Source organism: Pelobates fuscus, chromosome 3 (assembly GCF_036172605.1).
Source record: "Pelobates fuscus isolate aPelFus1 chromosome 3, aPelFus1.pri, whole genome shotgun sequence".
Classification (NCBI taxonomy): domain Eukaryota; kingdom Metazoa; phylum Chordata; class Amphibia; order Anura; family Pelobatidae; genus Pelobates; species Pelobates fuscus.
Window position 1 is genome coordinate 318,817,133 of NC_086319.1, and position 71,717 is coordinate 318,888,849.

The 71,717-nt window shown below is 41.1% G+C and overlaps 1 protein-coding gene across 1 annotated transcript; it reads right to left on the reverse strand.

Moving 5' to 3' along the window:
- Window positions 1-21,139: 21,139 nt before the first annotated feature.
- On the reverse strand, window positions 21,140-47,791 carry LOC134603181 (aminopeptidase N-like). The gene is made up of 20 exons (XM_063448914.1): window positions 47,004-47,791; window positions 46,301-46,443; window positions 43,474-43,616; window positions 43,067-43,196; window positions 42,655-42,809; window positions 37,305-37,418; window positions 36,307-36,450; window positions 35,997-36,062; window positions 35,720-35,785; window positions 35,358-35,536; window positions 34,039-34,112; window positions 32,575-32,708; window positions 31,845-31,900; window positions 30,386-30,533; window positions 29,367-29,458; window positions 28,621-28,725; window positions 26,191-26,358; window positions 24,049-24,189; window positions 22,596-22,677; window positions 21,140-21,289 (listed from the first exon to the last, which is right to left on the reverse strand). The coding sequence occupies exons 1-20, from the start codon at window positions 47,696-47,698 to the stop codon at window positions 21,140-21,142; spliced, it is 2,985 nt and encodes a 994-aa protein (XP_063304984.1). The 5' UTR covers window positions 47,699-47,791.
- Window positions 47,792-71,717: the final 23,926 nt, after the last annotated feature.

The window sequence follows — 71,717 nt, forward strand, 5'->3', positions numbered from 1 at the left end:
ATAAGGTGGTATTTTCAAATGTGTAGTTTGCTTTGTTTCTCACGGCTGCCATAAGGGTCAGTTGGGCTGACCGTGTTCGTAGCTTTAGAATTACGTCCCGTGGGGTGTCTGCTGGTGCTTTGGCGGCTCTCGGGATGTGGTAGGTCCCATCTATCTCAGCTAGGCGTGCTTGTTGCGGTGAGAGCAGAGAGGTGAGCAGTCTCCGGATGTAGTGTGTCAGGTCGCCTGAGGCCACAGTCTCCGGGATACCCCGGATTTTAACGTTTCTGCTCCTGTGCCGGTTTCTAGTGCATCTAGGCGGCTGGTGAAGTGAGACTGGTCGCACCGTAGCTCCGTGTTTTGAGCTTCTAGTTGTGTACATCGGACGATGAGGTCCTTCCTGTCTCCCTCTGTTGTTTTTACACGCCCCTCCACTGTTTGAATTTTTCTCGCAGTGTGGCCACTTCTGCGGCAAACATTATGCAGAGGTTGTGGAGCAAGGCTTTGATATCTCCCTTCGTGGAGGGCAGCTCGGTATCCTCGTCGGAGGAAGGGAGGTGTAAGCCCCCTGAGCTCGGGAACTCATCCAGCTCATCCATTACTTGGTCCTCGGAGGAGGCCGAGGCCGCGTCGCCATGTTTTTTTTTTGGCGCGGCATGGTGTGGGTCGGAGGAGAAGGTCCCCGATGTCTCGTGCCCCTGTCGGTCTCGGGGTTCCCTGGTGTTTTGACTTCTTCCCCATCTCGCTGTGACCCGATAGAGGTTGGAGTGTTTCAGGTGGTTAAATTGCTTATTTCAGGCTTATTTCTGCGGAGCTCTGCTTGCACACGTCTGCTCTGTATGGCTGCTGGCTCCACCCCCTGATGAGTGCTATTTTAACATATGCCTAGTTAGTATCATTTCATATAGCCAATAAATACTATGTGTCACTCACACTTTTATGTCTAATTTTCAGCAAGCTTTTGTCACAATGTATTTAATATGTTACATTTATTTCAACTGTTGCTGTTTCTGAGCCCTAACCACCATTTTGTTATATACGCCATTGTAGTGGAAGCAGGAGGACTGATCCCAGACTTGTGAACCAGACATATTCCACCCAGTATCCGTTACTTCTACTAAGGGAAAATATAGTGGACAGCCAGCCTTTCGGTCCAGCACTACCCAACAAGTGGTGCTAAGGATCTTCTAGAGATACAGCTTCAGCAGACGTTCCTTCAAAGTGAGCATCAGTACCGTACAGCTTTGTTGAGTCTCCCACAGGGTTTTCATGCATTCCTTTGTTTGTACAGTGAACACAAGCCAACCAACCACAGTGAGGATTGTGAAGGCATCCAATCACACTAAGAAGGTTAATTAAATTACAGTACCATGTGAACAAGGAAGGTTGGAAACAGATTATTATGAAAAGGATTGTGGAGCTCCTGGGGGACTTCAGTTTGAACTGGTTTCGAAACCCTCTCCTCTCCCTCTCCTGGAACAATGTGATAATGCCCTGCTAGTAAAACAACAAGGTTGGGATGGGGGTGGGAAGACACAAACAAAATGCTTACTAAATAGCTTAAGTCCAACCACACAATATAGAAATTCCAGACCAGCCTATATGATTAGCTATTGTCAAATTTCAGCCATAACAGAGGGTCCATAGTCTCTATGAAGAAGACTGGCCTCCAAATCCCTCCAAAAGGCAAATTGTCTCTGTTTAAATGGCGCTAGTTGAAATGAGCAGCCATTGAAAAGTGGGAAAGCTTCCATTGCAGAAATTTGTTTTTGACAATGCAACAGATTTATGGATTTTTTCACTAATTTTTCTGTTAGAAAAGCGGCATAACTTTTCTTTAGTGATGTACCGAACTGTTCGCTGGCGAATAGTTCCCGGCGAACATAGCATGTTCGCGTCCGCCACCGCGGGCGAACATATGCGATGTTCGGTCCGCCCCCTATTCGTCATCATTGAGTAAACTTTGACCCTGTACCTCACAGTCAGCAGACACATTACAGCCAATCAGCAGCACACCCTCCCTAGCAGACCCTCCCACCTACTGGACAGCATCCAGTTTAGATTAATTCGGAAGCTGCAACCATTTTTTATTTTTTTTTCAATTTATTATTTTTTTTTTTAGTGCATATAAATGTTACAAGTAGATACTACCCCCAGACACTCTGTGTTACTGCAGATACTCCCTCCAGACACCCTGTGTTGCTGCAGATACTCCCCCCAGACACTCTGTGTTACTGCAGATACTCCCTCCAGACACTGACACAGAGCAGAATAGGGACTGTTCCCCCTACATAGGGTCACTTGGCAGATATGGATTGACACCTATCCTAAGGATCCCTGATAAACACTGACACGGAGCCCTCCATGGGTGAAGATGGATTAATTTTTTTTTGTGCTCGGGTTTTTTATTTTATTTTTAAGTTCGACGGGTATGATGGCTTTTTATTTATATATATTTATATATATATATATATATATTTATATTATATATATTTATATATAAAAAAATGAAGATTTTAGAAGAAGAAGACGTTGAATAGTTGAATAGTAAGTTGAATTTTACTTTACAGGGTAGTAATTTTATTCCCCCTTCACTATTTTTTAGGGTGAGGGGGGTAGGTAGGGGCTTTTTTATTTGGTTGTGTGACTAGGGGCTTGGGGACACACACTGCATACACACTATACACACACTGCACACACTATACACACACTACACACAATATACACACACACTGTACACACTATACACACACTGTACACACTATGCACACACACACTACACACACTGCATACACACACTACACACACTGCATACACACTGCACACACTATACACACTGCACACCCTATACACACTATACACACACTACACACACTACACACACACACTGTACACACTATGCACACACTTCATACACTATGCACACACTATACACACACACTACATACACACTGCACACATTATACACACACTACACACACTATACACACAATATACACACACACTGTACACACTATGCACACACTGCACACACTGCATACACTATGCACACACTATACACACACACACTATACACACTCTATACACACACTGCACACACTATACACACTATACACACACACTATACACACTCACTATACACACAATATACACACACTGTACACACTATACACACTCACTATACACACAATATACACACACTTTACACACTATACACACACTGCATAAACATACATTTAAAAAAAATTGCAGCTGTTTTTTACATTTCAAAGTTGGGGAGGGGGGTGCCAAATAAAGGATCCGCCCCGGGTGCCAAATGCTCCAGGTACGCCCCTGTATAGAGGGGAGCCATGTTACTCTGTATATAGAGAGGAGCCATGTTTACACTGTATATAGAGGGGAGCCATGTTACTCTGTATATAGAGGGGAGCCATGTTACTCTGTATATAGAGAGGAGCCATGTTTACACTGTATATAGAGGGGAGCCATGTTACTCTGTATATAGAGGGGAGCCATGTTACTCTGTATATAGAGAGGAGCCATGTTTACACTGTATATAGAGGGGAGCCATGTTACTCTGTATATAGAGGGGAGCCATGTTACACTGTATATAGAGGGAGCCATGTTACTCTGTATATAGAGGGAGCCATGTTTACACTGTATATAGAGGGGAGCCATGTTTACACAGTATACAGAGGGAGCCATGTTACTCTGTATATAGAGGGAGCCATATTTACTCTGTATATAGAGGACTGTTTGCGGTGCGTTAAACGGGGAGTTTGGTCTGTCAATATGAAGTGGGCGCAACCCTTACACTACCTGATCGATACAACATCATACCTGATGTTTTAAAGCACGTTATTCCAAACAATTTAGGAATGTTAGGTGATTTCTGCCCTTTATGGATTAAAACCAGACTCTGCATCAACTATGTAATTTTCCATGGGAGTTTTGCCATGGATCCCTCTCCGGCATGCCACAGTCCAGGTGTTAGTCCCCTTGAAACAACTTTTCCATCACTATTGTGGCCAGAAAGAGTCCCTGTGTGTTTTAAAATTCGCCTGTCCATTGAAGTCTATGGCGGTTCGCACGGTTCGCCCGTTCGCGAACATTTGCGGAAGTTCGCGTTCGCCGTTCGCGAACCGAAAATTTCGGGTTCGCGACAACACTACTTTTCTTGCCACTGAAAGTTTGGCAGTCTTCTGAAATGGAAAATTGTGACATTTATTAAAATGAAAATTAAAAATATGATGGAATTTAACCATTACTTTTCAGAATGCTTTGATAAATATCCACCATTGTTTTAGTATACTTCACAATTCTAGCATATCTTCCTTTTTATTTGACAAAGAATGCATGTTCTTTGACCTATTAACCAATTATTTCCATTTTCCTTGAGAAACAAGTACATTTTCCTTCTGTGCTTATATGTCTGTCTAAGTAATTACAGAAAAATAAAAATGTATAGAACCACAGACAGAACCTTGAAACATAATATGGCATTCCATGCCTAGCTTTATCCTCATGGGATAATTACCATTTATTTTAAACCTAGCCTTTTTTATTTAATTAAGGTTTTTTATATAAACATGAATAACTCTGCCTGTTTTATTTAATTGAAACAGTATCCCCTTGTACTCTTCAAAATGCAGTGATGTTGTCAGGGTGAACTTGCAACATTAGAAGGTAGTGAATGGTTAGTGTGACAGACTGCCTGGCACCCCGACTGGGAGCCTCCGCCAATCGATTCATCTTAGCTGATGCTGAGGACCATGAGCACCGCACCGGACACCGTAGCCACTGGACACCGTAGCTGGGGTCTCGCCGTCCCTTCTTACTCTGGACCAACTTCTTAGATCCAGCTCCCAGTGGGAAGGCCTCTCCTCCAAGAGAGTATAGCTCTGAAGCTCTTACAATAGCTAGTGGTTGTAGCAATCCAAAGAACAATCCCAAAAACAGGGATTATAGCTGGTATAGCTGGTATAGCTGTTCCCTACAATCACGCGACGAGGCTGCGTGTTGAGGGTGAAGAGAACTGACTTTAATGGTGCCACACTTGGCCTGTTATGACAATCCCCATGCAAGAGGCACTCCCACATGGACCTTGTGGGGAACTATGGTGCAAAGTCACAGACCAATAATAACAGTGTTACAATGCATGACACTCCCACACATAGCATTAAATCCCTCCCCTCTGTCTGGGAGATAATTAAGTCAGATACTGTATTAACTCAATTATCTCCAGGGAGAAAAAACACATATTGTTATAAAACCCCAAAAGTACCCCAAAACACATAATATCCCCACAATGTTACATGTTACATCCCCTGATAGCCCTAATCTGGGTGACCAACATATCCAAAAATCACCCAGATCAGTTCAGGGGTTCAGGAATTCTATGGACGTCACATTTTGACTGACCACACGCATGGTCCCATGCCCAAAACAGTTTGAGAGAATCAGGCTGTGCGGTCGATCTATTTCGAGGATACATAAAACAGTTCAAATAAGAACATATAGCTTCGGGAGTAGTCTTAGTTTATGTCTCTTAGGGATGTGCATGGGGAAAATATTCGGTTCGGTTTGGCATTTCCGAAATTCAGGACTACGGAACTTCGACACTTCGGTACTTCGACACTTCAGAACTTCAGCTACTTCGGAACTTTGGAATTTCTGAACTTCAGAATTTCGGGATGTTCTCTTGCAGTATCAGTACATTTGGCTGAAATACCGTGGGAATTAGGGAGTTATCAACTTACTCATCCCCATCCCTTGACTCTAATGGAAGGAACTTACATTTTATATGAATGTGCATTACTTGATTGCTGTAAGTCTTGCAAATGCTTAGAGCTGAATCCTGGCTATGTTTGTATACTTTTTATTTAAACTTCAGCACTTCATCAACTTTGGAATTTCGGCACGCTGGCACTTCGGCATTTTGGAACTTCGGCACTTCAGAACTTCGGCAATTTGGCAATACAGCTATTCGGACATTCTGAAGTCTCCGAATGTCCGAATTGCCCGAAATTCATTTGAATTGAGATTTGGAACGAAACGAATTGCACATGTCTAATGTCTCTCGTTCGGGAGTTTATTCTTACCAAACGCTGTTCGACTCCCATTCGAATAGCCAAACATCTGTGGAAGGTAAGTAGTTTAGCAGTGTTTGCGCCATAGAGTGTCCAATTTGAGTTCCATACACTCAACGACTAAACACTAGTCATTGTGCTCACGGCTTAAGATGGCCTCTGCCACGTGTTTGAATGCTGCTTCGAAATGCTTTGAGAGTTCGAGAGTTCGGGAGTTCGAAGTGCCGCTTCGAACCACTTCGGGAGTTTGAAGTGTTACTGTACAAGTCGAAAAAGGCTCCTCCAACAGCCAGTGGCGAGGTTACTTTTGCCACAATTAGTGTCTTAGTTTAGGTGTGGAGTACAGGAGCCACTGGACTAGAGAAACAACTGTGAAACAACTGTGGCTCCTCCAGACAGAGGGCTTGGTAGGTGTGAATGAGCCCTGCAAAAAAAAGCAGTCATAAGACATGTTCTGTGTTATTAGTTGATTTAGACTGCCATAAATAACTCCATAGATACTTGATTTTTGTACTGTTTGATAAAAGATTTTCTTTTATCACTTGTTCTGTATGGCCCTTGAGAGAAACATAGAAATCTAAAAGATACAGTATATGACTTAATCACCTGTGCTGTTATTAAGTTATTAAGCATTAATTGCTGAGGAAAAAAGAATCGTCAAGATGATACCAAGAATAAGGAAACACACACCCTTATATATGTTATTTAAGGGCTGATGTCAGCAGCAAATATAATATAGATGTGAAGAGGCCAGTGCTCAGGAATTCAGAAACAAATATGAGAATCAGTGGTCATCACATGTTTAATGACACTTTGAACCATTTTTCCTCTACATCCCATGTTGGATTCCACAAAGACTGACTGGCATGCGTGAATCCTGCAAACCCAGGAATGCACGTGTGTGCTTTTGAAGGTGCCATGAACTGCGAGTAATAATTCACACGCATCCCTGCACTGGAGAGCAACAACTTATCTGATCTTGTTGCCAATATATATCATAGTTCTTGTATAGCGTTCTTTTTCAGAGCTTTTTAAAAAGTAAGCAAAATGTACATAGTTTACAGGCCGAGGAATATATAACTAGTATATATGAAAATAGCCGGCAGAACCTTCAACAAGTATGTTAAACACCTCAGGAACTTACAATCTAGAGGGACAAAGTGCGTTGAAACAAAAGGTTGCAGGGAGAAAATACAACAGTTATAGTAATAGCGGTGCACTCACTACGAGGAGTTGTGCTTTACAATTAGCAAACATTAAGCAAAGTAGAAAATGGTTCAGGATCGATAGACCAAGCATGTAATTATGTCCTTGAGCAAGCTTGCAGCATAGACAAGGTGGAGGTGAAGAGCAGAGAATCCAGTGGAGATGAGGTTGACAGGTTTGTGGTCTGCATACATAGCTGGATCATGCAGAGCCAGTTTAAATATGGGAGGCATTGGACTGTGTTCTGATTATAAATAAATGCTGTTATGCAGATCTGAAGAATTGACAATGGATTTGGCAAATTGGAAACATTTTCAAGATCAGTTATTGTTTTTAGCTATACTGCCCAAATTACTTTTTAATTTACTACAATTTACTGTTTAGTGTATAAATCCCATTCTGCATAGTAATTGATGATGGCAGTTGTGAGGTGCACAGTTTGTGGTGCAGAGTTAAAATTTAGGACTGAATCCAGGGTAACAGACAAGGTGTAGCAGGAAAATAAGCATTACCAAGAACTAAAGCTATCTAGGAAAGTAATCACCCAAACATCACAGTAAATGCCTAAACATGATAGATGGAAACACCAAACTCCACATTCACTTCTGCTTTTAGAAATGTTCGTGGAGCAGGGAATCTATATGTGCTGATTTGAATCTAGAAACACTGCACATGCAGAAGTATCCATAACTTTGTAATGAGGGCAAGCTTGTATGTCTACCCTCCCTTCCTTGCTTGTTCCCTCCAACCTCCCTGCATTCTGATTTATTTTCTCTTTTTTTTTTTTTTTTTTTTTTTTTTTTTTTTTTTTTTTTTACAATCCCTTTGTCCACATCCCCCTATTTTCCTTACACTTCCTCCCTCCCTTCTTCAGCACAGAGTGCACGCATGGGCTCTGAGCCTTGATTTTGTGCCAGAAGCATTTGATTGGACCTCTAAAAGAGAAAACCAGTGATGTTGGAAAGGGTGTGGAAGACAGTGAGGAGAACCTTGCCTGGAGCTGGATTTCAGGTAAGATATAACTTCTTCATGAAGGTTTTTGTGAAATATAGCGGGAAAGGGGACCAAGTTACTAATGCCCAATAGGTTGATCTAAATTTTAAAAAAAAGTAGTTCAATTAAAAATGGTTGGAGTAACACTTGTAGATTGGGAGATGGACGAGGCACACCTTCACATCAATGATCTGGAATTACTGCTGGGTGTTTCAGAGTTTTACAAGGGACAGAGTCAGTACTTGCATTATCTTAGGCATGGACAATGTGTCTGCAGTTTATTATGTCAACCATATGGGGGGCACTCAATCTGTGGGGTTGGCTCACCTAGCCATGGATTTTTTTTTTTCCCTGAGCTGAAGATCTTGGTGGCAGACGCTTGGGCTCCCAGAACTTTGAAATCCTGCAGTAGAGTTTGATGTGCTTGTGCTAGCTGGTGCTTCGCTAGGGACCTGGAACCCATTTCAGCACCTGTAAACTGCTCCAATTTCTCACTTCTCTTTATGAATCTGGTCAGGCATATAGGGCAATCAATTTTTAAAGGACTGCTATCTTGTCAGCTTACAATGGTTTTGACAGATGTCTGGGTGGTCAACATCCTTTAGTGTGACCTGTTGAATGGACTCTCATTGCCTCCTACACATAGGTATTCTGCCATGTGGGATGTCTCATGTGTGTTTTGCTTTTCGTATCTTGGCCGTCTATTTTGGATCTGTCTCTACATCAACTGTCGACCATGCTTGCTAACCTTTTCTTTCTTATCTCTTGCAAAAGAGAGGGGTTAAACAAAAATATAATTTGCAACTATTTTTATAAACAGTTCCCTTATTTCAGGGGCTCAACTGTAATTGGTCAAATTAACGCAATCATAAATAAAATTTAAATTTTTCATTTGTTCGAGAATCCTTTGCAGGCAATGACTGCTTAAAGTCTGTAGCGTATGGACACCAAACTAGGTTTCCTCCTTTCTGAAGCTTTGCTAGGCCTTTACTGCAGCTGTCTTCAGTTGTTGTTTGTTTGTGGGCCTTTCTGTCTTACGTTTTGTCTTCCCCAACTGAAATGCATGCTTGATCAAGTTAAGATCAGGTGATTGACTTGGCTACTGAAGAATATTCCACTTCTTTGTCTTAAAAACTTCTGGCTTACTGGAGGGGAAGGAGGGGGGTGGCCCTGATGGTCCAGGGATCCGACACACATGAGGGGATTAGGTGTTTGCTGTGCACCGCTTTTTCACTGGCCATGAGATAAGAGAATGGAGGAAGAAGGCCACCCGGACATTAACAGCTATATGAACGGTTAAAGGAGGCCACAGGCCGCAGAGGGGGCCGGCGAGGGGGGCTGTGGGCGGGGGGGAGGGGAAGGGGCTCCGGCCATGCGCCCGTGATGCACGTGGCGACCGACCCTGCCCCTGCCGCTGACCCTTCACTGGCTGGCGCGGAGTTGGGCGCGGTGCGGAACGACTGTGTCTCCGGGGAACTCTGTAGAGAACGCTGGAAGAGGGGGTTTTAGGCCCACACAACCAAATGTTATGTTCATGTTGCACCAGGTTTTAATATGTTATGGTTTAATATGTTATGGTTTACCAGACCCACGACTCGGATAATCTGTAGGACGCAGAGACCCCCCCAGTAAATTATACACCCATCCCAGGCAGCGGGCTGGATCAAGAGGCGATTTGGTCCCTGCGGAAGGGGAGAAAGTGACAACAGGGGCCCCGAACATTACTGGACAGACTAGGCCAGACAAAACAGGGGTTTCCCCCATGCTCAGAACATAGACCGACCGACACATGGGTCCAGAGGGGTGACCTGGACCAAACTGTGTACCCCACGCAACTTGTGACAGGGAGACGTATTGGGATTTGGCCCAATTGCTGATGCACCCAGCGGGTTGGTAGCCGAAGGAGCCCGCCAATGACATCACCTACACGAGAGGGCGACTGATACCATAGGTGGCCTCCCTCGCACCCCGCGCAACTGACCTACACTGTAAATATATTATCGGAGTTCGGTGAGGTTGCTGCTATAGTACCCCCGACAGACTATACCTGACCGAGGTTCAAAGTTTTTTGTTCCCCGACTGACTTGTCCAAACCCAGACAGTTGATTACCCCTCTGACTTCCCCCTCCCCCTCTCCTCTTTCCTGAAGACAACCACCTCCACCTGAAGGGGCATACCCTTTGTCACTCCCCGGTGAGCCCGGGCGGGGGGAACTCCTAGGGCTGACATGGCGACCTTTAAACCGGCGCAGCTTAATCTATGGTCCCACAACGTTAGGGGTCTTAATCTCCCCGAGAAACACGCACAACTATTGCGTAGGCTTTGGGCGGAAAGGGTGTCCGTGGCGTTCCTGCAGGAGACGCATTTCAGAGGTAGTGACGCCCCGAAACTTGAGAATAGACGCAGGGTCTTTGCCAACCACCTGGACGCGAAGAAGGCAGGGGTGGCGATCCTATTCACACACACGGTACAGTTCCAACACAAGGCAACACTCATTGACCCAGGAGGATGATATATCTTCCTCAAGGGCTCCATAATGGAAGTCCCCCACACTTTCGCTTGCATATATAGCCCCAACCGAAGACAGCACACATTCATAGCCAGGACCCTAACCAAACTTGACAGGTTTAGAGAAGGCCTCTTGGTGCTGGCCGGAGACCTCAATGTCCCTCTGGATCCACTGTTGGACTCATCCCGGCGCATTGCCTGAGATCGATTTGACGATCCCTGAATAGGGCTGGGTTAGTGGATTGTTGGAGAGTGGCACACCCTGAGGACAAAGACTTCTCCTACTATTCACCGGTACACAAACAATACAGCAGAATAGACTACATATTCATGCCCCAAGAAAGCCTGTCTCTTCTCCGAGAGGCCAAGATATGAATAATACATCAATCGGACCACGCACCGGTCTCGCTAAAGATAAAATCCCCGTTGTTTAAACCCGTGGAACGCCAGTGGAGACTCAATGAGTCCCTGCTGGACGACCTGGAGGCCTGTACTTCGGCCCGACAGACTATCACGAACTACTTTGATGAGAACGATACCGCAGGCATGTCCCCACTGACACTGTGGGAAGCCCATAAATGTGTAGTTCGAGGGCACTTCATATCAATTAGCACACAACGCAGGAAGGACAGAGCACGCGAACTCACTGACCTCACGAAACAGATAGCCGACCTAGAAAATTCACACAAGCACACGCTGGACGACAACGTACACCTACGGCTCACAGAAGCTCGTAGGGCACTCGCGAACCTCCTATCACAGGGCCTGTTGCACACCATGCGGAAACCCGCAAGGTTCTTCTACGGGCACTCCAACAAGAGTGGCAAACTCTTGGCAAAAATGCTCCAGGAGAAACAAAGATCCCAACACATACACAAGATAATCACACAAAACGGACGAACCACAGTGATGCCAGAGGGCATTCTGGACGCATTTAGGACCTACTACATGGATCTGTACAATCAATCTCGGACCCAACAGGGAGCTGCGGCACAAACCCATTATCGACGCGTCACGGACTACCTGGCTCAGCATGTCACCCGTAAACTCACACCGGAACGCGCAGAGGAACTCGACAGTCCCCTAACCTTGGAGGAATTAACGGCCGCAATGAAAAAATCGAAACCACACCGAGCACCAGACCCGGACGGCCTCCCCCTGACGTACTTACGGACATACCGGGAAGAGCTCTTACCGAGACTCCTGTCAAGTCTAAACGCCTTACGGGATGGAGGTGCGTTCCCCTGGCGGCCATAGTCACGGTGATCCCCAAGGAAGGGAAGGATCCATCTAACTGTGCCAGCTACAGGCCGATTTCGCTGCTAAATGCCGATCTAAAATTGTTCACGAAGGCCCTCTCACTGAGAATATCCCGGGTGCTGCCGGGCCTGATCCACCTAGATCAGGTTGGCTTCATCCCCAGTAGGGAAGCCAGAGATGACACCATACGGGCGCTGAATATAATCCATAGTGCAAGATCCAGGAGACGGGACGTTGTCCTCCTCTCGACGGACTCCGAAAAGGCGTTTGATCGGGTGGACTGGGTATACCTGAAAGAAACGCTAAGGCACCTGGGCTTCGGCACATATATGCGCACATGGATTTCGGCCCTGTACACTACGCCGACTGCCCGGATACGAGTAAACGGAGCCCTAACAAAACCTTTTCCGATATGCAATGGGATGCGCCAAGGCTGTCCCCTGTTCCCCCTCCTGTTTGCCATCACCCTGGAACCCTTCTTGGAGGCGGTCAGACGGGACGGGGGTATAACGGGGGTTCGCATGGGCACGGAGGAACATAGGGTAGCGGCCTACGCCGATGATATGTTGTTCTTCCTGGAACAGCCCCTGATCTCAGTTCCCAACCTGCTAAAGGCTTTCCACGGCTTCCGTCAAGTATCAAACCTGAAGCTGAACCTCGATAAGTCGGAAGCTATGCCGATAATGCGGAACGAGGGCGATGTCCACAGACTCAGTGCCCAATTCACCTTTTCGTGGTGCACGGGGAAGCTACGGTACCTCGGCACCTGGTTGCCGAAAGACCTGTCACAAACTTACCAGCTAAACTTCCTACTCCTCCTCAGGAAAATACAACTGGACCTCCAACGCTGGACGACATACTACATCACCTGGTTCGGACGTATTAATTCGATCAAGATGAACGTGCTACCGCGGTTGCTATATCTCTTTGCCACCCTGCCAATCTCAATCCCACAATCATTCTTCAAATCAATAGACACGGCCGTACGCGGGTTCTTATGGAACCATAGACCATCACGCATCCGCTGATCAACAATGGAGCGACCCAAAATAGCCGGGGGACTAGAGCTGCCGTCGGCGTCCACGTACTGCAGAGCCACGCACCTACACAGGATCACGGACTGGCATGTAAACGCAAGCCCAAAACGTTGGGTGGCCATGGAACTACAGCAAACGGCGGGAAAGATCCCCTCGAGACTTTGGCTGGGGGGCACCACGCTCGCGGAGCTACGTACAGATAACCCCATGATAGATGTGATGCTCAACATATGGTGCAAAGTCCGCTACTCCCATCAGTTAACAACATCGCCGAACCCGCTGACCCCAATTACACACAACCCGAACCTGGCTGGGGGACTCCACCCAGCGGCGCTGGGGAACTTCCAACAGACGGATTGGCTATATCTGGGTCAGTGGTGCTCGAGGGGAAAGCTCCGGCCTCTACCCGACCTGATGGGAGATACACAACCCACCCAGTTAGACAAATTTCGGTACCACCAGGTGCAAACATATGTCGCCAGACTAGCCGGCAAGGACCACCTTCATAGGCAACTAACGGAGTTTGAAAGGCTATGCACGAAGATGAGTCACGTTGACCATGGGGTGTCGCTCATGCACGAATCTCTGAGAAGGGTCCTAGACACCAACCCGCTTGGATACACGAGCAAATGGGAAAGGGAAGCCGGCACACAACTTTCGGACCAGGAATGGGACAAGATAGTCCACCTAACTCACAAATGCTCAATCAGCGCGAAGATTCAAGAGACCGGATTTAAATTGCTCACACTTTGGTATCGAACACCGGATACCCTTAAAAACTTTGGCGGAGCCAATGCGGGTGACTGCTGGAGGTGCGGCACGGCCCTGGGAACGAGCCTACACATCTGGTGGTCTTGTCCACGCATAGCGACATACTGGCAGCTGATAAACACAAAAATCAAAGAAATTACTGGGGAGGCCCTCCCCCTCCAACCTATGACGATGCTTTTACACCACACGCCCACACCCACGCAGAAATATAAACACTCCCTCACTATCCATCTGTTGAACGCTGCAAAGGCGTTGATACCCCTGCATTGGAAACACACGTCAAAACCCACCTTCAGACAATGGGTAGACAAAGTGGAGAGCATTTATGATATGGAGATACTGACAGCCTCCCTGCAGGGACGCTCGGACAAATGTGCACTACAGTGGTACCCCTGGAGGCTTTATGTCTCTAGGGGGATCACTTAAAATTTTTGGGAAAGGCATGGGACCCAGAGAGGCCGCCGGAGCCGCATAGACACGCCGACACATGCCCCGCATTGACGGGAGATGGGAACTGCAAAGATTGGGGGGACCTCACCCGGGCTCTAGATCCCTGACCCTACCTGTTCCTGCCCTACACCCCCCCTCCCCACTTTCCTCGTAACCAGCCCTTTCCCGACAACCCTCCCTACACCACAGGGCACAAGGCGAAGCTAGCCCTATCCTGACAGGACGCTAACCAGACAGACAAGCGACACCAGGTGCAGATATTGACTGGAGCCGAAACCCGGCCGCAGGGAACAAGACCAGTAACTGCCAAACAGGCAGACCCACACGACTGATTCAAATGTAAACACACACGTAGACACAGGAGCCAAAAGTCACCTAGACATGGGCCCACAGACGAACCCGGACCCTTTAACGCAGTTAGCAGCCCTGACATGGCACCCCACTGAGAAGGGAATCACAAGGGGCAACGAAAATCCCCCCCCCCCCCTACCTGTTCAGAAGCCTTCGACTAAACTCGCACCGCATGCTTTTGAAGCTAGTACTTCACGCAGTAACCACGCATGCACAGAGCTTTAATGGCCCAATGCGACAAAGGCATCAGGGTACTATAGAGATGCCCACGCCGTAACGACACAGGAATTAAGCTGACAATCTTAGGGGGGAGGTGAACGCGTACCACTAATTGAAAAGGCACGCAGTTGTGACCAGGTATACCCAGGCGGAGACCGATACATGACTAAGTGAAAGAAAACCTAGCTAGCTTTGGTACTTTGAGAAAAGTATCCTAACAATGTTTCAAGACCATGCTAGACGTTACACTGTTAGCAAATGTTATGCACAAAACTCTGTTTGACATATGAGCTATGTGATATTGTTGATACCTGTGAAAAATTTCAATAAAATATGATTGACAAAAAAAAAATAAACTTCTGGCTTGCTTTCGCAGTATGCTTTGGGTCATTGTCCATCTGTAAAGTAAAGGCATGTTTTACTTGCATTGAGAGGTTCTTTGACCGCATGTTGGGGGTTCACAGCAATAGCTTCCAAATGTGCATGCCACATCTGGAAATAACTCCAGATCTTTTATCTGCCTAATTGATGCAAATATAATAAAGGAATAACCTACAACTGTCCATGAAACAGCTTTTTAGTCAGTTGTACAATTACTGTTGGTCCCTTGAAAGAGGAGAGCTACATAAAAGAGCTGTAATTCCTTAATCCTTCCTCCAATTTGTATGTGAATACCCTCAAATTGAGACTGCACTTTAAGCCCATATTCATTATTTAGCTGTAACTTAATTTTTTTTGGTAAACAGCCAAAATTACAAAACTTGTCTGTGTCCAAATATTTTCAGACCTAACTGTATCTAGATGTGGGAAGACTGCGATTAGGTTGGTTTAATACCTGTATTGTACCTATACAATTGCCATGTGCCCGGTAGCCTGTTTGAAGAAGCATGAAATTCGAAAGCTTATCGGAAGAATTCACAACCACATCTCTTTTCATCTATTTGTTCTTCTTTTTTGCCGGTCTCAATTATGACCCTGGCATGTTGAGTCAAGTGGTTAATGTAACAGGCCAGTGTGGATTTGACTATTTTTGGGGCACATTCCAGGGGAACAGGAGCTTACAATGTGTTCTTGTTAGGATTTGATTAGGACTGCCGATTGATCATGGGAGTCTAATTTAGGGAATTCTATTTCTGCCCGGTTCCGCATGTTTTTCTGCGGTGATTGCGCAGCTTTTAATGTGCAATATGAGACTCTGTGTCTTTCCATTAGATTACATGGTTTTACTATTTCATGAAGAAAAGTCATTATTTTATAAAAGACATGGTAATGAGTATTGTCCCTCTCTTGTGTTTTGTTTTTGCTGTTTATATAGTGTTGTTGTTTTCCTTCCCATTTGTTGATTTCATAGGTCATTATAGTAGGTACATTGGAGATATGTGTAGTGTATTTCTATTGTGGTTTTTATATGCTGGCCTGTGAATTATTTATTCATGATTTTATCAATATTTTTATGAGCTTCTTTTTAGTGAGCTTGAGTAATTTGAATAATGGATCTGCATTTTTTTCGATGGACTCCTGTTTTTTATGTCTTCACAGCATAATTCCATGATGACTGTGACAAACTGAACCTCATCACGGGTTGTTGGAGGGGCCTGCTCGCCAGCCTCTTTCCTCAGGACCATGGCCCATGCAATAAAGCTTGGCTAATATACTTTAAAAGGCTCCGTTCATGTGATTCATGTACTTTTGTACTCCAGAAAGAGAGACCGACCATTAGCCCTAATGCACGGTTGGTCAAAATTATGACTTCAATTGAAATCCCAAACCCCTGAATAGATCTGGGTGATTTTTGGATATGTTGGTCCCCCAGATCGGGGCTATCAGGGGATATGACTTTTGTGGGGTTTCCATGTGTTTTGGGGGTTCTTTTGGGGTGTTTTTGAAATGTATGTTTTCTGTACCTGGAGATAATTGAGTTTAGTACAGTTCCTGACTCAATTATCTAACAGGCACAAGGTTGTGATTATCCTGTTTTGTGTGGGAGTGTCCTGGACCTGAGAGTCAATGTAATTACAGGGTGTACTTTGCCATAGTCCCCTCTCAGGTGGGGAATGCTCCTGGAATTTGTCACAGTAAACCCCTTGCATAGGGACTTGCATATAAACCGACCAGTTGGCCTGAATAAATTCATTCCTGTTGTACCCTTCATCTAATTTAGGCTGATGCTTGGGTATACATCTGATTGCTTGGAGAATTTACTGGGATACTGCATTTTCTTCTGGAGAACGTTCGAATCAACACCCAAACTGTGAGCTATAGTCACTCAGCCTTAGGCAGTTCGGGAGGAACCGAAAAAAAACAGGTATCCGAAATACCATATTAATAATATTAATACATTCTGTGCTCACTTAGGTTGGCATGCGGCTCTTGATGGAGAATCTTCTATTTGGTGGATGTTGTGTAACCCTTACTATTATTACGATGAGGGGGCAGGTAGGGTATTATTTATGGGCATGGGTAATTATGGGCTTGGGGACATCTAGCCACTGGGTGAGATATTGTTAATTTATATAGTATTATTAGCCTGCACCTGCTCCTAATAGGTGGGTGGTAGGGGGACACCTTTCACCAGGTCCCTCTGTTCATTTTATTTAGGCCACTTTCCACTTTATTTTTTAACTGCCCTACCTGTGTCAGGTACCACTTTATTGGATTAACCCCTTAAGGACCAAACTTCTGGAATAAAAGGAAATCATGACATGTCACACATGTCATGTGTCCTTAAGGGGTTAAAGTAAATTGGCTGAAAGGAAGGGCTTTGAGTAATTTTGATCTTTTAGCTTCTTAGTAGATAGCTCTCTAATCCTTTTGTGGGATTGCCATAAAGATATCAAATAGGAGAGCTATATACTAAACAGTTCTCTAATTTGGTTGCTATACCAAAAGGGAATTAATTTAGGTAATTATGTGCTAAACAGCTGCAAGTTGCAGACACAGAGCAGATTGCAGAATTTAATTTGTCCAAAGAACACATTTTATCCCAAAACAAATGACCTAATGGATGAAGTTCATTTCAGAAGAAATGAAAAATTAGGCTGCACCAAAGTCTAGCTATGACATGGTCAGTCTAACTCTGCACAGCTGTGCTTTGTATCACCCAAGAGCACCTCAAGCAACACTGGAGCAGGTGGGAAGAGGTTTGTGCACTGTACCATCCACATCACACTTCACACTTCAGGCATTTGAACAAGGACAAAGGTCACAGCCCCAGAGCAGAAAAGTAGGATATAGCCGGTGTAGGCATCCTTTGGCAGATGTTTGATCTACAACTTCCATAATGCCCTTACAGCAAATATGCTGGCAAAACATCAGGGGAGATATGTCACAATAGAAACCCTAAACACACAAAATCCAATCAGCAACAATGGAGGTCAAGAACTGTATTACCGTTCCTTCAAGTGTCTGAGCTTAACAGCACAGTCAGTGAGTTGAACCCAAGGTGAAGTCAATTCCTTGCTGAGTCCTCTTCAGACAGGGTGCTGGAAAACTGAGCCCCAAACCCCTTGTCCCCAACACACACAGACTTCACACACACACCACAATCAATACATGCCAGAACAGCTTACCCCTCTCAGCTACCCACTATACAAAGAGAGTCCTGATTCCACATATGTTGCCCAATCTCTACCTGGTAACAATTTGACTGACTGCAACTAAGTTTCGATCCAAACTGATTCAAGGTTTCATATGTGGCCATCTTGAACTTCTGTGTCTTACTCTGGTCTCTATGAGGATGCTACTGTGACCTGTTGTCTGGCATCCAAGGTGCTCGGGTAAGTCTTCTGTATAGGGGATAATACTTACAGGGATGGTGAGAAGAGTCCTTTTAGGTGCTTCTAAGGGTATTCTTTGACAAAATCCATAATCTGTAGTAAGGAGGCTGGTATCCAAGCACCTACATTAGCCAGGGAAATGGAGGCTTTCGCTACATATGTAAATGGCAGAACACTGATTTCACACCACGAGTGACATCACAAGAATGAGAGGTATGTTTATATCAAGTCTCATCCAAAGTGAAGCATGAATTACCTCTACTAGGATGTGTCATGTTATTAATGATGCTGAACGGGTGTGACTCAGTACTTAGATTTGGGAATTCCTCAATAATGACGCCAAAATTACGTGACCCTGGATTAGTATAACTGTCCATGCATTTACAGCATTTTGCGTAACAATTGACAACAGAATGGAGTGAAACAACCCGAACATGTGACAAGACGCAGTCTACAACATTTGTTTGCTGACAGCTGCTTGTCCCTGTGAAAGACGTCAAGATGGGGAGGGTAGGCAGTGCGATATGACAACACCCACAAATACTTTTTGCAAAGTGTAATCTGCCCTCTCCCCATCAGCCATTCTACTCACTTTAGTTTCAGTTTCAGCATTTGGTGTTCTCCTACCAACTCCACTAATTCTTCCTTTCATTTTTCCCAGTAATCAACACTTAAACGAACCAACAACTGCCTCAAACACCCAGCTAACAAATGTGTCCTTAGTTTGTAGCTATAACTCATATGAATTGGACATGTTACTTCTCTACAGTAAATAACCAAGTTAGAGATTTTATTGTTATGCCGTGCAGCCTTGTTGCACAATCTTATATTTTTAAATATAGATAGATAATAAATGCCATTACAAGGAGTATAAAATACATCTTCCCTGTTTATGAAGATGATCTCTGTATGGATGGAAATATAAGATCTATCTCCGAAGAATAAAATTAAGCCTTTGGAAGATGGCAATTTTGAACAAACTTTTTTATGTCTTTACATACTATTACTTACATTCTGAGTTTTACAATCGTATACTCAATACTAAAATACTAAATAAAATAAAATGCTAACGTTATAAAAAGTATAAACATTGTTTCACTGATGTATATAAACATTGCTTTACTGTTGTATAATGTTACAATTCAGAATGTTGTGTGTTAAACTACTCTGGTCAGAACGCTCCTCTTTTATATCTTCACCGCCAGTGCTGTTAAACTTCATTAATCTTATGCTCTCCTCTTTTTATGGTTGTTATTGTTTGTTTCAATTCCAAAATGTTGTGGAAAATGTGATTTAAATGTTGTTCAGCCCTACATTTTTTTATTTAAAGGGGCACTGTCACTACTCAGGTCCCTCTGTGTTCCTCTCCCCTTCATTCCCTTTCCCTTAGTGTTCCTCTCCCCTTCCTTCTCTGTCCTTTAGTATTCCTCTCCCCTCCCTCCCCTGTCCCTTAGTGTTCCTCTCCCCCTCTTACCTATCTCTTAGTGCCCCCCATTTCCCATAATGTTCCTCCCCCCTCCCCCCAATAGTGTTCCTCTTCCTTCTCTTTTAGTGGTCCCTCTTACCCCAGTGTTCCTTTTCCCTACCCTCCCCTGTACCTTAGTGCCCCCCTTAATGTTCCTCTCTCTCATTGACACGCTGGCCCTGCTGACAGACACACACACTCACTGACAGACAAACTAATTCGCCTACTATTGCCCAACATACTTAATTTGTTTAAAAGCAAGAATAACAGTGTTAGTGAATAAGTTGAAGATTGAAGAATACAAATTTCCATAGTTCATGTTTATTTTAAGTGTAAACACATAAATTAAATTACAAAATATTTGTTTTTCTATAAATGTCAATTATAAATTTAAAGACCAAGAGTAATATAAGGAAATGTCTCATATTCTTTAAATTAAGCTCTTATTTGCCACCTGGACATTCATCAGATGTTCTTGCAAAAGTGACATTTAAAAATAATACACAGAAAGACACAAAAATAGGATACTTACGTTTGTGGGTTCTTAATATAGTGCAGCAGTAAATACAAAGAGATGCATCCTGTGCCCCATGATGTAAAATAAAGGAACACAATCAGTCTTACTCACTAAAATAAGGTACACAACCTTCAGCACTTCAGATCCTGTGGACTACATCTCATATAATGCTCTTACAGCTACAATGCTGTCAAAGCATCATGGAAGATATAGTCCATCTGTACTGCCGAAGGTTGCCTACCCCTGCACTAAACTGTCAATTCCTAGGAATTTACCAGGGGATTGTACAGTTTAGTCTAAAATAGTCAACCTGAAAAAATGGTTTATTAAGCAATGTGTCTAACTCAGCTACTATGATCTTACATTTGATTTAAATGCTGAATTTCTGACAGTTCTCACATTATTGAATAATCCTACTAGGGTTATAACCTCTGTTTTACATCATTGAAATAACCCTTCATGAGTATGAGAAGAGTGCTGAGTTTCAGATGGTACTTGGTTTTATTGCATCATTAAGGTTATAATGCATCATTGAACCATTTCAATACAGATTCTTTGTTTTCATCCACCCATCTGATGTTTGCCTTCGTCTTCTCAATGGCTTGTTCCAGTGTTCGTGTGGCCGTCCCAAACCCAATATCCTGGTTGTCACTTTTGAACTGCTCCAACTAAGACATAGAAACATGGAGTTTGATTGGCATATTCACAAGAAAGACTGTAAAGCGTGCCATCTCGGACATATGTACACAAGGACCTTCATGTGGTTCTCCTTAGCCAATCTAGGGACCAGGGCATCAGGGAACTTGTATGTCTACAATATCTGGATATAAATCTTGGGGCACCCTCGGACAATAGCAATTAAGCAAGACTGTTATGCAAGACCAAAAGTATCTAAATAATTAGTGATTTCACATATTCTGGAACTTTATACAAATTAAGCAGAAAAATAAAATACACTTTTTAAAAAAAATGACATCTAAATATTGTCTTTATACTGTGAAGTGGCATTATAGCATTGCTATGATGTCACTGCTTTGAAAATAGAACTAAGACATTATGGAGCTCTTTATGATAATGAGCTACATGACAGTTATCTGTAGTTATTTATGCTGTATAGAGGCGGTTACAGCTAATGTTAGGGTTGTTTATGGTAAAATCAGTTTAGGATTGGGGAATGTTTAGAGTTAAGGAGATTTATGACTATTATAAGGGTGGGTTTAGGCTTAATGTGGATTTAGGATTAGGGAGTACCTGTCCTCAAGTCCTTTAACTCCTATCACATAGCTTTTCCAGGCTGAGAATGATCAGAGTTAGAGTCCACAACATGTACGCTAACCCTAAGCCTCTGAACCTTAGACCTTTTGTGACAGCATTTAAAATATCACCTTGTTTAACCACACTGTATTGGTGTTGTGTTCTTATGAACTCAGCAATATTTCTACTTTGTTCAAAAGGTGCTTGGCATTTAAACCACGTGATTCTCTCTGCAAGATTTCTCAATATGCATTAAATACATATTAAGGAAATCTCTAATAAGCTTTTTCCTAATCTACTTGATGCTTTGAAGTGTATGTGAGGCATCAATTCAGCAAACCTTGCAATCACAGTGTGTAAAAAAAGTCAGAAGGATGATGATAATAAATGAACTGATCCTCATATTCATAAAGACCCCATTTTACCTCCTTCGGGCCATATTGGTTTACACGTGGCCTTTATTTATATATTTATATTATTTATAAATGCATTTATTTATCAAAACGTCACCTAGTAACTTCCAAATTGTCATCAAACTCCTCTCTGTGCTAAGCTGACCCACATACATAACTAGATTATCAAACCCTTGTTCTAAAAGCGATGGGTAGCGTTAGAAGTAAGAACACATAAAACATTATACACAATTGTCTTAACATTGCAACTATATATACTATAGTAACTCGCTCCACATGTCCTTAAAACAGCATTTATATTTCTTACCTGCTGTAGTTCATACTCAGTGGAGAATCGGCGAGTGACACGTTCAATCAAGTTACCGAAAGAGAAAGAAGAGCCTCCAAACCTAAATAGAGATAATTAAAAAAAACACACACAAAAAAAAAAAGAAATGAGGGAAGACATCTTCACAATTTATCAGACATTATAATAAAATTCACATCAAGTTATATAAAATAATAAAATAAACTGATATATAAAGCAAATTAATTCGTGATAAACTGAAACCGGAATATTCTCAGACTTACTCCTGCCACTCGTGTACACAAATAATGAAGAAAATAATTTCTCGTTTTCTCTAGCATTCACTTTCAACAAATTTCTCTGCACAAAGCACCAGCCTGCCCTTTCTGCAGAGGAACTGTAAATGGTAGCCTACTCCTTCAGCAGCCTTCACAGTCTGTTTAAACAGGATCCTTAACGTTTCTAGCTCATGTGAGTCAAACGTGTCTTATTGCATTTACTTGCATTTTTTTGTCTGCTGATTGTACACCACTATGGTATAGCTTGGTACTTTAATTATTAAAAAATAAAAAAAGCCAAATTACAAGACTTTATTCTAGCAGTCAGGAAGAGACAATCCCTCTGATATGCAATTGTACTTACTGAACAAAACACAGAACTGTTTATACTAGGAAAGGTCTTGCAGGTTTAAACATTAGGGAACACTTTAAGCTTGAAAAAAGCTCTGTTTTTCACATGAAGCTTTGTTCCCTATTGTTCAATAAACCTACCTTGGACCTTTCCTGGTATAAGGAGTCCTATGTTTTGTCAGATATGTCAGTGGCTTCTACTAAGGGCTTGAGGCACTTAGGTGTTCCTTCTTACGTGTGCTTTCTCATACCTTTGTCTAATTGTACTTAACGATCAATATTATATTTATATTTTGATGGCATTTATTTCAAGTTAAATTCCCCCAAATAATCAAGATTCTTAAAAATTCCCTAAAACAGGGTATTTCTTCTTTTTTTTTTTTTGCCATCCTCTTTTTGTCACACCTCATATAGGTAATACGGTAGAAATTAGTTTTGGCTTCTGTGTTAAAATATAAGACCCTGTATGAAATATTGTGATACAAAAGATCACGTATAATTTCTTTAAAAAACAAAAAAATTGAAATGGACTAAAATTGGTCATTTGGATTTACTGATGAATAGCAATCTCTACATGAAATTGCTATTCTCCAAATGCCAACCCTCTAAATTGTCGTCCTAGTTTTTTTGTATGTGTTTTTTTGTGTGTGTTTTTTTAAACAAATAAGAACTTAGTAGTGAATAGGCTGAACAGTTTAAAATGATGTGGCTTCATACCTGTGTCTGTTACCTGCCCCACGCCATTCCCGGAGAGGTTTGAACTTGACCATATTACACATACTTTTTTTTTTTTTGCAACATATAACAAAGAAAATGCAAATCTAGCCACTTTAATGTCCACTTACTGGCTGAAGATTATACTCCATTTTGCCCTTACAAAGTCCCAAGCAAGACCCTGTCCAATCACGTTATTGCAAACGTTGCTTATTGTCGACACAGTGTCTTGTCTGCGAATTTTAGTCGTATCTATAGAAAATTCCAGGAGTCTGTAGGAAAACAATTGCAGGATTAAAACAATGTTTGCCTTTCTAAGATTTGAGCTACTGTTAGTATAATCTCTCATCCTCAGAATGTTGCTAATGCTCCAAGGCAGAGGTCAAAATTAAATAAATCCTGGTTCTAGATTGCTTCCACTTGTCATGGCGACAGATTCAATTACAGTATATTTGCTCACCAATACGCTGGAGAGGAAGTAAGTCCATCTTTTTTTTTTTCACAATTGCTCTATAAAAATATATTCATTTAATATTCTGAACCTAGACATTTTACCACTAGACTTAAAATGTTGTTTTTCTTATTTTATTTTATCATTATTAATTTCAAAAAAAAGGGTTACACTAACCATTAAACAATATTATAAGAAAAGTTTTTGTTTTTGGTAAGAGTATCCTTCCCTATACTGCTCCATCCACCCCCCCCCCCCCCCACCCAAAAAACAAAAAACAAAACTACTTACCTACGTTCAAGCACCAAGACCAAGTTCTCCTCATAGCATGATACTTATGTTGTGCATGATGGTAACAGATGCCAAATTTGCATAGAATTCACATTCTGGCCCAGTGACAGAGGTGGACATATACCTCTGGCAGCAGACTGGTGATATTCTATATGTTCATTGTGAAAGCTATGAAAGTGAAGTGATCATGGCGCTTTGAGTAACCCTTTCAAGTAGCTTTGTCAGTAGAAGATATTTTTATGATATGCTCATAAAGACTGGGCTAGGGAAAGTGTTGTCATTTTGCAGGATCCTCCATAGACATTAGTGTTGTACTTTCCCGCAAGCACAAGAGTACAGCATTAAAGTGCACTGCTGGTGTGTAAAGCACCAGGAGTTGAAGAAACAAGATGGTGGAGTCAATGGGGAATGCACCATAGTTGCACCACCAAGCCACTGCACCCAAAGAAACAATGTCACCATCGAAGGTTTTTGCAAAACATTGCATATTGTATCCCATTTAGTCTATCTCCTCTACAACTTTTTTGGTCTCTTACCCTCCAATTTGTGTTTCTTCCTTTCCTTTGTGTCTCTTACCACCTTTTGCAACCTTACACCTTTCTGTATCTTATTCCATTTTATGTTTCTTATTCCATTTTGCCCACTTCTGTCTCTTACCCATCTTATGTGCCTTTTACTTAGCCCTTCTGTGTCTCTTACTCACCTTTATTGAGTAACTAACTCCCTCCCTTTTGTTTCTGCAACCCCCTCCCCCTTTTCTGTCTCTTAGTCTTCCCCCTCTTTTGGCTCTTACCTGCTATTGTAGTGTGACCTCATGGACAGAGGTGGAGAACCTTATTAATCCTATACCAGTACAGTCAGGGGGAAGTGCCCTATCAAGCCACTGAGAGCAGTTCCCTGGTACACCGTGTAGAGGACAAAGAGGATCCTCTACATCGTACAGCGAGACCACTCAACACAAAAGTGACCAGCGGAAGAGGGGGTGTACTCACCTTCTCTCTGTCACCCAAGGTGGACTGGGGGGCATGTCAATATATTTGGGCACTACGCCCTAAGTCTTACCAGGGCGTCCTAAAACAGCTGCCTGTACAACTTTACAGTAGTGCCAGCCCAGCTCTTCATATTAAGCATAAGTTTTTTGTTTTTTTTTAAGAAATTTATATATAGCATGCTTTTTAATTTTTTTTTTTATTAGGGTTGGAGTAATCCTTTAAATTAATGAAACACTGACATTAATTTTAATATCAACACATAATTTATATGTTATACTATGCCATCTTGTATTTTTTCTTTAATTCAGGTATATTGAATATATGTTTTTAAAGAAATGTAACTACACAATTTTAATAATGTTTAATTGAAAGATTCTAAATTCTGGGCATGATAAATAACACTTGGAAACCTGTATTATTTGGTAATAGTTAGTGGCACACACTTTGGAGATGAACATGTTTCTTTTTAGTTCAGATATATTAAAATAGTAATTTTATAATCACAAAGCACTTGCACTATGTAGGAATTCAGATCTCACCTGTTGAGTAACCAGGGCTCCTTGGTGCAGGCCAGAGCAGCCCTCAGTTTGTCTGCTTCTTGTGCAATGTCTGTTGAATTAAATTTTTCCCATATAAAATCCCATTCTGCTTCTCCTCCTTGAGCTACAGCAGTGCAGTAAATGGTTGATCTCAGATTTGGATGAATGCTATTATATACAAACACAAACAAAATGTAAAGCATGTAAAAGTTATCTGGTGAATTTCCCATAAATAAAAAATAAATATCTATTTATTTATTTTTTTATTAACCTGTTCAAAATATTGCAGACTTTTTTTTAAATAGAACAAGACCAGATGAAGAAAAAGAGTATGCGATAAATTTTGCTTTAGAGAATTGTGCTCTAAACATCTGATCTACAACCAAAAATGTGTTTTACTGAACTAGATTTAATTTTTATTTACAGATAAAAAAATAAACGGTAAAATCCCTGATCCCCATAATACACTAAATTGAATTTTTTTTTTATTGAATAAATAAAAATGAGTTATCAAGCAATTAAAGAAACAAGTCAAATAATTGTCCCTTTTCAAGATTTACAAAGGAGAAATACACACTTGACACCTTTCAAAGACAGTTCTTTGGGCAGCATTAATAATCCCCTAAGACCTTATTAAGAGGAAGGGCTCTGCTTTTTCCTCACTTTTTATGGGATTAATAAAGTTCTGTATCTATTCCCTGGCTTGTGGGAAAGGAACTCCTTATAACAAAAAAATGCAAAAGGAGAAGTCCTGCAACTCTGCTTTGTATACTGAAATATACAACTATTTCTATTTTAGCAAATACTCATAAATAATCGTATCTATAGCACCAAATTAGCACACATATAATCAGGCACAAAACAATTTATGATATAATAACCAATTATATATGTGTACTATTATACTGTTCCATATAATTATTTTACCTTTTATCTTTGATTGTATTGTTTGTTTGTTTTTTTAAATAAAAGTACTTTTTTTATTGGACCTGATCTTCTGCTGCTGAATCCTGAGCTATATATCCTTGGTGGGGAAAATACCACCCAAGCCAATTGGATTGAGCAAACCTCAATCTGCTATGAAGCATGTGAGTTGGTTTTTATTACTTTTATTGCTCTTTACATTCATAATGGTACGAGGTTTTAATTTTATGGTACGCACTATTGTGGTTTTTTATTTCACTCTACTTTCAAGGACAAATATCCACATCACCTATATCCTTAGGTGGGGATCATACTACACACATTACTATTGGAGCCAATACTTAGGCTCCATAATATGTGAGTGTACACCTATCTCCATATCTACCGCTGCTTATTAGCTCAACATACTACACAATACACTTTTATTTTGTCGCTTATATTTTTTTGAGGATATCGCTATAAAGAAAACTTGAAGACTCTGTACCACAATATATCCATAGGCAGGGATCATTATGCCCAGGCATGCAAGTTGGAGCTGTATTTAAGCTCCCTGAAAGTGTGAGTGTACAATTTTACATTTTCCTTACTCTATTAAGAATTTTTCTAACTTACTACACTATCAGTCCTTTTTACTCTTACTTTTTTGTCATTACATACATTCTTTAAAGGACACTTCAGGCGTTACACCTTCTTTTCTTGTTTTATTCTAAATTCTATCGGACAAAAGAGACTCCATTTTTGGTGATTGAGCTTTCTGTGGACTATATCAGTATCGTACAAGCGTTGAATTTTTTCTGTTTTTATATATATGATTATATATCTTCCTTGCCCATTTATGCTCTTATTAACCATTTATATAGTCACTCCATCATTAAGTCATGGTGTATGGAGCTTGTGACATCATATTTCTTATAACTGAAGGGATTTACAATACTTACTGAATCTTTATACCTCCCCACATTTTGCATTGAAGTATATAATCTCACTGATACAAAAACTATCTTGTAAGGTGTGTATATGTATTGTATTCACAACAGGAGGACATAGTCTTAAATTAGAGGGGCAAAGGTTTAAAAATAATATCAGGAAGTATTACTTTACAGAGAGTGGTAGTGGATGCATGGAATAGCCTTTCATCACTGCAACCCTGAACCCGCACTTTGTGGGGTAGCAGGGGTAACGTGGAACCAATCAGTGTCCACCTCAGGTTTTAACACCATTGTCATTGCCCTGTCATAGTTTCCTCTTGGTTCCTCGCATAGTATGTTGTATGTTTCAGGTTCCTTTCTGTTATCCTGACCTGGCTAGTTATATAATTTTCCATTTTTCGAGTATCAGAAATTTTGCCTATTTTTATGTTTACGCTTTCTGTCTTTTTTTTTTTTACCTTAAACATTCTAAACTCTGGGAATAAGTCCTTTCTGCCTTTGTATTCTTGGGTAGCTATACTTGTATGTTGGGTAGTGTAGCCTTGATGCACAGATTCTATTTCAACAAGAATCTTACCTCTTTCCATTGTCTCTCCAGTCTTTGAAGAGGTCAGATGCAAGTTTACCACATTCAGGAATTCCATAGGCACACGCATTGCTAATAGCATTGACTTCATTGTATCTGAGGTAGAAAATGGTAAAGTCAAGATCCCCAATGAAGACATTATATATTTTTTTGCTTTTCTGATCACTCACAATTCCAAAGTTGTTGTTTTTTTTTTATATATATATATTCGCCTCTATTACTTTTTGGACCATCTAGGGATTTTGAGATCACCTGTCTTGATCTTTTGCCTGTCTGACATTGATGTTGGTACAATACGTATGGCAATTTGGAAAGACCCAATAGCTGCTAGGAGCATAGCAGTACATTTTCAGACAAAAAGTGGTTGTGACTGTGGAATCCACCAATAGTTTGTACCTTAAACAAATTACATTGGGTCTAACCAATCTTCATAATAGCTTCCTAATGTTCTCACAAATGGATTGCACTCAAGTTATATGGAAATACGCAAGTTTTTCTTTTGTAGCTCAACTATAATGGTAAATAACGTAGGCAATTTAATTCAGAAAACTTCGGACACGGCAAGCTGTGCTATGAGTTCCCTGATGAAGCCTTGCTGTAGTTGGAATAGTTATCTATGCTTTGAAGGTTTTATGCTGCTCCGAACCCCCCTCTTCAAATCTAATGTCTAACAAAGGAAAACTGTGAATATTATAGAATCACTGTACTTTATAGTCAATCATTGCACTCCAACTTACTGGTCAGTTAATGATATTGGCCTTGTTTCAAAGTTACCAGTCCGAATTTCAAAGTGTTTATACAAAGGGAGGACTTGCTTCTTTAAATATTCCTGTCAAGAAAACCATACATAATTTAAGTATATTTTTTTTTTTATAATTTTTTTTGCTTTTCAAAACCAATACAAACAACTTACTATTATTTACACATTAAGAGTTCTATGTATTTTTAATATATTTTTTTTACACCATCTCTGAAAGCACAGACCACACCATCTCTAGAAGGAAATCAGTATGACAACAAGCTGAGGGATGTTCTCAAAGCAATCAAAAGGCAGACACTTCGGGAGGACAATGAGGAAGACTTGATAGGACTTGAATGATCACCAGCACCCTGTGCTATTAACTGAGTTAAGAGTTAACTGCCTTGACTATAGACATTAATTCAGGTGCAATATGTAACTCTCTGCTCCCATGTGCATTATTTCATTTTTTTTTTTTTTTTAACTTATCTTTTTTATTTTTTTTATTTCAGTTTTTTTTTTTTTTTTTTTTTTTAAAACATGTATTTTTATTGAAAAGAAAAATAAACCATTACATCAATAGCAATAGCACAGGGCAAGGATGGACAGAGATCAAATTACGCCAAAACAGTAATACTATACAAACAGTGGTCCACACCTTGTTTTTTTTTTTAAATTACTAGATATACAAAATCATTGTAGTTTGTTTTACAAAGAGTCTGAAAATTGGCATATAAATTATCTACTGATTTATACAATATAAAAGAAAATCGGATCGATAAAGCAAGGAAAATAAAGAAAAAAGAGAAAAGAGAGAGGATTTCAATTCAGGAATTGCTTCGTGGTTCTAAGAGGTCTGTAAAAGAGTATGTTATTCCAGAAACCAATTTCCCCATACTGCTATTCCTCTCGCCTCTCTCTTACTACCTCACAGTATTTTTGAAGATAAGCCAAGAAATGGCTGTCCTGCTTGACCATGGGTGTGAAAAACTGTAAATTGTAGAAATAAAAGACTACCTTCATAGGTCCGTAAACCTCTGAGCGATCAAACATCTGCAGAAAGTAACTTAGACTGTTCAGCGTTGCCTGCCACGGCATGTATTCAACATCCTTGGAGAGAAATTTGGTGGTGTCCAGAGCTCTTGTTGTAGGAACATACTTGGCTCTAAAACATAAATGAAATATTATTGTTTTAATCACATCCAATATGATTGGAAAAATAAATTCTTACAGAATGCAGAGCATTATTATTTAAAAAAAATATTAAAATAGGTAAAAATAATGAACCTATACTTTTTTAGGTTTTCATGAGGGATGTTATGAGGACACTAGCATATATAAGATTTAGTAGAAACTGCTAAAGATTTAAAAAATACTTGAATCATTAATGGTTATCTGCATCTACTTCTTCTGGCCCTCTCCAGTTTTGGTAAGGGGAGGGGATATTTTGTGATGCACAATTGCCTGGAGCGCTTGAACAGTAGGCTTCTAAATTGCATTTACCCCACAGTGTCAGTTGTGGAACCCCTCTAAATTGATTTGACTCTTTGTTGACTGCAAATAATTACATTTAGACTAGACAGTTAGTGGGATCCATTGCAGTATTGTATTGAAATCACCAATCTTGTAGTTGTAATACTGTCGCTATGATGAGGTTATTTTGGAATATTGGTGGTATATTCTGGCTTGGAAAAAAATGGCACCCAATGCGTCCCTTTATTAAGAGACTTAGGCTATAAAATAATTTAGTTTTTACACCAGTTCTTTGCACATTTAGTATAAATGAATAGTTTACACTGTTAATCAGATCTGTTGTAACTGAAGCAAATATCAGTGAGGTTTTCATTCATGAGTTTGTAGAATTAAAAAACAGAAATGCAATTATATTACGCAGTGGCTTACCCACGTGAGGTGTTGACATATATTCCTTTTAGAACAAGCTGGTACATATTAAAAAGTAGATTGTATTGTTAACTCTTTGAGATAATATTATAGTAGATAGATCAGGTTAAGTGGGATTACTGTAATCGATTTTTAACTTCTTGTATTTTTTTTAAAAGTGTATTGCAAATAATAATTCTTAATGATTTTTTATTTTTTTTTAATGTTGTGTATTGATTACTTTGGAAAATGTAACTTTTTTACCTGCCTATGCAGCCATGTTGTGTCAGACGCTATTGTTAACTGACCTACTGCTGCTAAACCTAACTTGCTTGCTGCTGCTGCAGGGTTCTCACGGAACAATCAATGCAGCAGACAGGTTAGGTTGAGCAGCTATTGGTTAAATGACAGTTAAGTCTGATTATACATAATTATAATAGTTTATAATAATAAAAAAAAACATTCTATCATTAAATGTATTACACTTTTAAATAATGAGAAGTTGAAATTGTATGACAGTTATCCATTACATCTGGTATTCAATTTATCACCAAACTAATTTAATCCTCAGCTTGAAGTTGTAAACAAGGCCCACCTTGCTAAATTAAAGGCATCGTCAATGATCTGGGCACGGTTGATAACAGGAATACTCTGAAAAAAAAAGAATGCCTTAATCAACATTAAGCTTTCATCTACAAAGAAAGAGTCTGTTACTCCCTGACATTCCGGCTTATTAGGTCATGTCATGTAAATTGGCAAATTAAAGAAATATACTATATAAGTTAGACTTTGCATCAACTGTCAACAATCACCATAAATTTGCCATAAAGTGTAGAGTATATTCATACTTGTTACATATTTACCAACATTTCACATGGACAAAGAGGGACGCTTTCATTTTAGGGGTGCGGGCATGGCTGGGAAATTTGTTGTGAGCTACTAATAATAATAATTTAGAACAAGAACAATGTATTTATTTAAACACATTTCTAAACACATTTATTGTAGTTTGAAGACACATTACGGGGACACATTACTAGCAGTATTACTGTGGTGGAGCTCTGTTACACACTCATACAAATTAATAATATGAATCTTATAGAAAACAGAGGCATTAGCATAGAAAAGAGGGACAAGGGACTTAAGCCCAAAATAAGGACTGTCCCTCCCAAATAGGGACACTTGAGAGGTATGCTGTTAACTAGTTTTTCCTAAAGGACCCTCCAGGTGAGTAACTTTTAGGTCAGTCTAGTAGCGCAACAAATGTTGAGCCTGATGTGTAGGCTAATAATTCCAATAATTCCTAATCAACACATACTACTCACCGAATGGTCTGTTTCCAACTGATTAATGAGCTTGTTCCAGTTGGCATCATCATAATTAATCCTGTAGTACCCTGTTACATTGATGTTTGCCAAAATCCATTCATTCCCAATCGTCTTAAAATTATTTTCAGTGTCTAATCACGTAGAATAAAAAAAAAAAAAAAGAAAGGTTATTAATAACACATTAAAATAACTGTCCATGTATAATTTTAATGTTTATTTTATATTGTCAATGTTTCAGGCAATAAATTAATCATCTACATCAAAAACATGATATACATGAATAATGACATCAGGCCAAAACATTGTATGTCTGGTGTCCATCTGGATTCATTTGTAGTTTTAGTCAGCCGCTACTATGTAGTCTGTGTTAATTGTCACGGTTACTTTTGGGGGAATAGCAGATTCCCCTCTATGGAGCTCTGATTCCTTGAATTCTACTGTGACTCGTTCTATTTACATCACCTTTTGGCTTATTATATTCTATAGGCCCCTCATTTCTGATACAGATTTGTAAGTACAGTGCCAAAATTACCTTTGGCATTCATGCTTTATTGACCGTGTATGCTGTCATTCTCAGTCACCCAAAGGAGGATACCCGTGCCTTCCTTAAAACATGTATGAACATGGTACTGAACATGTCAGAGCAGCAACAGTTAAAACACTGGCTTATTGCAGTGTGGCCCAGGAGCGTAAACGTCAATGCCCCCTGTGTTATACTGTCCCTGGAATTTATAGGAATATAAGCACGTATATGTGATAGGAGAATGGACTCAATCAAATAGGATTGGGGACATAAGATCTGAAGCTCTGTTTCCATTGCTATTCCACAAGATAAGGGACGGGAAGCAGAAGGTAGGCAGTTGCCTATTCACCCAGTGCAATACACAAATCAATGATCATCCACTTTCACATATGTTACAGAGATATATGTTAATCTGAATTTTACAATTTAACTGTGCAAATGCAGGCATAGTAACTGAATTTGCATACACAATTTGCTTTAATAAATATCCATAATGAATGTCTTGTTGTAACTATAACTAACGTATCTCTCTAGTTACTACCCAAAAGTGGAGGTGTTGGTTCACCATAGTAACACGATCAACACTGGTAAATGTGTTCTCACTGTCCTCCTGCTCAGATGATGGTACATTGGGATTTATAAATTCGTAACATTAGTAACTTGAACATGAAAATCAGTTTTCCAGATTACCCTCCATTTGTTCACATTTACATCAAATGTAGAAACTATTTAGAAACTATAATCATCTTTGTGTCAAATTATCACCCATTTTTGTATTGGCACAATGGTTAATTCTATGGAAAGATCAAATATCCTTCTGGTTAATAAGAGAAAGCATGTTGTTGTTTTTTCTTATCTCTCAAAGAAAGCAATTAAAGCAATTTACAAGAAATAAATACAGTAAATTAGAAAAAAAAATTAAAGAGATGATGTTCTACCTGATTTGCGTTGCAGCCAAAATGAATGTTGTGTTGAACTCTTGAAATATGTAATTGGAACAGTCCAGGTGTAACTATAACAAGATTTGATAGACAATACACATGTAAAATTTGTCTCTAATAGGCATAAGCAATTCATTTTGTTCCCAATTAAATTTACAAAGTGTACGAATTTCCCGAGTGTCAAAAAACAAATGGAAACTAACAGATCCATAACCAAGTTGTTTTTGATTCTTTAGTTTTGCTAGGGATAGCAGATTGGGGAGTTATCTACTAAATAACTGCAAGATCAAAATTAAGAAAAGGGCAATTTAGCTTATATGTCCCTAATTTGGCACTTTGTAACCATATGACTGCCACCTTCATTAATTTCCCATAGGAAAAAATGCCAATCCGAGTTTTGGAAAGTAACATTTTTGGATACATTTTGGTTCATCAGAATTGATTATTTTGAATTTCAAACAAACTGAAATCTGTAAATTAACAGAACAATTATTTCCATGTACACATCTCTAGTTCCTAAATGATGAAAAGAATATCAGTGTTATTATTAATGTTTCACTTTCTTAAGAAAGATAATAGATTTTTTTTTTCCCTAAAGCAAAAGAAGTTAAGTGCTATCCTTAATGTTACCTTTTTTGAGTTTTAGGGGTGTAGAAGGACAAGAAGAAAAATGATTTTGGAGGAGGTAGATTATTATGTCAAGCAAATGATCTAAAGAGTCAAGTAAATAAGTAGAGGTTTATGCAGAACTATTTTAATAAACTACATTAATATTTCAGTTATTTTTATATATGTACAGCAATACCTCTATCACCTTTCCAGAAGGTCAAGTTTGATATTTGGATGTTAGAGGCTAAGGTTTGCTTTGTTCGTGAGCTAGATTATACAAAAAATATGCAAATGTCCAGTATATCTTCCAATTTGAATATTCTTCTTTTCTTCCCCTTCATGCACTACCCACCTCTCTCTCTCTCTCTCTCTCTCTCTCTCTCTCTCTCACTCTCTCTCTCTCTCTCATACTTCTCAGGTTCTCTATTGCTTCCACCTGATTCCAATTTGCAGTGTTGAGGAAAGCAGTGGGAGGATTATACAATTCCCACTCAATAACGTTACCTTAAGCACCGCCACTCCTTTTTAAAAGAAATCATTTAAAAACATGTATCTCTGTTTAAATAAGGACTTCAGAGGACTATCACTAACATATGGATATATCAGCTCCTCTATGTACATAAGTGCATCCCCTCCATTTTATTTGCATCCTTCATCATTCTCAACTCTACCAAGCGATTAAGCAATGTTCTATGTTTTGTACATACTTGAACTTTGATGGACGTGTCACCACGGAATCTGGATCCAAGAGGAAGTGTTCCTGAGTTACAACTCCAGTTGTTGTGTCAATTTTCACGACTGGGAATCCCATCTGTAGAACCCATGTGTCCATAATGTCAGCAATTGACGCAGGTAGGTTTAATGCTGGACCTGTCTTGTCCACTGCCTGCGAACAAGGAACTTAAGTGAAATAATACAGCAAATATAACAAAATAAATTAAAGAAATAGCTGCTCAGACATAACACATTTATCCAGCCCAGTGGCCAGAACAATAATAGTACACTGCAAGAAACAGATATTTATATATATTTATTATTTTAATTATGTATTTCCAATAGTATTACTTACAACTTGCAAATGCTTCCACAAATCACTGTACACAGTATTATCATACTCAAATTCTTTCAGGTAGGTCTGAAAAACAATAAAAACAATATTTTTTGTAATATTCATTAAAATGTTGAATATCTATATATCTCTATATATTTTATAATATACACAGATTATCAAAACGTAACCAATAAATAAGTATATAAATAACAAATAACATTGGGTTATGAATATATTCTAACCAGCCTTGAAACACAAAGAAATAGCGTATTCTCTTTTTCGAAAAGATACTTACAAACAATCCTTCAACAAACACCTCCTCTGAGATAAAGTTTGATAACATCCGAATGACTGAAGCACCCTAGATGAAAACGAGAAGAAAGCTATATAGATAAACTACATACATATAACAACTGACAATTGTGGCACAAGTATTTTAAGCTAAAGGTAAATTCCTCTTGATACCAAGCACATTGGTTCCATAATAATAACAAACCAAAATAATTATAATGATAAGAGGTTTATTTTCCAGAAGCTGTAAGGTAAATGCGTATGACGTCCGGAACCATTATTCAGACTGGCCTGCAGGATAGTAGATGACCTACCTTGCTATAAGCGATGGAGTCAAACAGTTGACTTATTTCAGCTGGAGTGTTCACCTCTTCCTCCGGTGATGTCAGTGGGTGAGAGGAACTCAATGCATCAACGGCCATTACTCTGTATATATCATATAGCACTATCAAGTCTTTCTGTTAAAATATGAAACAAAACAGATTAAGGTACATTTAGACATACTATATTTTTCAGTCCAGTTAAGGATACCAATAACTTGGATAATGGAGGTTTACATGGAGTTTTCATGGTTTCTCTAATCTTGTTTCGCAGGATGCACTAAATAAATTAGACATTCCATTTCAGAATAATATGAATCTGTTACAAAGATTCAGGTCATCATTGGCCTTAAGTTAAATGGACTTTCCAGTGCCAGGAAGACAAATTGTTTTCCTGGCACTACAGGTCCCCTCTCCCTCCCACCTCCCATCCCCGGTTGCTGAAGGGTCAAAAAGGGTCAAAACCCCTTCAGTGACTTACCTGAGGCAGTGCCGATGTCCCTCAGTGCTGCTTCTGGGTCCGCCCACACTCCTCCCTGTTACCATGTCATCCGGCGGGGGAGACCGATCATGCCCGCCGGCGGGGGGAGACCTAATGCGCATTAGACCTCTCCATAGGAAAGCATTGAAAATGCTTTCAATGCTTTCTTATGGGGATTTTAGCGACGCTGGAGGTCCTCCCATAGCGTGAGGACGACCAGCGACGCTATAGCGCCATACCTGTGCTAGAATCCCGGAAGTGCCCTCTAGTGGCTGTCTAGTAGACAGTCACTAGAGGAGGAGTTAACCCTGCAAGGTAATTATTGCAGTTTATGAAAACTGCAATAATTACACTTGCAGGGTTAAGGGCAGTGGGAGTTGGCACCCAGACCACTGGGTGGATGTACCTCTTTGATCAGAACATAGCTAATGTAGGTCTTCTGAGATGAGAACACAACCCGTGTGTTCCCTCAACCAGCAAGAATGTTATTGTAAAAAGATATTAAACCTACTATGTTCCAGGTGGGCTCTGCATAGTCTGTTCCCAAATACTCCACGTAGGAGGCAAAACCTTCATTCAGCCACAGATCATTCCACCATCGTATGGTCACAAGGTTTCCAAACCACTATAGAAACAAAATAAACATAAGAATGAATATTGTCCAATGTACACCCTTTCTCAGTTACTTTGATACTACAGTTATATTTTGCTCATCAAACTCTTCCTATAGGGCTTTTTTATGGCTCCAGCATTATTAATAAAATCTTATAGTTACATGCAATGAGTCTCTTTTATTCATGAGATGTTTTTTTTCTAGGTAAGGAGATGTAATGTCAGTAGTAAAATATCTTGGTATGGTGATCATGGTTTGGCTGCAATATCATTAATAAAAAGATAGTTAGATTGTTGTAGCCCCAATATTTCTGGTCCTGTGCTTTGTTGAGTCAGGCCAAGTTCTGGGAGGCCAGTGTAGCCGTATGTATCTGATGATCTTATGTATAGATATAACTTCAACATTATAAGTGTGTTAGTGCTCCTACTTCGAGTGATGTCTGCGCTGGGGTAATTTGTTACACCTTTACTTTTGACACCTACAGTGATGCCACTGACAAGGTACCAAAGGTAGTTCTGCTACTGTAATCAAATCATTAGCCAGGAACCTAAGCATAGCATGGATACACAATTTGGAGTTCTAATTCAGAGGCTAGGAACCACTGGCTAATACAGTGATGTGAGCATATTGCTCTTAACAATGATGAGTATTTATACTCTGATAATGAGCACATTACAATATATTATAATAACAGTAATCTATACGTCAAAAATGCTCATAGTTGTTCTATATAACACTAATGATCTCACTGTATTGCAAAATAATGCTATCTGCTGAGTAATCAATAATAGAGGGCAGGCTGCTTTGTATAATTATAATAAGTAGCCACAGTATGTATAGATAAAAGCACTGTATAATCTAACCCTAATAGGATAAAAAAAAAACTAGCAAACATGTTTGCCTTAATAACACCCAAACCCATAATATTTCCCCAATGGAAATCCAAAACATTAGACCACGCCCAGCACAATTCAAAAACTCCTACCACAGTAAAAAAAAAGACCCTCCAAAACACTCCAAAGGAACCATCTCAATTGAAGATTCCAGTTCCCATCACATGCTTCCCCTTTTTGATTTCACTTCTCTCTTTCTGACACCAATGTGCCTCCTATTTGTTTCCTGCCAAATCTGTGCACATTGGTATACTGACAATTATTATTTCAAAAATGACTGTCAGTATTAAAAGTTGTTATTTAACATGGCGCCATGTCACATAGGTAATGTGAGCAGCCTCTTGATTAATCAAACTTTAATAAAAGGAGCTAGCATGTAATTACTCCTGCCCAAAGATGTGGCATGGTTTCTGATTGCATGTTAATTTCCCAATATAATTCTTATATACTTTTCGTATATCCAAAGCAGTGAGTGTTGTGCTGGAGGACCCCTGAAGACTACACAGCAGGATATTAATGATAGTGATTGGCAAATGTATTTTATTTTAAACTTTTTATTTTAACATGTTCTGCTCTGCTTAAATTGGACTGATGGACTTGGAGAGCAAGTGACCAACATATACATATTTTCGAAGAGTGGCAGATGGCAGTTAGTATATTAAAGCACCAACAAGTTCCCTAGCGCTGTACAATGGCTGGACTAACAGACATGTATTTGTAACCAGACAGGTTTGACACACAGGTACAGAGGGGTCGGGGGCCCTGCTCAATGAGCTTACATGCTATAGGGAGTGGGGTAATGTGACACAAAAGGTAAGGGTAGGGTAGAAAAGTAGGTTGCTAGGATAGTGTTCATTGAGTGCTTAGTGTTTTGTTTTGATGACAGTATCAGGAGAGGAATCAGGGTGCGGGGAGGAAAAGCTGTTCACAGTTTAATTGATATGCTTTCCTAAAGAAGTAAGGAGCGGAGATTGGGTGAAAGTCAATCAGAGAGGAGAAGAGTGTTCCATAGGAACGATGCAGCCCTAGAGAAGTCTTTAAGGTGAGGTTAAGGTGAGAATCAGAGGTAGGAGTACAAACAGAGGTTGGACATAGGTCTTCATAGCGTAGTGCATAGCGTAGGGGCCTAGATGGGACATATTTGTGTATTAGTGAGGATAAGTAGGTCGGAACAGCATTGTGTAGAGACTTGTAAGCAAGTGTCAGGATCTTAAATCGAGTCCTATATCTTACGGTAAGCCAATGTAGGGACTGACAAAGGGGGGAGGCGTGGGAGGTACGGGCGGCCAGGAAGATGAACCTTGCCGACGCATTCATTATAGACTGTAACGGGGCAAGTTGGGAACACGTAAAACCACTGAGAAGCAGATTACAGTATTTAAGGCGAGAGAGGACAGCGGCATGTGCCGTACCAGGCATTAAATAGGGTCGGATGCGCACAACATTTTTGAGTCTGCCTACTTGGAACCACCACCCATTCCACCACCATCCTGCAGGCACTTAGTGCTATGGTAGGCGATGTAGTGTGTGTTGTAGGGGATGTAGTATATGTGTATAGGAAATTCAGTGTTTGTAGTGGATGTCATGCGTGTGTATAGTGAATGCCGTGTGTGTCAGTTAGGAAGTGTGCGTATAGTGGATATAGTGTGTGTATAGTGTACTGTGTGCGATCGATGCAATGTGTGCGTGTGTAGTAGATGCAGTGTACACATTCTGTGTGTATAGTGGATGCAGTGTGTTTAGAGGATGCAGCCAAAGCTCAGGTAAGTGAGGGATGGGGGAAAGGCTGCAGGGAGACATGGGGACACAGACACTAGGGGACACTAGGAGACACTAGGGGACACTGAGACACTAGGGGGCACTGAGACACTAGGGGACACTGGGAGACATAAGGACACTTGGGAACACTGAGACACTACGGGGCACTGGGAGACCTGGGGACACAGACACTAGGGGAAACTGTGAGAGATGGGGACGGTGAGAGACTTGGGTTCACTGTGAGACATAGTGACACTTGGTGACACTTAGACACTGGGGGCACTTGGAGACCTGAGGACACTGAGACACTAGGGGAAACTGTGAGACATGGGGATGGTGAGAGACTTTGGGACACTGAGACATTGGGACACTGGGAGACATAGGGGCAATGGGCAACATGGGAACCCTGAGACACAGGGAACACAGTGGCCCCATGTCTCCCAGTGGTCCCTAGTCTCTCAGTGTCCCTATGTCTCCCAGCCAGTGTCCCTAGTGTCTCAGTGTCCGCATGTCTCCCAGTGTCCCTGGTGTCTCTCAGTTTCCCCATGTCTCCCAGTGTCTCTGGTGTTTCTCCCTGTCCCTAGTGTCTGTGTCCCTAGTCTCCCAGAGTCCCCTAGTCTTTTAGTGTCCCATGTCTCTTCCAGTGTCCCCTAGTGTCTCAGTGTCCCCAGGTCTCACAGCTTCCCAATGTCTCTAAGTGTCCCCTAGTGTCCTAGTGACAAGGGGACACTAGGAGACATGGGGATACAAACACTAGGAGACACTGGGCAACATGGGGACATTGAGACACTAAGGGACACTGAGAGACATGGGGACACTGGGGGACACAGGGAGACATAGGGACACTGGGCGACTTTGAGACCTGGGAGACATGGGGCACTCCCCGTGTCCCCATGTCTCCCAGCCAGTGTCCCTAGTATCTCAGCGTCCCCATGTCTCCCAGCCAGTGTCCCTAGTATCTCAGCGTCCCCATGTCTCCCAGTGTCCCTGGTGTCTCTCAGTGTCCGTAGTTTGCCAGTGTCCCTAGTGTCTCAGTGTTTCCTAGTCTCCCAGTGTCTCAGTGTCCCAATGTCTCCCAGTGTCTCAGTGTCCCCTAGTATAAAAGAAAAGATTTCAGGCACTCACTTTGATAGATTTAAGTAGGTTTATTGGACACCACAACGTTTCGACCTGTACCCAGGTCTTTATCAAGTCTCCAGTGTCCCCTATGTATCACAGTGTCCCCTATATATCAGAGTGTCTCAGTGCCCCATGTCTCCCAGAGTCCCTAGTGTCTCTCAGTGTCTGTAGTGTATCAGTGTCCTTGGTGTCTCAGTGTCCCCTAGTCTCCCAGAGTCACCTAGTATCCCAGAGTCCCCATGTCTCACAGTGCCGCCAAGTGTCTCAGTGTCCCCTCGTGTATAAAATAGATAAATAAATCTCACTGTGATAGATTTAAGCAGGTTTATTGGACACCGCAACATTTTGGCCTGTACACAGGTCTTTATCAAATCTCCAGTGTCCCCTTTATATCACAGTGTCCCATATGTATCACAGTGTCTCAGTGCCCCATGTCTCCCAGTGTCCCCTCGTGTCTCAAAATCACCCATTGTCTCCATGTCTCCCAGTGTCCCTAAGTGTCTCTGTGTCCCCAGGTCTCTCAGTATTCCCTAGTATCTCAGTGTCCCGATGTCTCCCAGTGTCCCAATGTCTCTCAATGTTCCTTAGTGTCCTAGTGACATGGAGACACTGGGAGACATGGGGACACAGACACTAAAGGACTAGGAGACATAGGGACACAGACATGCCCCCTTTTTGCTTTTTGGGTATGTTTGCCCCTTTCGGCAGTTCTGGATATGTGATTTGCGTCAGTGGCCCACCCTTTTACCCTGTCCATAAACTTCCTCCTTTACTGGACACTGTTGTTAGGGGGTATGGATTTACTTGAAAGATGAAAGCATGAGATTAGCATAGGGTATGTGTTTTCTCATAGCTGCATCCTGTGAGTTTCCCTCCAGCACCATCTCCACCAGATGCTTGGGAGGTAGGACTGTTTTAGTGTTTTTGGTCAATAAGATTTTGTAATTAGGCCCATCATAATTATCAGCACCAGGCCCACTGGGCTCTAAATCATCCCCCACCCCATGACTCCTTTCCTGCAACTGTCAAAAATAACCTACCAAGCACTCAATAAACCCTTCTCGAACAAACTATTTATTCCCCTACTTTAAGCCTTTGTGTCACTATACCTCACTCCCTCTAGCATGTAAGCTCATTGAGCAGGGCCCTCAACCCCCTCTGTTCCTGTACGTCCAGTGGTCTGATCTTAATTATGTGTCTGTTAATCCACCCATTGTACAGCGCTACGGAATTTGTTGGCGCTATATAAATAATAAAATAATAATAATAATAATGCAGTGTGTGTATATAATCTATGCAGTGTCTGCATAGAGGGTGCAGTGTGTGTGTTTGTATAGTGGATGCAGTGAGTGTCTGTCTGTTTGTTTTCCCCCTGTCCCTGCCTCTTATCTCTGGGAGGACATCGCATTCCACGGTGATGGTATCTATCTATCTGACTGTCTTTCTATCAATTAATGTATCTATAATATTTTATGTACCTGATGAGCCAGCTCATGGGCTACCACTGTGGCCACTCTCTCCTTGTTGCTAATAGACGATACTGCAGGGTCGTACAAAAGAGCTGTCTCTCTGTATGTCACCAGGCCCCAGTTCTCCATGGCTCCAGCACTAAAATCAGGGATGGCCACCTGGTCTGTACAATAGATTTTATAGTTAACAGAAGAGTTGTAATAGCAAACAAAATAATTAACTGTCATTAAAAATATATATATTTTATAAAAAGGTTTTATACCAGAAACCTATTAATACAACCAGAAATTGTCTTTGAGTTCCCCCCTTTTGTCATGCTGTTCATTTGATACATATGAATATGCATATGATTTAAATTCTAGTTACCAATTATTTTTTTAATTATGATTTTGCTATAATGCTTGTTGTTTATGTGCTTACCTGATTTTGGCAGAGGGTATGGGATTTTATAATAATTGGCAAAAAAATCCAGAATTGGTTTACTTATATTAAGAGCATATTCTCCTTGGTTCTCATCTTCAATAGCTTTCTTGCGGCCCCAGATCTGAACCTATAGAACAAGAATCTGTGAAATTTACACTTCCTACTTTAGAAAACAATTTCCCTCCTAGATATCTCCTTCTCCACAATCCTTCCCAAAGTCTCTCACAGCTGCCATGCAAATCTGAGCTATATTTACTATTTGATGCAATTATGATACATGAAAAGCATCTCACGCACATGTATGTAAATTGGGGGGATGGGGGGCGGGGTGCAAAAATTATGGTACAGTCATACTATGATGATACATAAAAGATGAACTAGTAACATTTTGCAAAGTAACTTACCCCGGTAGTGGTGCTGTTCCCTGGATCACCAATAGGTTTGAACTGAGAGACTATAAAGGCCACGAGGTATGTGGGCATTTTCACAGTTTTCTCAAAAACTGTTTTAGTCCATACTATTCCATCGATAATTATTTCAGTTTCATCTAAAAAAAAAAATTAGAGCATAACTGTCAAATAAATTACTGTACAAAAGGCAAGACGTGAAATGTTGGATATGTCAAACAAATAATGCATATTCTTTATCTCCCCCACCCCACTTAGTAACCCTAACCAATTCCTCTTTATCAAAAGATGAGATGTCTTATGAAATTAATTCTTGAACAGTTGTACATACACAACCTGATGTTATACAATGTTATAAAACGGACATCGAAACTCCTTTAATTAATTGTATGAGATGTCTGAATGATAATAGAACAAATGGATACAGCTAAAGCATATGGCTAAATTCTTTTTTGTTTATTCCCCGCACACACATGAGTGGAACTGCTCAATAGCAGACACCTTACTGCAGATTTTCAGTTTTTACACAGCATGGCAGGGATGTATTTGCCTAGGGCGGCACTTACAGGGGGGGCGCCAAAAAATGCCACCCCAAGCTCCCAGACAAATGTCTTGTTTGCCTCGTGTTCTGGGGCTGTCCACCTTACTGTGAGTGAGTGAGTGAGTGAGTGAGTGTAGCTGTCAGTGTGTGTCTTTCAGTGGGTGAAAGTGTGTGTCTTTCAGTGTGAATGGGTGTGCCTGTGAGTGTGTGTCATTTTATGTGTAGCTGAGAGTGTGTGCCTGTCAGTGTGTGTCTGTCAGTGAAAGTGTGTGTTGGTTAAACAGTGTGTGCCAATGACTGTATATCTGTCAGTGAGTGTATATCAGTGCATGTATCAATGAGGGCATGCCTGTCAGTCAAAAAAGTGGCCTTGACACGAATTGGGGGGCAAATTTAGATTTTGGGGGTGCACGAATTTAGTCGTGCCTAGGGCAGCACAAATCCAAAATACACCACTGCAGCATGGTTCATAGTTTTGTGGAGAGATTGTTTGTACTTGTGCATAGGGCATCTAGGCATTACATTTACAAGTTGGATAAAACTGGCCTAGCAAAAGAGGAAGTGGAAACTCTACCTTTGCTATATGTTAGCCAGAAGGATGGCATATAGCTGCAGCAATTTTACAAAGCAATGCAGTTATAATACACTCTCAGAGCTCAGTGACTACAAGGTACTACAGTGATTCCCAAATTAGTCCTTAAGGCACCCCTACAAGTCAAGGATTTAGGGATCACCCAGTTGTGTCTAAGGTGTTTTGTTTTTTTCTAAAAACACCTTAGCCACAACTGTGTAATCCCTAAAGCCTTGACTGGTAGTGGTGCCTTAAGGACTGGTTTGGGAGCCACTGGGGTACTATTTGCACCACAATCTTTGCAATCGTGTAATGTTTTATGGGGCTTAGAGTGCCACATTAATTTTGCACAAACAGTACTAGACAATATGAATATCTATAAAATCAGGTTTATAGAAGGAAAAGTACTATGTTGACTACTGCAAGGCTGTTTTATCAATGTCCTATTTCCTATTTCCTATTTTGCTTTAATATATTAATTTGCTTACTTACCTATTGAATATGTGTTTTACTAGATTACTTTTTAATTTATTTTATATAATCCTTTCCCGGAACAATAACATGCGGTTACTTTTATTTTACTTCCACGTTTAAGTGTGACATGAGGTGCCCATGCGGTGTATACTATTAAGTATTTATCAACAGAAAGCATTGTGTATGAAACTGTATATATATTTTTAGTTAGTATTCTGTATTGTATGATGTATATCGCTACACATGCAAATAGTATACGTGATGTGTGTCTCACACTCGACAATCCTTTGTTAGGATAAAACTATAAATGCAATAATACCTTAACGCTGTTCTGCATTTATATTATATAGTCAATATGGCTGTTCCAATATGTTAATTAGTATTTCTGCAATACACCATTTTAGCAGTGTATATTTTTATTTGCATCCACTCAAGCAGTAAAACTTCAGTGCATTTAACAGTTTATATCTTATCACCTGCTTCTCCTCTGTTGAAAATATGACATTATCACTGTAAGAGAAATTAATTAAAGGATGATAATTGATGTACAAATAAAGGGATTTGTGAAATTAACCACAGGGTGGACAAAATTCAGAGTAGAATTTGACAGGTAAATAACTTTGCTAGTAGTTACATTTTTTGTTGCATGTACATATTATAACTGAAACGTTAGAGTTTCATCCTGGCTAATTTCACCGGGAAACGAGTTTAAAAAGTGAAATTTTATTTTTAAAACTGATACAGCTGTTCAGCCAGCGAATAATTAACAAAACAAATTCCAGATTTATTGGCGCCACGTCCCCCGATTACATCCTGTGGGAATATCTGAAGGAGTGGGTGTACGTGAACAAACCGCGTACACTTGAGCAGCTGAATGAGAATATCAATGCAGGAATTTGAGCGCAAGAAGCTCAAACATTAACTAATGTTATGAACAATGCAAATGAAAGATCCTGACTTTGAGAGGCGGCAAATAAAGCTCATTTAAAATATCTTTGGTACCTAGTCAAACAAATCTTTATAGAGTAAGCATTCATTGTATGCAATATCATTGAAATTGGTTCATTAATAAGAAAAAAGGTTATTGACTCCTCAAACCCTACTCTGAATTTTGGCCCACTCTGTATTTGTATATAGTATTGTAAATAAAGGATTTTTGCTTCAACATATTTGAATCTTATCTGACCAAACATATAAGAAATTCATAATTTTAATAGTAATCATACACAGTCACTTACTGATAGGATTCATGTTTGATAGAGCCACATAATCTGGTTTATGTATGATGGTGATGCTAAAAGTGGCTTTCAACGCTGGTTCGTCAAAACAGGGAAATGCCTTCCTGGCATCCGGAGCCTGCATCTGTGTGGTAGCGATGATCCTGTCACAAGAACATATGTTAGATGTTGAAGGGTCTTTAATGTGTGCTGAATGTACTGTCTATAAATTGAAATCTCAGAGTACATATTTATCACATGTCCACCTCTAGACTGTAAAGATCCAACCAGCTCTTTGCATTGCCAGTCAGAGCGTTTCAATTCTGAGCTATCACAGTTGTATTCACTAAAGTGAGAATTAAAAGTTAATTGAAGGTGAATTTCAAGTTTAAGGTCAAAAAGGCTGAACTGTAAAAATTCTCTAAGTCACCTAAGCTTTTGGTTCATCTACTGTGGGCTTAAATTTCAAATTCAGAAGGACATTTATGCTGAGAGCAAGCAGTGGCAATCTTTAGCACTGAATGGCTGAATTTCAGGTTGAGATCTACCTTTTCTGGCACTACAGCCACCTGTTCTTCATGTCTACTACATGCATCATCATGCAACGCAATGCCCATAAGGCTCAATGGGAATCATGGAAATTATTGTTCAAGAACAGCTGGAGAGCTATCCTGGGTTAATCCCAGCCTGTATTGTCATGAGGTTTAATAATTCCAAGACTTACTTGGTTTCTCCATCTTCCACATATTCACTCCGGTAAAATCCAGCCAGGTCATCTGCCAGCTCCCCAACAAACTTAGTGTACAAAGAGTAATTTTTTCCAACTTCCAGGGGGTTAGCAACATGTAGCACCAGATACTGTGTTACTGGCACCTCTTCTACCTTAGACACAGTTAGAGCATTCCCAGAACTATCTATAAGAATAGCTTTGGTATTTGTGGTGAAATTGAGCTTGTTACTGTGGATAATGACAAGGTTGGTTGCTTCTTCACACGTAAAGAAAGCTTCACTTTTTCCATAAAACACATAAAGTCCTTCAGCATTCTTCTCTAGAACTGGCTGCAGCTCAACATCATAATGATATGGTTTAAGGGTTTTTGGAAGCCGGTATTTGTCCCATGGGTCATTAGATGGAGTGGTGGTGGGGGTGGTGGTGGTTGTGGAAGTACTGGAACTGGTGCCTGATGTAGCTCTAGTTGTACTTGTGGTTCCACTCCCTGTTGAGCTTGTTGTCCCACTTGTAGATCCACTTGTTGCTCCCGTTACAGTTGTTATTTCTGGAGGATTGGTCAGATCATGGTTTTTTGCCTTTTCATCAGAATATACAACTGCCAGAGCTATGATAGTAGCTATAGCAGCTATAGAAAAGAAAATACAAACAAAAGCAATCAATTTGCTGATATAAAAGCCCTTTGCCATTGTGCTGAGTGATGGTGGCACAGGAAGAGTGAATACAGGAGCTAGGTTTATATATGTTCCGCTAAGCACGCCAGATGGAGGGGTCGTAGTTATGTAAAAATAATAGGTATAACATTAACTGTGGAGGACAAAGGTTGTGAGCAGATCAGATAAATGATCATATCTTAACTATGTGTCCTATGCACTGATAAGCTCATCTATTTAGCTGTCTATACTATAAACATGAATGCTCTAACTGCTGACAAAATTCTGTAAAATAAAAAGCATAATGATCGTAATGATGCTTAATTCAAAATAATAGATGACATTCTATAAGTAAGTACAGATAAAATGATTTATTAACAATACAATCAGATATTTTCTTATTCTAAGTGATTAACAAGACTGAACATTATTCCATGTCTTTATTAATAAATTAATGTTAAATAAGACTCAGTCAGTCCAAGCCATTCCATTGAAATTTGATCTAGCTATAATGTATTCCTCCTCTCTTTAACAGGAACATTTAATGTTTTCCATACACTCTCGAATATTCACCAGTCATTTAGATCATCCTAATGGGCTGAGTTACATTGCATTGTATCCACTACTGTTCTGTTTGAAGAAGGAATATGAAATCTTGAACAGTTTTTTTGTTATATAGGTAAGTATTATGGGTCTCAGCCTAGACTTCATACCCAGTTGATCATTGGTGAATAAAGGCCCTGATTTAATATTTTTTATATATTTCAAATGATTTAATACTATTAAAAATATTACAATTTTGCAATATTTTAATTTTCTATATATATTTTTTGATAGTTTAATAAGCCAAAAATTAATTTGAAAATTTTATCCAAAACGTTAACTCATTTTACTTTAAAGGATTACTCCAAGCACCATCACCACTTCAGTGATTTGAAGAGGTCATAATATCTGGAGACATTATGTGTAGCATGTCACGATAATACAGAGTTTAAACTGTCTGCTGCCAAAGGTGTAACTCCACCAGAGGCAGCGGGGCGTCATTAGCCAAACTGAAACAAGAGTTCCGTGCTGTCTTATATCAATTCTGTACATACTGGACATCTTATGTCAACATGCACAGCAGTGGCTGCACCCCCTGTGCCATCCATGTCCTCCCCTCAGCCTATTCTCCACTTACATCCCTCCCGCTGAAGATAGGAGGATGTCAGTGATGCCAGTGGAGTAGGATAGAGCTGAGGGAAGAACTTGGTCTAAGATCTGGAATAGTGGTAAGTTTATGCTTTTTATTTATTTTTACTTTGCCCAAAGAAGACCAGGATAATCTAATTAAAACCATCGAAGACAAGGGAGCAAGGAGGCACGATAAAAAATGCAAGAAACAAAACATCTACATAGATCACACATTAAATAAAAAGAAGGAAACATTTTTGAGCAAAGATATAAACATATGGACATGTTTTGAAGATGGAGGCTGGAGGACAAGTGTAATGCGAGAACATACTGATTTACAGAAAGGGTGCAGAAATGGAAGATGCCAACAATAGCCTTCTGATGGATGAAGTAAAGGATAACACAAATAAGTAGTCCGAAATTGTTTGGGGTATTCATAATCTAAAGCGAAATGTCTGTCTGACTTTATAATTGGCAGATAAAATGTATGTGTCTGTGTTTTGAAGCATTGCAGCCTTTACATGATATTAGAATGAGCTGTTAAGGGGTTAATGTTTAGATGAGTCTCATGGTGAGTTTACTTTCAAAGTCCAAAGTCTAGGCAGTATATGGCCAATAGATACTGTGAGTGTAAAGTGCTACATTGCTTTGAACCCATTTATCAGTATCACCAAAGGTTAAATAGCGGTCACACAACATATGCGCAATCCTTCTGTAGACTCCCAATACTGGTGTCTAAAGCAGCCGTCGCAATGGATCTAACCAGAACCTCATATTGGACTAACTAACTCAGACTGTTATAGCTTACTGTTCTAACTGCCTTACAAATCCTGAGGTGTACACATATGATGTATGCAATCAGTGCTGGCCTTAGGCATTTAGACGCCCTGTGCGAGAAATTTTCACAGCTCCCCCCCCCCCCGTCATCCATGTATGCTGTTATGTTTGTGTTGTCTGTGTTAGTAGGTGTGATGACTGTGTGTGATATGTATGCTATGTGTGATATTTGTAATGGGTGTATTAACAGTGTGTGATATGCGTGTATTGGTTGTATGTGACACACACACACACACACACAGTCAGACGGCCATACACACACACAGGCAGACATCCACACACACACAGGCAGACAGTCATACACAGACACACAGGCAGACAGTCATACACAGACACACAGACACAGACAGTAATACACACACACAGTCATACACACAGACACACAGACACACAGACACAGACAGTAATACACACACACAGTCATACACACAGACACACAGAGGCAGACAGTCATACACACAGAGGCAGACAGTAATACACACAGAAACACACACAGAGGCAGACAGTAATACACACAGACACACACAGAGGCAGACACACACACACACAGTGGCAGATGGTCATACACACACACACAGTGGCAGACAGTCATACACACACACACAGTGGCAGACAGTCATACACACACACACAGTGGCAGACAGTCATACACACACACAGGCAGACAGTCATACACACACACACAGACACAGACACACAGGCAGATAGACACACAGAGGCAGACAGTCATACACACACACACACAGGCAGACAGTCATACACACACACACACAGGCAGACAGTCATACACACACACAGGCAGACAGTCACACACACACACACACACAGGCAGGCAGTCATACACACACACACAGTGGCAGACGGTCATACACACACACACAGTGGCAGACAGTCCTACACACACACACAGTGGCAGACAGTCATACACACACACACAGTGGCAGACAGTCATACACACACACACAGGCAGACAGTCATACACACACACACACACACAGACACAGACACACATGCAGATAGACACACAGAGGCAGACAGTCATACACACACACACAGACAGACACACACAGGCAGACAGTCATACACACAGACACACACACACAGGCAGACAGTCATACACACAGACACACACACACAGGCAGACAGTCATACACACAGAGGCAGACAGTCATACACACACACACACAGGCAGACAGTCATACACACACACACACAGGCAGACACACACACACACACACAGGCAGACAGTCATACACACACACACACAGGCAGACAGTCATACACACACACACACACACACACACACAGGCAGACAGTCATACACACACACACACACAGGCAGACAGTCATACACACACACACAGGCAGACAGTCATACACACACACACACAGGCAGACAGTCATACACACACACACACACACACAGGCAGACAGTCATACACACACACACACACAGTGGCAGACAGTCATACACACACACAGTGGCAGACAGTCATACACACACACACAGTGGCAGACAGTCATACACACACACACACAGACACAGACACACAGGCAGATAGACACACAGAGGCAGACAGTCATACACACACACACACACACACAGACAGACACACAGACAGACAGACACAGGCAGACAGTCATACACACAGACACACACACACAGGCAGACAGTCATACACACAGACACACACACACAGGCAGACAGTCATACACACACACACAGGCAGACAGTCATACACACAGACGCAGACAGTCACACACAGTGGCAGACAGTCATACACACACACAGTGGCAGACAGTCATACACACACACACACACAGACACAGACACACAGGCAGATAGACACACAGAGGCAGACAGTCATACACACACACACACACACACACAGACAGACACACAGACAGACACACACAGGCAGACAGTCATACACACAGACACACACACACAGGCAGACAGTCATACACACAGAGGCAGACAGTCATACACACACACACAGGCAGACAGTCATACACACAGACGCAGACAGTAATACACACAGACAGAGAGTCACACTCACCTGACAATCACACAGTTACCTGTGGAGTTCATTGTGGAGGCAGTGCAGCTCCTGGTGACTGTTTGGAGGTGAAGCAGGGACTCCTTCCTGCTTCCCCTGCAGCAGTTTTCCGGCGCTTTTAGCTCTGCCCCCGCCGCACGGTAAGCTCCGCCCCCGCCGCAAATTAAAAAAAAAAAAAAAAAAAACTTTTTTTTTTTTTAATCCCGGCCGGCTGTGCAGCTGCACGGCGCCCCCTGCTCCATGGTGCCCGCACAGCTCGCACACCCCTAAGGCCGGCCCTGTAATAATATGTATGCTGGAGTTCCCCTTCTATCACTACAGAGCACCAATTAAACCTATGATTCAAATACAGAACTAAATACTGGGCAAATACCATTATATCAGCTAGACAGGACAGTTTTGATTCAGCAATCCATGGCATGTGGCAATTGAACAGCAATTCTTCCATTGACAAATATGAAATCATAGTTCAACTTTGTCAATTGTGACAAATACATAGAAACATATAGCTATTTTGTCTTTAAAGAAATATTAATAAAGAACACAGATGCAACTTATCCAAATATCCATATTTTTAAATAATTTTTAAATTAAAAAAGTTGGGGCAGAGCTTGTCCACTGGCTTGACCAGACACCATTTCCAACAGCTCCTCAATTTCTCATCTAAGCCTGCTCATATCTGCCAACCTGAGCACAATCCAGCCACCATACTTACCCAGTCAGGTTCAGAGGGGCAAGTGGAACCAAGTGGATGCCTTTCTTTCGGGCGCCAAAGCCATCCCGGAGGAAGCACGGGCCTGGGTCCTACCGCACACTTCAAGGCCTGAGATATCCTGGGAAGCATTACCGCAAACAGAGCCAAGATCCCACACGCACATATGCCAGGCATGAGTCGGCACTCTCAAAAACCCCAAAACACGGCGGAGGGACAGGATATAGTGGCCATGCTGCAAAGGCCCGCTCAACCCAGACCCGATCCTGTGGAAGATCTGCATGCCGGGGAAATAAGCGCTGCAACAGGCCATGACAGGCCAGAAGGCTCGCAGCACTCACCAATCCTTCAAGATGAGCTACGAGAGCTGTCAGACAACTCAGCACCTACCATTAGCTGTGACTCAAAACGGGACTGTGCATGTGCTACCCTCTTTGGGAGAAGCCCAGATTTTCCTGGGAGCAGTGGGATTGTTACACCCGGACGCACCTTCAACCTCAAGTGCACCGACGGATTCCTGGGACCCTGCTTCCATAACACCCTTTGTTCCAAGAGCTACGAACTCACAGCCTGCGATACCATGACTGCATGGGGAACTTTGACGTGGGACACCCCCTGAGAAAAACCCTGACTTAGTTTGTTTTCATAGTTGGTTTCATTTTGTATTTCGTGTTTTGTTCACTGCTGGCAATACCTCACACTCCCCTCAAAAGCAAGAGTCCTGCAAACACGAAGGCTGATTAGGCTGGCACATACATAGTTCACACCATATGGCATACCACCTCCCCCCACCCTCTGCTACCCCTCGGTCAGGAGTTATCAGCATGGATGCATATCTCCCTAATCAACCCACTAATTATCTAGAGCACACAAACTCACATCTAGCACGATATGCACCCACCTCCTTAGCCTGATGCCCGCATGATATTTCATATATGACATTGTACCTTTAGTCCATACCTCCCATATATGCCTGAGTCACCTTAGGGCACAAGTCATAGGTATCACGCTTAGGGACCGCGACAAGCTTGATAACCTTACTAAGGCGGCTCATACCCGATCGGGGCTAACTCATTCCCGTTGTCCTCAAATGTCAAATGGAAAAATGTATGCTTTTAATCACTGTTGCAATGCATGTTTTTAGATTGTTGATTTACTCACTGTTTATATGTACCTCATATGCCTTTACCATATGCCCACCACTCATACTAATTGTGTTATATCAAAGCATCTTGAATATAAAGAATTATAAAAAATTAAAATGTTCACACGTGACTGCCTAGTTGCAGTAACCTCTGTTATCTGTCTGTTTATCTAGGGTTTGAGGGTACTGCGGTAGGGCCTTTGTTTAATGCTAATTTACTGTTCTTTATGTTTTGCACTTTACGTCATCACAGTCTTCTATTGGACCTGTGAGTCTGAACTTATTTCAGGATATTATTAAATAGACCTGCGTGGCTGAAAAACTGTAATCAGTTTATTACTGTGGACCTGTGTGTCCTATTGCACTGCCTGTTACTTATGCTATTGGATTGCAATAAAACACTAATTTACACACAAAAAAAGTTTCCAACCAAATTTCAGTTGGCAGCAAAATTCTTTTTTTACTATTAGCGAAAGTTTTTGTGACAGTTTAGAGCATGGGTCGTCAACCTGGTCCCTACCGCCCACTAGTGGGCGTTTTAGGATTTCAGGTGGGCGGTAGGGATTTCCAGGTTTTGACGACCTGACGACCGGGCGGACGGGCGGGCCGGTGCGAGCCGGCGGTACCCCTGCGACTGGGTACCGCCGTGACAATTTGCGGCCCCAGCCCGCGCGGCAAACCGCCGGGGCCGCATATGGAGGGGTTCATCGGGTGGCCCATGCTGTCAGGGCCACCCGATGGATGTGGATTGTGAGGGGGCCCGGTCAGCGCTGGGCGCTTTAACAGCGCGACCGGGCCCCCTGTGATGACATCCCAGAGCTGGGAGGAAGTGATTCCCCGGTCACTCCTCCCAGCTAACCCTGAGAGCCGCGCGGGAGGAACACCAGGGAGTCAGAGTGGGAACTTTGACTCCCATCCACCTGAGCCACCACTGGACCCCAGGGAAAGTCACCCTCCTGAATCTAAAAGGTAGGAAACAGGAGGGTGACTTAAATATAATGTGTGTGTGTGTGTGTCTTTGTATGTATGTCTTGTGTGTGTGTGTGTGTGTCTTTGTATGTATGTCTTGTGTGTGTCTGTATATATGTGTGTCTGTCTGTTGGTATGTGTGTCTTGTATGTGTGTGTGTGTGTATGTATGTATGTATGTATGTGTGTATGTATGTGTGTAGTGTGTGTCTGTATGTGTCGTGTGTGTCTGTATGTGTCTGTATTTGTGTATGTATGTGTCTGAATTTGTGTATGTATGTGTCTGAATTTGTGTATGTGTGTCTGTATGTGTCTGTATTTGTGTATGTGTGTCTGTCGTGTGTGTGTGTGTATGTGTGTGTCGTGTATGTATCGTGTATGTATATGTGTCGTGTATGTGTGTATGTGTCGTGTATGTATGTATGTGTCGTGTGTGTGTGTATGTGTCGTGTGTGTGTGTGTGTGTGTATGTGTATGTGTGGTGTGTGTGTATGTGTCGTGTGTGTGTGTATGTGTGTATGTGTCGTGTGTGTGTATGTGTCGTGTGTGTGTATGTGTCGTGTGTGTGTATGTGTCGTGTGTGTGTATGTGTCGTGTGTGTGTGTATGTGTCGTGTGTGTGTATGTGTATGTGTCGTGTATGTGTCGTGTGTGTGTATGTGTGTATGTGTGTATGTGTCGTGTGTCTGTCTGTTATAGTGGACTATATAGTAAGTGGGCTACCTAGCTCAGCCTTCCTACTGGGCATTGCTACAAGGAAGGTTAAAAAATAGAAAAAAGGGGAAAAAAAAGTTGGGGAGGGGAATTGAGGAGGGAGAGGAGATGAGCTGACGCACAAATGAGAAATCATATTATGCGCAAACAGAGAAGTCGTCTGAATATCACTGAAAGAGACCTTCGTTTGTTCCTTACGAAAATCGAACCAGATATCAAATATTTAGTCTCGCAGCATCAACCTCAAGGATCTCATTAATCACTAGGAAAGGTAATTTCAATTTACTTTATTGTTTTCTCATTAAACTTTATAAAGTTAAAAACCTTATAAACCTGCATTAAGTAGAAATAAAAAGATAAGTGTACGTACATTTATTTTTTGTAAAACAGCCTCCTTTCTAAAAAATATTCGGCATTTGCGCGAAAACTGGTGGGCGGTAAGGACATTTTTTCAACCAAAAAGATGCATTAGTGGGCGGTAGGTAAAAAAAGGTTGACTACCACTGGTCTAGCAGCTTTTCAATGCCAAAACATGCATCTGGTACAAATGACGCTAATGATATAAATTTGTTCAAATAATGCTGTTTCTTAAAGGGGAACTGCTACTTCTATGAAATTACACAATTGAGTTAAACATTGAAAATCACTTGAAATTTCTATAACTAGAATGTATTTTTTTTAACATATAATGCTCTACTTTCTTACAAATGAATATTACAGATTTTGGCACAATCAGATCATACTTACAAATGGGTAAGAGATATAGAAAGATTGTTTAATTTCTCCTTTTCTCTGTGTGCTTAACTCTATGCTGACTGCCAGGTGCAAAGGACAGAGCTTAAAGGATCACTATAGTGTCAGGAAAACAAAGCGTTTTTTCTGACACTATAGTTCCCTGAGGGTGCCCCCACACTCATGGTCCCCCTCCCGTGGTGCAGAAGGGGTTAAAACCCCTTCAGCTGCTTACCTTATTCCAGCGCTCCCTCGGCACTGGTAACCTCTCCTCCTGAGCTGATGTCAGCTCTCTCGTCCAACGTCCAATTTCTCAATGCTTTCCTATGGACGTTCTGTGTGATGGAGGTGAAATGTGCCTCCAGCGTTGCAGATGCGCCTCTAGTGGCTTTTTTTTATAAAAACACACACACACATTGTTCCCCTGCCGCCCCCACACACACACTGCCCAATACACACAAACTGCCCCCCATACACACACACTACCCCCATACACACATACACTGCCCCATACACACACACACTGACCCCCATACACACACACTGCCTCCATACACACAAACTGCCCCCATACACACACTACCCCCATACACACACTGCCCCCATACACACACACACTGCCCCCATACACACACTGCCCCCATACACACACACACTGCCCCCCATACACCCACACACTGCCCCCCATACACACACACACTGCCCCCCATTACACACACTGCCCCCATGCCCTTTGAACAGCGCTACGTAATCTGACGGCGCTTTATAAATAATAAAATAATAATAATAATAATATACACACACTGCTCCCCATACACACATTGCCCTACACATACACTGCCCCCCCACACTCAAACATACACTGCAATCCTCACACACACACACTGCAAATGTCACACACAAATACTGACCCACACATACACTGCCCCCCTAACACACACACACTGCACCCCTGACATATACTGCCACCCTCACTCACACACTGCAACCTTCACACACACACACTGCTCACACACTGTCCCCCTCACACACACATTGCACCCCTTACACATTGCACCACTCACACACACTACTGCTCCTATGCCCTACTACAGCCCCATTTCCCAGCAGACCTCAGGTAAGTTGTCAAACTGTTCTTAAACAGTTTGACTACTTACTCTGGGAGAGGGTCCTGGCACTATTGACACCATATCCACTACACTGAGCCGTAATGGTCATTGTGTCTGGATTATTTCTTTAAATAAACTACAAGTGCACCTCCCGAGATCAGGCTCTGGATCCGCAACTGGGTCTGGGAGACTATAGTGTTCCTTTAAAGGGACACTCCAGACCCCTAAAGACTTCAGCTAAAATGCTTTGTGTGTGAAGAGTGTGTCTTCTTTTTATTCATTTTACAAAAGTTCAGATTTCAATAGAAATAGACACTATTATAAATTAACCTGGGCTGGTAATCAGACAACTGTCCCTTTTACTTCCTGGTTTCCTTAGCTCAGCGGAGCTAAACTCAAGAGACAGATATTGCTCAGAGCACCTGGCTTACAAAGACTTCTCGTTGAGTTGTATTGGAAAGTCTGTGATTGGACAGCCACGGAAAGTCTAGGTGGGATTAGGAGGACACGGATTGTAGAGGCTTCAGGCAAGAGATTTTTTAGATATGCCCTCAATAAAAAAAAAAAAAAAACACAATTAAGTGCATACATGTTTCCATTGGAGGTATGTCTACTAAACAATGATTTTTATTTAGTTTGAATTTGCGCAGTGGAGAGTCCCTTCAACAACAGTAATTGAAAGGGAGTTAAAATGGAGGCATCCACTTAGAGAATAAAGAAGCAAGAGTTTCTACATTTAATTTAATTTTCACAATTCACAAATACTTCTTTGTTAAATACGGAGATAAGTAAACAGAAAAGTTAACAAACGTCTTTGTTAAACCCTAAGAAGTGACAGTCTTACTTGAAATCATTTCTATGGGGAGAATTACCCTAAATACTTTGGTTCTTCATATAGTAAACAATACCTTATCGACTTGTTTTTGCCAATATACACACGGCTATTTACTAACGTGAACAGTTCAGAATTCAATGTAAATGAACAGGTTACTTTTAAAATTTAAGCTATGGAAGCCAAACTTGGGAAATTCTCCAACTCAGCTTAGTTTGGTTATTTGGCCGAAATTAAAATATTGACTTTGAATTCTCAGCAATTCACACTTAATTCACAAATAAATCTGACAGTTTTGTCAACATACAGAAAATATGGTGCAAAAGCACTATATAAAGTAAATATACAATCTTTAACAATATGTGAATTAAGTATAAATTCAAAAGCAGTTATCACACTGTACTGTGCAAATCCCCACAACACACAAAAGGCAGATGTATGTTAAAAAATGTATACACAGTGGAGCACTATTTTAATGAGTGTGATAAATATGTAGTAATAATACCTTTAGATAGTGGCAGATTTTGTTGTAAAAAAAATGTTTCCTTTAAAATATGGTGTATATACATTTAAGGGAACAACTTGTGCAAATGTAGTCTATACCCTTTATATAATATAGTATAAAAATATCTAAAATGGAACACTCACATATTCCAGAGCTATATAACCTAGTTCTGGTTATAGAGGCTTTTGGGTCTTATATGGCGACCACTCCCCTCTTGATGGATGCATATGGGGGTTGTCCTAGCTTTCCCCAGCAATCCTTCAGGTAATCTCAGAAGACAAAGTGTATATAGGGTAATTTAGCTTTAAAAACCACACAGTATATATGTAAGGAATAATTGATGACAGGCCGTTGAAAAATAAAGCACACCCAAGGTGGTAATGCGGTCACGATGCGAAGCGGAGTGGCCGTTACACCTCGGGTGTGCATTATTTTTTCTAATAATTCAACGGCCTGGAGTCAATTATTCCGCTTATACTACAGTTACCACACCTCAAAACATTGTTCAGATCATGTATTTCAAGACGTTTGTCAAGTTTTTGCCATTAAAACGCTCTTGTATGTAGGACTAATTTCTTATGCAACTGTAATGCGGTCAAGACCTGTCTGGAACTACTTCAGCCGTGCGTCTACCTGAAAATAATGCACACCTTAGACCATTCGTCAACCAATCAGATTGAAGCATTCAACGGCCCTGTAGTATAAGCAAGATTAAATACTCACAAACATGAAGCCTCTCACATGGCTCAGTGCATCAGCTTTGCATGGTTCAGGACCATACCACCTATTTAGGAATGCAGGAACTCGATGACCAATAAATTAAATGATATGCTTTATTTTACTATAAAACAATACTCAAACAAAATAAACAGTATATACAACATTTATAAAATAGTAAATAAGCTTCCCAAGCTGAGCGGGCCCTTACATTGGCAATGTGTCTTCGGGGGCCTGTTCATGCCCTGTGGCCCTTTAACAACACAACCGGGCCCCTTTAATAATGACAGCGCCAGGAGTGGCCGCCCCTTTGGGAGATTTGACTGGACTTGAACTCTGCTATTCATTGTTTCCAGTCAGCGTCTCTACCTGAGAGACACTCCAGATTTAAATATGTTAGTCTGTTTTTCAGTTTAGCCTCCATCTCTGAGGAGTGGAACCCTCCGACTCACCTGCTGCTATTTGCCTCATCTGTGGCTCGTTTACTGGCTTTAAAACCCTGCCTCTCATCGGCTTCAGTGTCAGTTTGTTGCTATATTCGCACACTGGTCACTGCTCAGTGCTAAATACAACCCTTCAAGATTGGGCAAATGGTAGATCCCCACCTGGCAAAGAATTGTGGGAGTTGTTTGAGTTTTGGCCATCTTTGTGATAGGGGGGCTCAAATAAAATCTTGAACCAGTTCCTTCTCTACTTTATTTCTGCCATTGCACAGGGTTATCTACTAAAGTGAGAATTCAAAATGAAAGTCAAATATAAATCCAGAGGTAGCCAAACTGGAACAGCCCTTCTCCCTCCTCCTAATTTACCCAACTCTCCGTCTTTATGTGTCTAGCTCTTCTTTTCTTTTGTCTGATTCTTCTTGGATCATTGTGACAATGAATTGAAATAGAAGTTAATGAAAAGAAAAGTAAAGTTAGGGTAAGGCGGTATAAATAGAGTTGTCGGGATCTCTGTTTAGTAGATGAAGCCCACAATGCAAAAGAAAAATGAAAGAAAAAAGAGATCAAACAGAGAAAGTAGTCAATAAAGCCAAATACCTTCCTCCCACGATTCCCGTTAAATATTTAGGCTTTAGTATTAGGCTTTATTGGGCATTATTTGGCTTTTTTGATCAATTTTAAATATTTAAACTCAATATTGCATAGAAAAAGTGGAGGAGAAAGGAATCTTGAAATAAAGTATTGATTAAAGTAGATAGTTGATTTTTAAAAAAATATAAACCATCACAATTTAACCAGATTTGGTAAATAGTTTCACCCACATCACCAACAATTCTCAGTGTATCTTTCTAATATTTTTTATAAAGTCTGATGGGGACCATATCCCTATCGATGCATGATTTTTAAATGTAGCTCAAGTAAAGCTATACAATGTATAGATTGTAATCAGATTGTGATAGAGAAATACTAATGTCTTTCTCCCATTTTATAAAAGGGGAGATTTCCACTGAAGTGTCCAATAAACTAACTGACCGAGAGATTAAACTTTTAAGTCTAATTTTTTTTTTTTAAATCTATATAATGTTCATAAACTATATATTTAGATGCCATATAACTCTTAATTCTCAAGAATAAAAATAAATCTCTAATGGACAAATTGTATTTGGTTTGTAACTGAGAAAAATGAATAAGCTGATTGCTATTCAATAGATTAGAAATAATTAAGATACCCTGTTGTTTCCATTTAGGAAGATCAACTTCAATCATGTGATATTGGAATATATCAATTGGAGCGTCTACGTATCTGCAATCTCTTACCTCTAAACAATTCATCTTTTTTTTTTTTTAAAGTGCGCATATCCTATTTTCAAAGATATTTTTTTTATTTCAAATAAAATTCATCCAGAATATATTATTCAATTCATAATAAGTGTGATTAAAGATGGTAGGTTTAAACCATAACACTAGATGAGATATCATACAAGCTTCATGTAGATTATTGACATCAAGGCAGGGCCGGACTGGCCCACCGGGATACCGGAAAATTTCCCAGTGGGCCGTCGGCACCTGGGGCCGGGCAGGCAGCTGGCTCACCTTCGGCCGCAGAGGCTGTTCTATCTCTGCTCCCCCTCCCTCGCCCACTAGAAAGAGACCGGGGTCGGAATATGACGTCATATTCCGGCCCCGGTCTCATTAAGCTGCATGCGAGGGAGGGGAAGCAGAGACAGAACATCCTGCTCCCCCCAGCGGCCGCCAGAAGAGCTTCCTCAGCCAGCGGCCGCCAGAAGGGCTCCCTCTGCGTCCGCCAGAAGAGCCAGCTCCCCCATGGCCACCATCAGACTGAGCCCCCCCATGCGGCCGCCAGCACACAGGTAGAAATTGTGTGTCAGTGTGAGTGTGTGTGTGTCTGTGTCATGGTGTGTGTGTGTCTGTCTGTGTCATTGTGTGTGTCTGTCTGTGTCATGGTGTGTGTGTGTCTGTCTGTCATGGTGTGTGTGTGTGTGTCTGTCTGTGTCATGGTGTGTGTGTCTGTCTGTGTCATGGTGTGTGTGTCTGTGTCACGGTCTCTCTGTGTCGTGGTGTGAGTGTGTCTGTGTGTCATGGTGTGTGTGTCTGTCTGTGTCATGTAATATGTGTCTGAGTCACAGTGTGTGTGTTTGTGTCACGGTCTGTCTGTGTCATGGTGTGTGTGTCTCTGTCTGTCATGATGTGTGTGTGTGTCTCTGTGTCATGGTGTGTGTCTGTCTGTCTGTCATGGTGTGTGTGTGTCTCTATCTGTCATGGTGTGTGTGCCTGTCTGTGTCATGCAATGTGTGTCTGTGTCATTGTGTGTGTGTCTGTCTGTGTCACGGTCTGCCTGTGTCGTGGTGTGTGTGTGTTTGTCATGGTGTGTGTGTGTGTGTGTCCGTCTGTGTCATGTAATGTGTGTCTGTCTGTGTCACGGTGTGTGTGTGTGTCTGTGTCACGGTCTCTCTGTGTCGCGGTGTGTGTGTGTCTGTTTGTCATGGTGTGTGTGTCTGCCTGTGTCATGTAATGTGTGTCTGTGTCACAGTGTGTGTGTGTTTGTGTCACGGTCTGTCTGTGTTATGGTGTGTGTTTGTCTTTTTTAAGGTGTGTGTCTGTCATGGTATGTGTGTCTCTGTCATGGTGTGTGTGTGTGTGTCTGTCTGTGTCATGGTGTGTTTGTCTGTCATGGTATGTCTGTGTTTCTGTCTGTGTCACGGTGTGTGTGTGTGTTTCTGTCTGTGTCATGGTGTGTGTGTGTGTGTCTGTGTCAAGGTCTGTCTGTGTCATGGTGTGTGTCTGTCATGGTATGTGTGTATGTGTGTGTATGTGTGTTTTTACTCACTTTTTCCCCCACGTCGCGCTGGTCTCCCCTCGACTGGCCCTGCCTCTATGGCTGAGATCATCAAGCTTGATGATATCAGCCAATCCGCACTGACACAGGAAGCACCTCTAGTGACCATCTGAGTGTCTGTCACTAGGAAGCAATGCAAACACTGCCTTTTCTATAAAAAGTCATTGTTTATATTGAAAAGCCTGCAGGGACAGGCTATAGACACCAGAACCACTACATTAAGCTCTGTGTGTGTGTGTGTGTGCGCGCGCCTGCTAGTGAGTGGGCTTGCTTGTGTGTGTGTGTGTGTGTTTGTGTGTGCCTTCTACTGAGTGAGCTTGTGTTTTTATGTCAATGACCTTATGTATGTCAGTGAGATTGTTTGTCTGTGAGGCTGTGTATCAATCAACTTGTGTCAGTGAGATTGTCTGTGTCTGCATGTGAGTATGCTTACTGTATAATTAAAAATGTTACTCTGAAAGGACCAATATTTTATATTGGAAAAAGCAATATATATATTCGGGATCGGATAAGAGGCCATAGATCCACCATAAATACAGCCTTCAGAGATCAAAAATCAGATAAACCGGTTGCAAAACATTTCCTTCAAGCCAATCACCGACTTCCCACTTTACGTTTCATAGCTATAGATCATGTCCCTCCGAGTCCCAGAGGAGGTGACAGATCTAAAGCACTACTTCAACGTGAAACTTACTGGATACACCGCCTTGACACGGTTACCCCTAAAGGACTGAACGAATATATCACATTCTCCATGTTCTCTTGACTCTATATCTTGAATGTAATCTATGTCTATTTAAATAAGAGGCTCTTGATCCACAGACAATGCTTACGCTACATAGTAACTCTTAGTTAATGTACAGTAGTTACTTATTATTATTATTATTATTATTTCTTTCGATACCTAATAGATTAACTATTTTTTCATGAATGTATATCTCTTTCATGAATGCATGTATATTCATCTACACCTGTTAACATAATCTTTCCTTTCGTTTGTTTTTAATGTAACCGATGAGACCTATGGTATTTCATTTTTTAACCACTTTTTGGTCTGTTGCACTTGATCACTGCATTGCCGAGCACTTTAAGCACACAGCACTTTCTTTACACTTTGTTTATAGGTCTTATTCCTATTTCCATACACTTGTAGTAATTGGAGGTCTTCCTACTATTTGCGTACTGATTCTATGAGATCTCTTTAGCAAGCAGCACTATTTCTCAAATCACAATCCATTACGATATTTCATGCAGGCTGATTACGAGTCTCACTCTTTGGCACTGTTTACCAAGTATCACCTAGCAACCACGCCGTACGCACTGACGCACGTTAGGTAAACCACGTGGGTCTCCGTGACACTTCCGGGTTTGAACAGGCGGCCGCACACATGAGATTGGTGAGTCAATTTCCTTCACTGATATATAAACTGTATATTTTTCACTTGTAAATTGTTCTTGAAAAAGACCCTGAGTGGTCGAAACGTCGAAAGAGAGGATTTACATTTTGATGTAACTTTTTTTGCACCAATAAACCCGCTTTGGAAAAGTCCTTTTTGAGTGCTCCTATTTATCTTTGGTATATATATATATGTAGTAAGGCCTTTTGGCCTGTGTTTGTGGGAGGGGCGTATGACACACCCTTTCCCTACTTAAGGGACACCCCTTACCTGGCTCCATACCTTCGAGGTCAGCGTTGCATGAGAATCCACTTCCGGTTCACGTGCGGCGGCATCTTGCTTTTCAAAAAACCCGCGGTTTTCGTCTGGTGTAGCTGTGTCCAGGATTCCTTACAGGTTTTCCGCCCATCCAGCTCCTCACAAATCCGGTCTTCGTCGCTGACTACGTCCTAGTGACTTCAAAATCGTAAGTTCGACGCCTGGATCATTCCCACGGCGTCGCGCTGTTAAACGGGCCTTACTTTACGGCCTTAACACTTTACGGCCAGCCGCACTTTCGGCTAAAATCCTTTCGGTAATTTTTATACGATTGGTACTCATTTACCAAGTACCCACTTCGTTTCTATTCACTTACTCATATCATATGTACTTATTTGAAATGACTGGCTTTCGGTTTTGCAATTCCAAAACACATATCTTTCGCCTATTTCTGTATCATACAGTTCAGGTCATTCAAGCGATATATATGCTTTCGGCTGTTACTCATGCCATTCACATCGCTATTCCTTTCATATCTTCAAATACAGCACTGTATACGTATATATATAGATATAGGTCGGTTAGTTACCTGTTTTAGGTACAATCCATATGATATGTTACTTAAATCTCATTATGTTTCATGTTATCTTGCCTTTGTATAATAGTTCAGGTTTCACATTAAATCAGATAATAGGTATAGTACATAAATGTGATAAGCTTTCTCTAAAGTTATTTCTGTATATTACGTTGTCACAACCATGTACACCCGATTACATGGCACGTACAATTTCTGACCTTTCTGCATGTACTCAAACGATATATCGAGTATTCAAGAACACGGTCCTAACATCACAAACTTTCGGGTTGAATCACACTTTTGGTTTAACCTCTCATACGTCAACTTTTTCTGCATATGGTCAATTTTCATATTTTATACCTCACCCACATCTGTCGTTTTGCATCCAGACTTATATAATCCATACCGGATAAATCACGTAATACTCCCTGCACCATGATTACTACGATTACTACAGTAGCATTGCCATATATATTTTTAAATTGGTCACCATGTAAACACATTATACATAGCCACTACAAGGCGAAATCCCTGCGTTACGGTTTTACTCCATAACAAATCAGGCTGGTTACTACCATGCTCTAAATTTTCCCCATTCAACACATACGGTTAATAAAATCAACTACAGCATATCTAGTCTACATTAGTATCACAGGATCCATTTCTCATACTATCATATCTATTTCTACCCATTTAGGTTTATCCAGGTTTTTCTATACCTGACGCATCATATACGTATACATATTATCAGGTACGTAAGCCTGCTCACGTATCACATACGTTCTCCCTAAATAGGACATAGAGTACTGGCAAGTTAGGGGATAGGCCCAAATAGGTATCTCCCCTCTTGGCATACCGCCTATAGTTTAGAGGTCCGCGAGGCCAACACCCCGCCTCAACGTTTCGGAGGCAAACACCCCTAGAGCCACACGTAAGTTAGCCGCCTCGCAAAGTATAGACAGGGCGTCACCTGTCACTCCCTTCCCCTGTTTTTCTTTTATTGTCACCGAGAGGCCTACGAATTCCTGCCACTACGATGGGTGGCCTCAATATCCCCTCGTGCCAACGCATAGATAGAGCCTATCATAGCCACTTGGCAACTAGCAGGGCCTCACCTGTCACCAAAGAACAAGATTAATTTTTCGCCTTAAACGGCATAATTAGCCCGCCAGTACATCCCCTGGGGTTCAACACTAACGATATATTTTCTCATCTAGTATGTCTCAAGAAGGGGTAGAGGATTTCTCCATCCCGAGCACTCCGGCTAGACCAAACACCCCATCACCGGAAGAAGACATGGCTAGTCCTGCATCATTCAGGTCTTGGACAATCCCTCGCATAACCAGCGAACTCAGGAGGCGACATATTCCTTTCCCCGCTATGGCCAGGAAGCAGAACTGTACAAATTGTTGCACGCCTCAACCGATAACACTGATGCAGGGGAAGGGACTAGCCAATCTAACCCGACAGATATACACAGCATGCTAACATCCCTCATGTCATCCATGGGCAAGGTCAACTCCAGGCTGGAGAAACTGGAATTGGTCACCACAGCCCTTACCTTGGCTGGGTCAGCCACCGCGACCCCTCTGCCACTGGTCGAGTTGCCACTAGTTTCTCCAGCCACCACCTCTGACGAGCAGGAGGTTAACCCTGCCCATATGATACCTGAGCACCTTAAGAAAGACATCCTGGAAGGTAAAGATGTCAACTTAGCTTCACTACTTATTGCCTCCCAGGATGTAGTGGAGCATAAAACTTATGCGTATGAGGATATTTCTGTGGTGGTCAAGTCCAGGGATGCACGCCTAAATAGGAAACTCACCATCCCGGAATTTGTGTTGGCCTTTGGCATCTACCGGGATGTCATATGTGCAGTTTACCCACACAGGCGTGAGGAATTTGACATGTATATGCACAGGCTGGTGGACCTGGGCAATAAATATGGTGGATCGGCATTCTATGATTACCATAGATCTTTTTCTGTGAAAGTGTCAGGCGCCTTCTCACAGTACGGGACAAGGTCCAACTGGAGCAAGATTGACACAGTGATTTTCTGCAGACACTTTGCAGGTCTAAGGACGCCGGCTTGTGCATACTGCTCCTCCATGTCTCATTCCGCACATTTTTGTCCCACCACTGCTAACGAGCATACCCACTTGCAAGTACCTAGCTCCGCTAGTCCTATGGAGAAAATATCTAAAGACAAACTGTGAAGGCTTATCAAGTTTTCTGGGCAAATCCCAGATATGTAATAACTTTAATGTTGGAACATGTAATTACAGCGGTTGTCGTTTGCTAAAATCATGTGTCCCAATAAAATGTATCCTAAGCAATACCTAACGTCTATAAACATATCCCTACTTGCGACATTTCTGTCACAGCATCCATCTACACATTTAGTAGATTTCATAATCTCTGGTTTATCAGAAGGATTCCACACGGGTATCATACATATGCCTTCAGGAATCCTGGAATGCCCAAATCTACAATCCGCCCAACACAACCATACAGCTGTTGACACACTCATAGCTAAAGAAGTCTCAGAAGGTTTCTTATTGGGACCTTTTCAATCCCCTCCTTTTACTACATGGAGGACAAACCCTATCGGGGTTGTCACAGGGAAATCTTCCAACAAGCAGAGACTTATTATCGATTTATCGGCACCACACACCTCTACCACTCCTAGTCTTAACTCCTTAATACCATCGGAGGAATTCTCCCTGCAATATTCCACTATAGATCACGCCCTTACGGCTATCATACAGGCAGGAGTTGGTGCATGGCTCAGCAAGACCGACATAACGAATGCTTTCAAACTACTACCAATCCACCCCACACTGTGGCACCTACATGGCATCAAATGGGCAGGGAACTACTACTTTTTCTCACGCCTAACTTTTGGTTCTAAAAGTAGTCCAGCCATATTTGACACATTTGCCGAAACCCTATGCTGGTTACTACTCAATATATCCAGATGCCCTACAGTCATACATTATCTGGACGATTTCCTACTGGTCGAGGAGAATTCTTCCCCTCCCAGTAGCCTCAAAGAAACCGTCAGCCTATTCAACCAGTTGGGGGTCCCAGTCTCCCCTACCAAGACCGAAGGCCCAGATACCATCATCACATTCCTGGGCATCATGCTAGACTCGGCCAACATGCAAGCTAGCCTGCCACGCACTAAGGTAGAAAACATCCTGACAAACATCAATCTTTATATACAACTACGCACTTGTAACCGCAAAGAATTACAATCTTTACTGGGTTCACTCAATTTTGCCATGCGTATTATACCTCAAGGCCGTGCTTTCATCTCACGTCTCCTCAGCTTGTTCCCACTGTTTCTACATGATGCACACAGGTTATCTCTAGATACCCAGGCCACGGCAGACCTACTCATGTGGAGAAACTTTTTAACCACCTGGAATAGTAAAAGCATGTTCCTCCCTCCATTGTCTGACACCTCTCCTACTGTTTGGTCAGACGCGGTGTCTACCACAGGTTTTGCAGGGATATTTGGGAACGAATGGCTTTGGGGCAGCTGGCCTTCAGAGTTTCAGGACCTGGAGCATTTTTCCTCTACCTCAGCTCTGTTTGAGATATATCCCATCGTGGCGGCTGCCGTGGCATGGGGACATCTATGGACAGGTTCATCAGTAAGGTGTTACTCAGACAACCAAGCAACCTGTTACATTATTAACAAAGGTCGCTCCAAATCCCTTACTATCATGAGATTTCTGAGGAAACTCACCTGGTTGGCAGCATGTCATAATTTCTTCTTGCATTGTGTTCATATTCCAGGTATATGTAACGAGGCAGCTGATAATTTGTCTCGTTTTAAATTCCAGGCCTTTCATCAACTTCTCCCGTCAGCCGCGCTCACAGCCACGGCCACTCCACTGTTCCATCAGCTACTAATGGACTAGACGCTATCATGCAACATTGCAGAACGTTGTCCCAACTAGCTCTATCCACAAATACCCGGAAAACGTACGACAGAGCTTTCATTTTATTTAAAAGATTCCTTTTGGAACACAACATATTACAACCGTTCATCATGACATCATTTTTAGCTTTTGCCTCTTTTTGCCACATCAAACTCAAACTTTCTTACAACACAATCAAACTATATCTAACAGGCATCCAACATCACATGCTAACATTACAACCCAACAACTCAAGTTTTATGTCATCATACCAAATTAAGAACATCCTTAGGGGTATACAAAGATCCGAACCCCTGCACACAGCACAGAGGCTTCCTATAGATTTTCATATCTTTAAAGAATTATCACAACTACTAGATCTAAAACCCTTTTCCATCAGCACAACTCTAGTCATCAAGACAGCAATTTATGTGGCTTTTTATGGGTTTTTGAGACCTAGAGAATTTACCGCCATCAATACAACACAATCCACTCACCTCCTGCTTCACTCGCACTTAACCAAACATATGGACTATTATATCCTGACACTACCTCATTCCAAAACAATCAACATGCACCACCAGTAGAGGTTAAGTACTATCCGACACACAACAGATGGTGCCCCGTCCAAATACTTTTATACCACCCTACACTTATTAAGGTCTTATTACTCTATACCATCATGAGCCCTTCACACAAATATATATATAAATATATATATATATATACATATATATCAATCATCTGGGGTGGCAAGACATATCCTTACATATTACATGCGCCAATATATGGCGCAATGACTTATGGGGCTGGCATAGATTTTTTTTTCCAGGGCTGCTTTGGAATCCCCAGTCCGGCCCTGCATCAGGGAAAGAAGTTCCTCCTTAACATGACAGCTGCATTGTCGCCATATGGGCTGGAGGAGCTGTCTACTACCTTTACCCCAACCCACCCCAATGAAACACTGACACTTTTGGGTATGGGTCAATATGTCCACGGCTTATATTTATTATATTTATAATATGATGATATTAATAACAATAATATATATAAATAACATTAAACATCATTGCCCACCCCCAAATCCTCAGCCATCCAATATTATCACTTCCCCACATAACAATTCACAAGGCAATGACCCATCATATATAACATAACATGGTATAACAATCCGTTCAAATATTTTGGAGAACTGGATGACTATCAGCAAAGATTTAACTCTGCCCACACTGTTCCAGAAGCCACCTATCATGAGCTATAGAAAAGGGAAAAGCTTGAAAGACTTTTTAGTGCATACTGATCAATTGACTTCTTCACAATCCCTCACGATAGCCTCTAATGCTGGATGTTTAGGTGCCTAAGCTGTTTGGCATGTAATCCCATGACACCGGGTAAGACATTCAGTCATCCCAGATCTGGAAAAATCTACAAAATTAAGTATCATATAACATGTATAACAACCCATGTAGTGTATAGAATTGTATGCCCATGTGGGTATACACGTCCAATGACCTGAGGGAGAGAATGCGCGGACATCGGTCCACTATCCAGACAGCTCTGACTAATGGAGTGGCAACTACACCTGTATCACGTCACTTTCTTGAGTCGGGCCACAATTTGGCAACTTTACGTTTCATTGGTATAGACCATGTACCAATCTCCACAAGAGGGGGGGACAGAGACTTGGCATTACTTAACCGTGAAGCGTACTGGATCCACACCTTGGGAGCATTATATCCAAATGGTCTAAATGAGAAAAATGCCCTCTACTGCTTCTTAAATAGAAGATAGTATTGTTGCCTATGAGCTTGTTTGGGATAAATGAGACTATGATTATACGATGTTATCGTTTGATACAATGTTTAGCAAGCTCTATCCTCTGATATTTGGTTGTATAATACAGTATTGAGACTGAGTTATAGAATGGTCCTGTAGTTGGACAGATATATATTCATGCAACCCTTCAATATATATGTTGGAGATCGGTTTTGCTCCAATATTTAATTACTGTTGGTCTACTGTAGAATTAGGAACTTCACCATATAGCAGGATCTCATGTCATAGTATATTTTTTAAGGTTTGTTGTACATATTTTTTATATAGTTTATGTATTTTTAATTATTATTACTTTTCCTGGCCCTGATAGGGTTAATACACACCTGCAAAGTCTCACTTACCACGTCATCTCTGACGTAATCTGACCTTGTTTTCATCATCTTTCACCCTCCAATGAGAACTGTTTTGTTCCGTATATAATCACTGTTTATTCACTATATGAATTGTCTTGAAAAAGGTCAGCATTGACTGAAACATCAACATTTTTTTGTATACTGCACAATAAAGCAGCATTTACTTTTCAAATTATAAGACTCCAGAGTGCTCTCTTCTTGGATACTACATACTGGTTGGAGATTGTTTGCACTGGAGCACAAAAAGACCGGGAACCTTGAGTGCTGGGATCTGGGAATATATATATCACTATATATACCTATATATAAATAAAAATAATTTAAAAAAATTATATATATTCTACATATATATTTTTACATAATTAAGTACATTTTCTTAATTTGCGGGACCTGCCTGATATCCCAGGCAGAAAGTCCAGAGAATTTCATTTGCTATCACTATATTTAACCCTGTAACATTCCAATACACCATAAAACATGTACATGGGGGGTATTATTTTACTCGGGAGACTTCGCTGAACACAAATATTAGTGTTTCAAAACAGTATAATGTATTGCAACGATATTATCAGTGAAAATTACGTTTTTTGTATTTTTCACATACAAACGACACTTACACTGACGATATTCATGTGATACTTTTTGCGGTTTTGAAACACTAATATTTGTGTTCAGTGAAGTCTCCTGAGTATAACAGTACCCCTCATGTACATGTTTTTTTTGCTTTAGCATATCTTTGTTCTGACACCAATTATCTGTGTTGCACAAGCACGGTCACATAGTTACATGTGGTATGGTGGATCTATGAAAAAATATATATATTGTTTAATAATAATGATAGGATTCATGTTCAACTGAGCCACTTATTTTTGCTTGTGAATACAAAATAAACATTTATGACCA

Bases quoted from the DNA above. Each gene is read 5' to 3' on its own strand.
- LOC134603181 (XM_063448914.1), bottom strand. From the start codon at position 47,698: ATGGCAAAGGGCTTTTATATCAGCAAATTGATTGCTTTTGTTTGTATT. The intron at 42,810-43,066 runs GTAAGCACATAA...TCTATTGTACAG, and splicing joins ATACCCTCTGCCAAAATCAG to ACCAGGTGGCCATCCCTGAT. The intron at 26,359-28,620 runs GTAAGATTCTTG...TGTATATAATAG, and splicing joins TGGAGAGACAATGGAAAGAG to CATTCATCCAAATCTGAGAT.